The following is a 60,948-nucleotide window of genomic DNA, read 5'->3' on the forward strand; positions in this document are numbered from 1 at the left end:
TTAAAAAAAAAGACTTAAAACATCCTGGACACAAAATATCGTGCACAAATCTTGGGTAATGTGATCTACTTGGCGTGGGGGAAGGGGAGAAGAAGGAGTGACAAGGGAAGGGTGTGTTAAAATATATATTTTATATGTAAAATTTACAAGCTCTTTTTTTTAATTTGCATGAACTGTAACCACAGATAATCCCCTAAAATTAACTAAATATAATCTCAATTTGGGGGCTTTCCAAGCCTCAATTTGATTTCTGAAATTGGTTAGTTTCACTCTACTATCTTTCTTTCTTTCCCACTTGAATTTGGTTAGTTTCTAAAAGGCCTGGTTCAGAGACAAAACCAACCATTCACCAGGTGATGCCTGAGTTTGGTACATTTTTGAGTCAATGAAAATGCAATTTAATTTTAGATCATGTTAGGAAAAGGGAAACAAATGCACAGAAACAGCTGCTAAAAATGACAGATGAACAGCTAAAGACAATAGGTACTGATGCTTTTTGGAAAAAGTCAGGTGAAGTGCTCATTGGACCAGATCCTCAACTGGCGTCCATCAGCACAATTTCTGTTGAAGTCACTGACTTCATTTGGAGTTATGAGTGCTCAACGTTTCTGAAAATCAGGCCCAACATACTCCACAATTGAGACACCCAAATCAGTAGCCACTTTTGGAAAATTTGACCCAATTTGTACAAGGTCATACAGCCAGTAAGTTGCAAAGCCCCATTATAGGGTAAAAATACAAGACATATGATTTCCCTCTTCATAAGAGTGGTCATTTCCTATCGCTATTTAGGTCTGTTCTGCAAGCATCCCAAGCTATTTTTTGTGTACAGACAGCTTTTGTACTGCTTTAACTATATTGGTTTAGAAACTGATATCCCTTGTGTGGACACAGCTATACCAGTATAAAGGTGTTATACCGGTATAGATTATTCCCAGGTTATTATGGTATTAGCACTCGTATACTGATATAATTACATCCACACTGGAATCTGTACCAATATAATTATAATGCGTGTAAAATCACATCCCTGACAGAAATAGTTAAATCAGCTGTGTGTCGACCAGACCAAAGAGAGAGCTGTTTTCTTCAGAGGGCTTGTTCTACAACATGATGCAGTTAAGGATTGCTGACATTCGGTGTTCTACTGTTCATCCTGATGATATCACCATGAAATAGTTACTTGTGCTCAAAAGTTTGACAAAGTCTGAGGAAATGGAGCATAATAGTTGCCATGATTAGGAAATAGCATTAGGACATACATCCCATAGGTCAAATCCTGCAATACTAGGCCAAACTCTCCTTGAAGTCTGTGGGAGTTTTTACTGAGGATGATTAAATTATGAGAAAGGACATCAAGGATCCTTTAAGAGTTGTGTTTAAAGCATGGGACCAGGAGCCAGGACTTCTGGTTTGTATTTCCCACTGTACCAATGAATTGCTGCATAACCTTAACCTCTCTGTACCTTAATTTTCCCCTCTTGTAGAATGGGCATCATATGTGCCTGCCACAAGGGGTGAAGTGGATCATGAAGTTTAGCTAATTAAGATTTGTAAAGTGCCTTGAGATCCTAAGATGAAAAGTATGCAGTATTATTATTAAACTCTCACATGAAATGCTGTCTGTTTTTTAGTCTCATTTTGGGTATTTCCTACAGTAAATTTTATAGTTATTTGCTCACACATGGGGGTTTGGTTTTCGAGACCTTCATGTACTTTAAGCAGTTTCACTATGACATCATTGACAATGCTTTAGTCAGGCCAGACTGAGAAGAAAGAGGATAGTCTAGTCCTGGGCAGTTCAAAGTTGAATGAATAGTGGCTGCAAAAGGCAAAGAGAGAAGTATGGAAGAGGTACCCCCTCATGTCTATGAACGAACATCATGGTGGTGCAAATCAGTGTAGCGCCATCAAAGTCAATGGCACTATGTTGATTTACACCAACTGACAATCTGGCCCAAACTGGTTCTGTTTATTTAATGAACAGCCTGACACATTTCTCCAGCCTTCTTCCTAATGGTGGTCAGAACGTGAATTTGATACCAGATGCCCATCCACAGAGATTCTGGCCCTGTAGCTTCAGTGCCCCTTTAAAAGCTCCTAGTGCTGGTGACTGTTCATACATCATCTACATACCAAAAAAATGATCCCCCATGTGATTCAGCAAAGGAAAACATTGCTGGTTTGAGATCCTGGAGGTCTAGAAACCCTCAATTTTTTTTTCTCTGAAGGAATTTCCTTTTTTTTACATTTCTGACTTCTCTACCACTGAAGCCAGGAAGTTGTCTATCCATGATCAACAGTGACCAAAATTTGGTTTTCCGGGAATGTACTCCCTTCCCTCCACACAAACTCTTGAAGTCTGTAATTTGCCTTTCTAGCCTGATAATGTGGCTGGCAGATGCATCAGTTTTGCCAAGTCATCATCTGGAAGGAACACTTTCTCTCTTATGCAACAGCCTTCATTTCCCCACTGCTCCCCCCACCCCACCCCAACTGCATTGACTCCAGCTTCAACATATTTCTAACAATCAGGCTGAGTTAAACCCACCCATGGGACACTAAGCAAACATGAGTGAGACCATTATGTCTGGTATATGACCTGAAACTTTCAATTTCAAAGGACATAGACCAGAAAATATAGGGACCAAGAACCCAGCACTGTGGTTTCCCTTTGCTTAGCTAAAGAAAATAGCTGCTATCTATTTTTACTGAAAATGTGGGATTTGAGGCCCTCTTCACTCTGTGTACAAAACAAAAGATGCCGCCAACAATAAAGGAATGAGGGGGTGGGGGTCACCCTGGTTTAAATCCATCTGACTGGTCTACAGAAATGCTCTCAGGGATCCTTCAAATATTTCATGCCCACATAGCAGGAAGTGAAGGAAGGTGGAAGAAAGTTGTAATGGGAGGTGTATTTTTGGAATGTCATACCACCTACTGTATGCAGTGTAGTTGTAGGTGGGTCCATCCTAGGATAGAGCTCTGTGTGGCTTGAAAGCTCGTCTCTCTCACCAGCAGAACTTGGTCCAATAAAAGATATTACTTCACCCACCTTGTCTCTCTAGTATCACCTACTGAAATTCCCCTTTTTCATTTTAGGACTGGGATACAATCAATATAATTCCACATACTCTCGCCACTTTACTCCTCTTCTGTGCTATGTTGCTGTAAGATTTTGTGTGAGCGTTGTGTAACACACTATGCAATCAGTACCAAGATACTATGATAGTTATGATGATGGGATCATTAGAAATGGCATAGATAGATAGATCTATCTATCTATCTATCTATCTATCTATCTATCTATCTATCTAATGCTTGGTCCTATATTCCTTGAAGTAAATGGACATTTTAAGTGCTAGGGTGTGATTTATATCAAATCTGGTATGTACATGACCTTCATGTTTATGGAGATGTAAAATGAGCAGTATTTGGAACTCTGAAGCCTCAGATCAAAAAAGATTTTTTTTCTCTTCAGGGTCAATGTTCCTGAACAGGGCAGATAAAGGCTTTTGTCTTGTTTTGCTTATGCTCAAAAATCAACAAGTTTATAAAGTGTGTTCGTTCTTGGTTACTGGATTTTTATAATGATTGAACATAGATTTTTAGAAGGTCAAGCAAAAGTATTAGATGCCTCAAAGTGGTAGTGAACACAACTTGGGAAGAGAGAAAGAATAAACTCAAAGATCTGGTTGGTCTTTCAATCTCTAACTTCTTTGATCCTCCATTCTTTTAAGATGAAATGTTATACAAACATATTTCCAGGAGAATGGTCCTGGAATGCCTTATACTAAACTAGTGCCTATACTACTGATCACAATCTCCATCTTAGATACATGACACTTCATCCAACATGTCCATGATATCGGTGTATTCAATTTCTCCTGAACATGATGACTTACACAGCCTTTTTTCAAGCCTCCTAGTAGGGATTGCTTCAGATAAACTGAACTTTGGCCACCCCAGTCTGAATCCATGGGTCAGCTACCACTCCTCAGCACACCTAATGTGGTTTTAGCACAGTAAAACTGCAGCATAAATTGCTACATGTGGCCCTTTGCAAAGTGCCTTCTTTTGAGACATTTAATCCCAGGCTGGATAAAGCAGTAGAAAATAGAGTCAGGAACAAATGAATGGAGTAGATGATCTAGAAAGTATTTTCCACCACTAATCTCTATGATTATATGATTAATCATCCAGCTTCCAACTGTTCCTACAGTTGCCATATTACAGCACTGTTGTAGTTTCAAAGTTCATATGAGCTGGCCATTTCATTTTAAGCCTTTCCTTTTCATATTCAGAACTTTCTCAAAATTTGACCTTTTGGGTTGAAATTTCTCATGCTCACTCTCAATCTGATGAAGATTTTAATTTTTTAATTCGAAATCTTGAAGAAATTCCATTCAGCTCTTTTTCTAATTCTTTACGTGTGAAGGGAACATGTTTTTCATTTTAAATGATGCATTTTGACTTTCTTTTGAGCTTGGATAACTCAAAACCAGTAAAATCTTCACACTTGACATATAGATAATCTGGAAAGCGAGCTAATCTGTGTTAAATTTGAAAAAAAAAAGGTTTTAAAAGAAGAAGTTATGAACTTTTGAAAACCGTGTGAGAAAACAATGTGCTGAGCATATGCAGAGCTTTGATTTGAGTATGCAGAGACACGTAATAAAAGCTTTTAAAAAAAAATCTCCCATCATTGCTAAAACTAGTGCAGCTCCAACATCAGTGTTAGCAACATCAGGAACACTAATGTAGATAAGCCTGGTATTAATTATTATTATTTATTATTTGTATTATAGTAGCGTCTAGAGGTCCCAGCAGAGATCAGGGGAGGACCCTATTGTGATAGGCACTTTTACAAACACAGTGAGAGATAGCCCATGCCCTAAAGAGACTCTAGTCTAAATAGGCAAGAGCTCAGAATAGTTTTCAAAAGTTCAGAATGTTATTTTAAAACCATTATTACATGCTGTTAAAAACACCAGTAGCTGCGGAAGCCTCGTCTACACAAGCTCCCAATGTTGCTATCTCCAGGGAAGCTGCGCTAGTATTAGTAATACTGGGATAGGTTTTGGAGGAAAAAAGCCCAGTGCAGACACCCTTTCAACAGACTCACATCTGATTATTCTCAGAGCTTCCAGGAGTCCTAGATAAAAATAGCTGCAGAATTAATACTGAAGAGACTAAAATAATCGATTAACAGAGCTGGCAATTGTTCTGCGAGTTTCAGATTGTCCTGTTTTGAATCAGAGAAACCCATGCCCCGCAAGGAATATTCATAATGTGCTCACGGATCTTGAAACTTGATGTGGTTTTAACACAACTGGATAACATTAGTGGTTGCACTGATGATAGACAGATACTGTAGTGAAGTATTACTAATGCTAATAATAAATAACAACAACAAACAAACCCCCCTCATCTGGGTTTCCCCAATCCAATCTTTCTTCTTTCTTTCCATTATTTGGACTGTAAGCTCTTTGACTCAGGGCAATATTCAGTTGTGCCCTTATGTACAGCACCCAGCATGTTATCTGAGGCAGCGTGACGCTGATGGAGTCTGTGCGATGTTTTGTCACCTAGCATCACTGCAGCATGATGATATTTCGAAGCGATTGATATCTCGATGCAGGATCTTCATAGAGTGATGAGATGTCCCGATTTTATAGGGACAGTCCCGACATCCGAGGCTTTGTCTTATATATATTAGTCTGCAGAAGAGAAGAATGAGTAGGGATTTGATGGCCGCTTTCAACTAGCTGAAAGGGGGATTCCAAAGAGGATGGATCTAGATTCTTCTCAGTGGTGGCAGATGACAGAACAAGGAGTAATGGTCTCAAGTTGCAGTGGGGGAGGTTTAGGTTGGAAAACTTTTTCACTCGGAGGGTAGTGAGGCACTGGAATGGGTTCCCTAGGGAGGTGGTGGAATCTCCTTCCTTAGAGCTTTTTAAGGTCAGGCTTGACAAAGCCCTGGCTGGGTGATTTAGTTGGTGTTGGTCCTGCTTTAAGCAGGGGGTTGGACTAGATGACCTGCTGAGGTCCCTTCCAACCCTGATAGTCTATCATATAGGCGCCTATTACCCCACACCGAACCCGATTTTTCACACTTGCTATCTAGTCACCCTAAGTCTTTGCAAGGCTGCAATGGGTGAGCTTGTGTCCAGTGGATGGAGTGAAAAGTCAGTGTCCCTTTCCCCTGGCTGGGGAGTAGCTGCAGTAGCAAGATTTCAGAGTAGCAGCCGCGTTAGTCTGTATTCGCAAAAAGAAAAGGAGGACTTGTGGCACCTTAGAGACTAACAAATTTATTAGAGCATAAGCTTTCGTGAGCTTGAAGTGAGCTGCAGCTCACGAAAGCTTATGCTCTCATAAATTTGTTAGTCTCTAAGGTGCCCCAAGTCCTCCTTTTCTTTTTGCAGTAGCAAGAGACCATGAAATCAGAGTGAGGAAGGGGATGGGGTGGGGGCATGGCTTTCCAGTGCAGTGGTTGCAAAAGGAAAATTGTGTGTGTGGGGGGGGGGGGTGGAAATCTCATTCCCCCCCAGGCTAGAGCATATGGGCGGGGACGCAGCCCCTTCCGGCAGCACGGCAGCCGGGGAGCTTCCACCCCGGGCCCCTTTCCTCCCACCCCTCCGGCGGGGCGGGGCCCGCCCGCGGCCCCGCCCCTTCCTTTCCCGACGTTCTAAAAACTGACACAGGGGCTCCGGGGCTGTCAGTGCGGCCGGGCGCGCGGGGCAGAGCGGGCGCGCGCGCGCGCGGCAGCAGCAGCAGCAGCAGCAGCAGCAGCTCGCTGGGGTCGGTGTCGCCTGCTCGCCCAGCTCCCCCGGGATCCAGGCCCATGGAGCTGCTGTGCCTGGAGGGCCCCCGCCGCGTGCCCAGGGCGGAGCGGGACCTCCAGCTGCTGCGGGACCGGCGGGTGCTGCAGAACCTGCTGAGCCAGGAGGAGCGCTATAGCCCCCGGGTCTCCTACTTCCACTGCGTGCAGAAGGAGATCAAGCCCTACATGCGGAAGATGCTGGCTTTTTGGATGCTGGAGGTACGGGCCCACCCCCCCCCACTCGGGTCCTACCCGCCCCCCCTCCCCCACGCACACACACTCCCTCCAAATCCAGCCTGGCGACCAGCAACAACTCCTTTGTCCCCACCGCAGACACAGGCTGCCCTGCTCCGGCAGGAGAGGGGGGCTGGGTGTGGGAGAGAGAGCGTCACCCCGATCTGCCTGGAGTGTGACTGGAGAAGAGGCTGTAGTGCGGTCACCTAGGGGTGGGACAATGGGGGAGCGGAAAGATATATATATTTGGTGGGGAGGTCATTCGGTTTGGGGGATCTGTATCAGTTGGGAGGGGGGAAGCTTGGGCGGGGGTCACTTGCTGCAGGATGAGTTCCAAAGGAGACAGTTTGATGGGGCAGGGAGGGAGGCCTGTGGTTTGTGGGGGTTCTGTTTGTGGTGGGAGGGGTCTGGTGGTCAATCTTTTTTGGGGGGATGGTTAGGCAGGGGGAATAGTGGGATAAGAGGGCATTTGAAAGAGGCCTCCCTCCCCCCCGGGGTTTTGTAGTGGTGATAGCCCCGAGGTGCTTGGGAGCATGATTTCCACCTCTGCATATGGGGAATTGCAGCATTTCCTTCTGCACCGAGAGGGCCACCCCCACCCAGACAGCATGCTCTCTTTCGTGCCCTGGCAGTGTGTGCTTTTTTCCTCTAGGGTTCCCATCTGTCTTACCCCAGTCCCCAAAACTGTCAGTTTAAAGTTCTCTGCCCTATGTCAGTCTAGAGAGCTGGGGTTGCAGTGCAGCTGTAAGAGAGAGCCTGGTTAGAAAAACATCACAACCTCCCACTCCGCTGAATTAAAAGGAATGCGAGCCTCAGCATTAAACAACTTAATGAGGACAATATCTGAGATGTCTCCGTCTCTTTTCATAAATGATCAAGTAGTGAATAGTCTAGACTCAGAGGAAAATGAAATTACACAAGGAAGAAACAGAATCTGGATTGAATTCAGTCTGTCGATCTCTCCACCCCACCGGCTGTCGCAACAAACTGCCTGTTTCCATTTTTAAGCACATGCTGATTCCAACTCTTTAAATTGTCCTCTGTCTTAAATGTGCTTTCTGAGATAGTTACTTGGCTAAAAGCTGCTTTGGGGCCTGATCCTGCAAGACGCTGAGCTCAGTAGGAGTTGAAGGAGCCCAAGGTAAACTTAGAAGCTGTATCACTGGGATTTCCTAGGGGGGCAGTTTAATAGGATTTGAGTTAAGACCAAATGTAGGTCATATTGCAGTTGGTGGCACAACTTCCATTGACTTCAGTGGCAGCCGGATTTAGTTCTAAACGCTAATCTTTCATTTTTTATTTTAAATGATGGTGAGGGGGAATGCAGCCAAAATTAAATCTGTGAAATGAGAAGTGAGTCTATTTTTTTTTTTTTTTTTAAAGGAGAGTCTCTGGCATGTGGTTTTATGTGGGTAGAGAGTACATAGGGAGGCAAAGTTACAGTTTGAAAGAGAAGGATGATCTTTGCTATAGTACAAGGGGAAATTCAATACTTTTGTAATTCTGTTAAAACAAGGAAATAAATATGGCTGATGTATTAATAGCATAGTTGAGGGACTAGAACAAGGGACTGAAATTCAGGACTCCTGAATTCTGTGTATGCCAGGAGTTTGAACTCGGGTTCTATCCCTGGCCCTGCTAGTGACTCTTTTTGTAATGTTGCGCAAGTCACTTAGCTCAGAGTGTTCAAAAGTGGCTGCTGATTCTTGGTGCCTCAGTTTTTGGGTGGCCAGCTGTAGTCATATTGGGACTGATTTTTTTTCAGAATTGCTAAGCACCTCCACTCAAGGAGAGCAGAAAGTGATCAGCACATCTGGTCATTAAGACCTAGATGCTTGAAGTTGGGGAATCAGAAACAGAGGCACTCAAAATCAGTGGACACTTTAGGAGATTTTGATCTTTAACCTCTCTGTGCTCCATTATACCCATTTTACTATTTTCTCTACCTCCCAGGGGAAGGTGAGGCGAGTTGTAGGACATTGGGCCAAATTCTCTGCTGGTGACATGGTGGAGTTACACCAATAGAGAATTTGGCTCTTAAGGCCAATAGTGCTTTGAGAGCACCAGACGAAAGGCTCCATAGAAGTGCCAAACACAACAATAACTAGTAGTTTTGAAGTCCTGATATGGACAGGAACTGAGGAGTCCTGCATTTAAAACACTTAGTTTCTTCTTTTGGCTTTCATCAGGTGTGTGAGGAGCAGAAGTGCGAAGAGGAGGTCTTCCCCTTGGCCATGAACTACGTGGATCGCTACCTGTCTTCGGTCCCTACTCGAAAAAATCATTTGCAGCTTCTGGGGGCTGTCTGCATGCTCCTGGCTTCCAAGCTGCGAGAGACCATGCCTCTGACTGTGGAGAAACTCTGCATTTACACAGACAATTCCATCACACCACAACAACTCTTGGTAACCTCCCCACGCTGCCTACTAGAGCCTTTCACCCCACTCCCCAGCTCTCTCATCCTCTACATGCTGCTGCTGCTGCTGCTGCTTGGCGACACACCTGCCCTGTGGCTCCTTCTGTCTTCCTTCCCCTGTTTCCCCAAGCACCTTCCCCCATGTTCCGCAAATAGCCTCTCTGCTTCCTTGCCCAAGTGGACACATTACCTTTCAGAGAGGTAGAACTGCACCCCTCACTTAGACCCGCCACCTCTGCCTCAGCCCCATGCAGTCCTGGTATTACTCCCCATTGGTTACTCTGATAAGCAGAATCATGACACTGAGGTTATACAAAACATTACCTGTGTTTAAATACACATCCCCATCATTGAAATTCACTGTGTCCCATGTTGGGGCTTTAATAGCTCTGGATCAACAGCCCTGGAGAGATCAAAGGCCCTTATTCACAGAACAGGTACTGCAAAAGGCAGTGGATGGGGAAGGTCCTGTCAATGTCCAAACCAGGAGGGACTTCATCTCTAGGGATGAGAGGGGAGTTGAGTTTCCATGTCCTCTCACCCTTGATCTTTCTTCTGAGACTGCCCACAGGGGGGCAGTTGTGATGTGGGTCTTTTGTGACCTAGATGCCTGCCCATCAGGAGACCACAGTCCTTGGTACTCAGAGACCAAGGTGGTAGGTGCTGTAGAGGGGGCTGGGAATGATTTTAGGGAAGTGTCATGGACTTGCTGCCGTTTGGGATCGTGTGTGGGAAGACTGGAATAGTGCAATGGGAACGAAGTGAAGCCATTTTTTACAAGGTCTCAAGTTATTCACTTAACTCCATTGCTGCCCGGGTGTCCCATGGGGTGGAGTCTTCTTGGTGGAGCCCAGTCAGTGGGGAAGGAATGTGAAAGGGCTTCAGCCATGTTGGAACATGTGACCTTCAAGAGGGAACCACCACCTGACTTCAGTGTAACAAACATCCCTTAGGACAGTTTGTCAAACAGAATTTCCTAAGGTTAGTCATCTTCTGGTTAGGTTATTTTTGAGGAGTGGGGGTGGTGAGATGATGTAATAATGATTCGTCCCTGGGGTGGGGAGTGGACCCACTAAACTTTCAGGTGGGAGCTGATAGACATTTCTGGTTATTGGAGAACTTTTTTTATTATCATGCAAATGAGGATGGGGGAAGTTCCCTTCACCTCCATGCAACTTCTTCTGAGATATATGGAGGATTGCTATTGCTTCGGTAACATGGGTGGAGGATGCTCACAACCAGAGTAGGTGGATTCTGCCATATGTGATGGCCAGGTACGGCTGTCCACAGGAGTTGCAGGTGCTCATTGTTACTGTGGAGTTGGCCCCATGGTTGGAATGCAGCTCTTTGCCCATGCTGCTGTAGAGGAGGGTCCTGCTGGGCATGAAAAATCTATATGCAGGGGTTTCACTCTTCACCCCTTGCAGCACTTCCTGATTCTTGAATATATTCCATGTGTGTAAATCCCATGGATTATAGTGGGAGGTATGTGCATGGAGTTCATTTCTGGATCACCTCCAAATTAGAGGCTAGTGTGTGTGTGGTCCTGTGGTAATGATGAGGATTGCCATCTGGCAGAGAGACAGATTCAGTCTCCATTCACACCTGGGCCTGCAAAGGTTGGGGCAGCTGCAGGGGCAGCAGGCCGAGCACCTGAGCAGGAGCGGGGGCACAAGTTACCTTCTGGGAGGGTGGGGTGCATTTAAAAGAAGAGCTGGGAAGGATGTTTTTCTCCCATGCCCACAGGAGAGAATGAGATGGATAGGTCAAAATGCTCCGATTCAATGGCCTGTCTGTGTGTCTGGATTTAATGCTGGGGAAAGGTGCCTGATTGCCAGTCCTGGAGACCGAAGGTGCAGAACAGGTGCTTCAGCAGCAGCAAGGCAAGCTTTCTCCCACATGTTGCTTCATCTCCATTTCTGACCCGAGCGCTAGAGCGGAGGTGGGGGTTTGGTCTTCATGGCCCAGGCAATCCTTCGTCTCTCTTCTAAGCCCACCAAGTAGTGGAAGCTAGGTAGTGTCTGTTGCAATTATTTCTGTGATCACTGAGGAATTTGGACTGATTGCCACCAGGCACCAGTCTTGAACAATGTTCAAGTTGGTTCAGCTGCCTTGAAGTGAAAAATAAAATCATTTTGATTTTTGGCTGTGGGTTTGGGTTTTTTAAATGAAAATTGTTCAGGCTTTGTGTATAACAGGCATTACTTTCTGAAAGATCAGTTAGGGAAGGCCAAAATGGCAGGTAGTTCTGGGCGTGCTTGGGCTGTGAAAGAGGCACCAAGCTCGAAGTTTTCCTTTCTTCTTAAACTGAAATGCTCAGGGCTCTACACCTGGAGCCATTTCAAGGGTTTATAAGCAAGGAATCTTGGGTAAGATGTGCCTAAATACACTCACTCTCTCTCTTTCTCTCTCACACACACACACACACACACACACGTTTATATTGTCGGGGGAGAATAAGTAGTGGTACTCTGCCAGGTGCCTCCCACAACCCAAGCACCGCCTACTTGTGACATCAAAATGAGACACCACGCTCAGTAGATCGTGTGGCTCTTATACAACTGTACCTCTCCTTTCTGTCTGTCATCTAAGTTCTTGTATTGCCACTCATCACCATAATATCAGAGTACTTCCTTTTGTGAAATAGTGAACAGTGCTGACATTTACATTTTCATCAATAGGCTTCAGCGTCAATGCCCAGCTGAGATGAGCAAGAATGGTTTCACCCTTGGCGCCAAACATCCTGCCTTACGGTGCTAAAGATGGACTTCTTATGCATGTGTCCACAGCCAAAAGAGTGGAGCCCCCCCATGCACTAGTGTGGAGCTCCAGGGGCAGTTGTCTCTCTAGTAATTGGGATTAACTTGTTTTTTTCCGGGGAGATTGAGCAGAAGGTGAGCTGCATTGTGGTTAGGGGCAGCAGGTGGACCAGAGCAGTTGCGGGCCTGGAGAAGGTCTTTGTCTTTGAAGGTCATTGGGAAAGAAGACACCTGTAAGGCTGTGATCTGAAAGTCACACCAGTCCTGCTCTTGGTAAACTCTGTAGCCCAGCTGTGAAAAGACGGTAATATGACTTCCCACTCTTATCTCCTCTTACTGGGTCATAGGCTCCATGACCTAAGAAGGATTACAAACTCCCCAGGATAACCTTGGATGGAACTAGTGAGGTTTGCTTTTGTGTTGGGATGTGACAGAGTTAATGCTCCGCTTACAAAACCAGAGAAAGCTGCTGCTTTCCTCCTGTGTGCTAATAATGTTATCGACTTCTCTTCTTTCACAACATTGCAGTGAGAGTGGGTGGGGAGGGGAAGGAGAGCTTCTTCATCATGGTTCGGACAATGGATACATCCTGGCCTCTTAGCACAAATCTGTGCTTCCGGCGCACTCTCCTGGGCTCTTGTAAGGGAAGCTGGCTCACTTTCCCAGCAGGTTCACTTCCTCCTCTTGGAGAGGATGCCTGGCTCAAGCTTGGAGTTCTAAAAAGGATAAATTAAAACAAAATCTTGATTAAGTTATTCTTGGCAGAAGGAAATGATGCAAATGAAGGACTTGTCCACTTGGAGGAAGTTGGGTTTCCGTCAAAGGGCGTTATCTAACCATCTTTCTTTTTTTTTTTTTTTTAATTAAACCACAAGGCTAGAGGCTTTTCTTGCATGTGCAGGATGGTACTTAGCCACAAGATGGTTGGAGGGAGCAGCTATTGTCAGCAAGTCATACCATCCATTGGCTTGGTAGGACCTGGTTCATTTATTAGCTGTCCTGTTATCTCGTTCTCTAAGAAACCCCCAATCCTTAGGTATTGGAGACCATGGTAATAAAGAGATTATAGTTTTGGCTTCCAATATAGCAATGGTGCTTCCTGGCATCTTGGTTGCCCTGACATTTCAGAAGTGTTAATGGTTTGTGCATAACCCATGTGCTCTTTGCAGGGCAGCAGAAGGGAGATGAGAATGAAGATGACTTGTGCTGTTGCAGCCCAAGGCAGTTTCACTTGGGCTGGTAGCCTGAAGCGCATGGTGTGGGAGGGAAGAAATTGCTAATGGGTTGCAAATGTCTTTGCTGTAAAGCTGAAGTCTTGCTTTTGTCCTGGCCATCCCAGCTCCTGCTGCTCCAGCCTTGCAAAATCAATGCAAGTGTCTCAAGTAAAGAACTTACCGGCATCTCTGCTGATTCTCCAACGTAGATGGCAGCAGTAACTTTTTTTTTTCCTCCTTCCCTCTTCCCAAAGTCCCATTCACTGATGCTTTTCTCCAGCTGCCATCTTCAAAGACCGCTCAGGACCTGCTATCTGGTATGGTACACTCCTGGGCTTTGATCTTAGTATGTCTGACTTCTTGCCGGCAAGACATCTGTAGTCAGAATTCAAACGGGCTCAGTACCCATTTAGGCATCAAAATAAGTGGCCAGATTTTCAGAAGAGCCCAGCACATTGGGTGCAGAGCTCTTCTAAAAAATCTGTCCCCATTTCTCTGGGCTAAGCCCTTGAAAATATGGCCATTGCTGGGGGAGAGTTATTTTATTTAGCACTAGTGCTCTAGAGACCCATGGAAAGGCAGGTTCCTCTCTTAGAGGAGCTTAGATTGAAGGGTCCAGTCCTGCAAGGTGCTAAGCATCCTCCACTTAAGCTCCCAAGCAGGAGGGTGCCCTTAGACCGATAACACAATGAATCGTGCCAGCAGCCCATGGTAGGTAGAGATAGGGAAAGAGACAGCAGTAGACTGTGGGAAGTGATGACTGCTCTTGGCAGAGCATTTCCAAGGAAAGCAGATCAGGCAAGTTTTCCTTAATTCTTGGGTGCAATTGATGTGACAGTTCTGTTGGGGAGCTGGAGGGGGACAGAAATTGTTTCAGCCTTTACTATATACTGGAGCCTGAGCTCTGATCCTTCACAGGAGACAGACACAAACATTTAACCAAAGTTTCCTATTTGCAAATGGACTTTCACGTGCTGCTCATTTCAGTAATTCTGCATCTGTTGCTAAGTAGGCTGGGTGACCAACTGCAGCTTTGGAGTCTCTTCCCACCCGCTTTTTGAGTCAGCCGAACGAACGTAGAGGAAGGAGGTCAGAGCTGCTCAAATCTGCTGTTTCTAATGTAAAGTGTGGGTCTGCTGTGAAAAGTGAATTTACAGTGGCACCTTGCTGCTCATCAGCTCTGCTGACTTTAGTGACAAAAATTAGCATGAACTTCATCTCCCATTACTCCTGCAGAGCCAGCACAGTGATGGGAAAGCGACCCTGATTCCATTCCTCCTTGGGCATCTTGAACAGAATTGCTTCCTAAAGTCCAGTCATTTTAAACTAATGCAAACTCATCGAAGGCAGTGAGGTTGCACAGGTATTTCTGAGGGTAGAAATTGACCTGCAGCATCTTTATTGTGAATGAAGATCTACAAGAAGGAAAGGACCCAGCTTGACTCTCAGATCCAGGTTGAGTTTGCAGGGCTGCAAAACGGTGAAAACATCTTTATACATGTAAGCACTTGAGCTAGCAATCACTGAGACATGTTAAACACAGGGTCCCATGAGGCTGTTTCAGAGTAGAACCACATTTTGGAGTCATCTTGGCAGGAGAAGGGGAGGTAACGCCCAGTGGAAGCTGCATTACTAAAACCAGTACTGGATGCAGTGGGGAGAGATCAAGAGAGCAGATTTGCTGGTGAAGAACCTGATTGTGTGTGCTCTACATGCATAGAAATCGCAGCCAAGTGGAGGGGTGTTCTGCAAATTGAGTATCCTGCAGGACTGGGACCTGACTTTCTCCCAGTACAGAGAAAATGCCGAGCTAGCTGGGAAGTGTTGATGGCTCTCCAGAGTGATGATAAACGCTGCAGTCTAAAGAAACAAAGGATAATTTCTTAATTTTAATTATTTTTTTTTAACCACTCGAAGCAAGCCAATTAGATGCCAAGGAAACTCCAGGAAAAGGATGTTTGTGATCTTGTCGCTTTGGTGTGCTGCTCTCCTCTCTGGTGCGGCCTTTTGTTGTGCTTCTTCTAGTGATTAAGAAATTCTGACACGCAGTTCAAAGCTGGAAGCCAGGGAGGGTGGGGGGGCAGAGAGAGTAGCGAGAAGTTTTTATTGGACAGGGTGGCACAAAGCTTCCATGAGAGTGATCCTTTGAGGTCCTGAGAATCTGTAGCTCCAAGACTGTTTTGAGCCTCCCTGCATACCCTCGGAAGAGCTGCTGCTTTGTCCTTCTTGAAAGGACAGATTGGGTCACCCAGACAGGTAGTAAAACTAGATCAGTGCTGCAGGGGGGAAATAACCCTCCACACACCCTAAGTCTGGTCTGGTGTGTCCAGGGTGAGCTCCCATGGGCCACCAGCTTTCTCAGCTGGGCTACAGTTTTTCCTTGTGGGTGAAAGGGGATGATCTCCTTCTGCCAAACATTTCCTGCAGTTGGGACAGGCTCCCTCTGTCTCTTGTTCGCGGTTGGTATGTCTTGTGTCTCTTTGGTGCTGGGTGGGAGGTCCCAGACTTACAACCTTTGAGGCTTCAGTCTCCTGTTACTAGAGTCATAGAGTTTATGGCCAGAAGGGACCATTAGATCTAGTCTGATCTCCTGTTTAACACAGGCCAGAGAATTTCATCCAGTAACTCTCGTGGTAAGCCCAGTAACTTGTTTGACTAAAGCAGATCTTGATATCCACAGAGCAAATCTGAGCAGTGGCCATGCTTGCTTTCCTATCAGTGCCCCAACGCCACAAAGAGGCCTTGGGCCTGACCTGGACAGTCTGCATATCGGGGCAAGAGGGAGTGTTCGCTTCAGCACATCAGCCTTCCCGGTGACATTGGCAACAAAGGGATTTGAACCCCGATTCCCAAAGACTTGGATTGAGCCCCAGCAAGCTTATTTCACACAGGCAGGCAGCCATCAGGTGGTAACAACTTTCAGTCAGGACTGCCCGACCTCTAATTAGGAAGAGCTCTGTATCCCATTCCTGATCCCTGGGCTCTCCAGCAGAGGTCTTTTTCTGGGTCCTCTTGTTAGTCTTCTTCAGCAGCTCAGACCCCCTGTCTGTAGCCAAACCTGATGTCTGTTCTATATTCTCCTGTAATATGGTGCATCCCAAATGACCTTTTCCTGTGATCTTCAAGACCTGTGGTTTACAATCAGTCTTCTACTTGCTCCTTGCTTTTCCTCACTGCATTTAATTGATGAGTCTATAGGTTGTTGGGTAGGTGCTGTTCTTATGTGCTGCGAAGGTAGAAAGTAGGCTGCTCAGTATAAAAGACCAGGAAATCCATCCGGGGAGTGGGAGAGGGGAGGAGGAAAAGGGGACCCAACACCCTAAAATAACCCTGATTCTAGCAAAATGCCATCCACTGGCAGGAAATGGCCTTGCAGCCACACAGTGACACTGTGCATTCTGCCCTGTGGACGATTCAAAACAGGTTGAGCAATGCTGTTTAACAACTCAGAACTGGTACAGTTGTGTAAGGGGGAAAGGTGGGGTTTTTGGTTTTGTTGCTTTTAAATAAGCTAAGCCAGATCCTTCTGAAAAATCAATCTCGCTTCTTCAAAACTGCTTATCCTGGCAGAATTGGCTGCCCAGTCAGCTTCTCTGGGGGGGGGCAAAATCAATCCCGTAAGCTATTTCCATTTAAAGATAATGGGACTTCTGGTAATGGGAACTACACTCTGAAATCAAGTGACCTAGTTAAGGCCAAGTGATCTCAAGAGGTAGAGACACCACTTTATTTGTTGCACTTATGTGGCCTCCATCCCGGTAATATCGGAGCGCTTCACACAAGCTTTAATATACCTGTCTTCACAACTTCCCTGTGAGGCTGGGCAGTGCTATTCTCCCCATTGTATAGATCATCTTTCCTGTTGAGGTGGCTATGTAATGAAAGGGCTAGTTTCCTTTTTCTGTTTTTTAACAAAAGGAGGAAGTGACACCTATTGGCTACAGGAGATCCTGGATTCTATTTCTGGCTCTGCCACAGACTTGCTGTGTGATCTCGAGCAAGCCACTTGACCTCTCTGTGCCTCACTTTCCCCCTCTGAAGTGGGAATAAGGCTCTGGGGGCTTTTTGGAAGCTCCATTGGCATGATCCTGAGAGAGGGTGAGCCGCTGCCATTCCAGCTGAAATCAACGGGCGTGCTAGGGCACAGCACCTCTAGGGATCAAGCCCAGAGTCCATAAAGCGCTTTGAGCTCACCTTGTGGAAGGAGCTGTAGAAATGCTGCAGGCTAGTATTTGAAAGGGTCCCTTGTCATTCTGTTTTCTAGTCCTTCCATATTTAAAAGTTGCTCTTGCAGCAGACTGTCATCCTGCCTCATGCTGGGGTCTCACCAGCCAAGTTGGGTCAAGTTTGAGCCAAGTTGGGTCAAGTTTGTTGGACAAGAGCCCCTTCTGGAAAGGTATTGAAGGAAGTGGGGTGGTGACTGGGTTGTGTTCTTCTTTACGAGTTGGTAGTGAGCCAGTGACCCAGCCTGGCGCTAGGGGGCATGGTACTGTTGGAGGTGCCGTAAGTAGGCATCCTGACCGTTGTCACTAAAGACCCCCAGTGCCCTGTTCCCCAGTAATACTGGATACTAAGCTTGTAGCCAAATTCTAACGTAATCCCCCAGTTAAACATCCCTATAGATTTCATTGGAAAAGTTACTCTTCCTTTTCTAAAACAAGGAACGCATCTCATAGTGTCACGGTTGTAGAATGGCTTCAGTGCTCCAACCTAGAGGTGGCTGCATTTCATTAGTCAGTGAAGCAGTCAGTATAGATGGTCCAACCATAAAGTGGTTAGAGATGGAGGGTATTAAGGTTCATGCTCCAGGGTGAATTCCATGATTTTTACTCTGGCAGACAACTATTACCATCAATGGGAGGTTAGGTTGAGTGAGGACTGTGCAATTTGGCCCATAGGTTGGCTTGGTTTAGCTGCACACTCATTCTGTGGCTCGCTATTGTAAGCATTTAAACTGCATCCACTGCTGGAATATTTAGGGCCATCCCTTGTAAACTGCTGTGAGCTTTCTTAGGTACAGAACTCATCTGTGCCCGATAGTGCTGCACAGCCATAAGCTAGGGACATCTCCAGCAAGCACAGAGGAGGTGTACCCATCTCTGCTCCCCTACTTCAGGGAGACATTCTGGGAGCAGAGATGGGGAGTAGCCAAGGGATGCCTACACCCTGCTTATTCTGCACTGTCCCGTAGGGGTTATTGCAGCAGGTTTGCAAGTTAAGGAAGTCTTTAGCGCTAGTTAAATAGAGGAGAAGCCTGTTGCTTCCTCTCTTGATCTTTACGCAAGGCTGTGCATCAGTGCAGGCATGGATTTGTCCCCCAGTCAGACTTGGGGGAGATGAGTCCCCTGTCAGGAACTTTGCTTCCCTTCTTTCTGTCCTGCCTCATAGCACTGCAGCATGGATGGTGTGCCGCGGGGCTGGCTCCTCCCCAAGCACCGTGCTCTCACGCTCTCAGCTCTCGCTAACTCTCTCTGTAGCAAAGCACTTTCTGTACATAAAGGTCTGACCTGTTTGTGTAACACTCGCTTTCTGTCCCCTGCTCAGGACTGTGAGGTCCTCGTCCTTGAGAAGCTAAAGTGGGACCTGGTGTCGGTGATAGCGAATGACTTCTTGGTTCACATCCTCCATCGGCTCCCGCTGCCCACAGACAAGGTAGAGCTGGTGAAGAAGCATGCACAGACCTTCATCGCCTTGTGTGCCACAGGTACAGTGCTGCTAGTTGTGCTGGGGGCAGCAGAGCTGTCTCATTGGGACTGGCCAGGCTAGAGCAAGCAACAAGGGCAGGCTGGTGGTTACATCACAGGACTGGGAGCCAGGTAACCTGGTTCTGATTCCTGGGTCTGCCATTCTGACTTGCTGAGCAAATCACTTGGAGCCTGATTTCCAGAGAGGCTCAGTACCCGCATCTGCTGGGGAAATCGAGGCCCTTAACCTCTCAGTGAGTTCATCTCCCAGTCTGAAAAACTGGGGATGATAATACATGGGGTTGCGAGGCTGAGTGCACTAATGTTTGTAAATTGCCTTGAGACCCTCGGCTGGAAGCCGCCACAGAAGGGCAAAGCCCCAATATGAATATTATTTCAATGGCTATAGCCTGGCATGGTGCAGTCAGCTGTCCGCTAAAGTCACCATTTTGCCTGTGGTCAGCGTCCGCTCTTACCACCCAGCTGGGCCTCTCAAGTGGCGAGAACAGCACAAACACACCACTCCTGAGTGTCCCCCCACCACCTGGTCCCTTGGCTCTAGGCCAGAGTTCTAATGTCAGATTCCAAAAGTTAGCGATGGCAAAGGCTTGTTGGGGTTTCCCAGTGCAGCATCGCTCCCTGCGGGGTGCTCTCCAGTCTAGATCTAACCACCCAAGCAATGCAGTTTCCAGCACTTCCCCTGCGGAGCTGAGATCTCAGTGCATTCCTGACTTTCAGGCTACGCTTTGCTTTGGGCTTGTCTACGTGGAGTCTTACTCCAGAATAGCTATAGCGCTTTAATTCACATCTGACCTTATTGTGGAATAACTTCCCTGTGTAGACAAGCCCTTAGTTTTACCCCTTGTTTCCTAGTCCTATCTACTGCACCACTGTAAGCTATGCCTCTTCCTGCCTTGGACTGCAGCCACTCATTAGTTTGACAAGGTTGCTGCAGGACACAGCCACGTTCCTGAGGATCCTTGCTAACACTCCTTACTCCGTTCCCTGCCTGGGTTTGTAGATTACACCTTTGCTATGTACCCTCCGTCCATGATTGCAACGGGCAGCATTGGCGCAGCAATTCACGGCCTGTCTGTCTCAGCTAACTCTTTCTCCGGCGAGGCACTCACGGAGCTGCTGGCCAGCATTACTGGCACAGAGGTGGTAAGTACTGGTTTGGGGGAAGTGTGGCACAGAGGTCTGGGAGTCAGGGGACTGAGGACTTGGTTACTGGATTCACTGCATGTCCCTGGGCATTTCAGTTCCCCTCTCTGTCTGAGTTTCCTCATCTGTAAAATGGACACCAGAATGCTGCTCGCCCACCTATGTAAAGGGCCTGGGGATTATTAGTTGGAAGGTGTTTTATAATGCAAAATAGTATTTATTATCTCTGCCCAGGTACTGCCAAGCTGATCAGACCACTGGATGTTGCTGTTCTGGGATGGGGAGACCACCAGGAATCTGTTTGGGGATAAAGACTTGGAATCTAAGTGAGAAGGCAGCACAGGGGCTAAGCAATTATGCCAAGGAAAGTCTGTCACCGTCACCCTGTTGGGTAGTTGGATTAAGCTAGATCTAGAGGGTCCCAAGGCATTTGTGCTTATTCCTAGCCTCCCAGCAGAGGTGCATGGGCTGGGGCTTAAGGCAGAGGAGAGGCTGCATACATATGTTGGGGAGAGAAACCTGTGTCATCAGGAATGGCCAGGCAGGGATGGGAGAAGTAGCTGCTCAGGCCTGGGCACTGAAGCCCTGTAACAGTTCTTGGCTTGAAGTCTCATTCTGCAGGGAGGGAGGGATAGTTCTTTCTCACAGTCAGGTTTGGGGTCTAGGTCTCCTTTATTCTCCAGCTTCAGATATAGGGGTTGTTGCCTGCCCCCCCCCCCCAAGGACCTTCAAAGTAGAGAAGGGACAGGGCTTGGCCATAATGGAACAAAACGGGATTCTTCACTGAGGCTGCTGGACACAGGCAGACCCTGTGGTTCTCTCTAGCTCCCAGACTAACTTGGTCTATGCTGCCTAGTGTCCTCTCGCCAGGTTTCCCTTCATCCTGGCCTGGACTAAGCAGTCATGGAAGGGATGCTGACTACACTATACCACCCAAATGTCCAGACTGTGGTTACCCTTTGAGTGTTTTTGTTGTTGGAGTCCCCAGTCTCTCCCTGAGCATCTGGTTTCCCCACCTCCAGGGCTGCTTCAGCCTCCCACCGTCTGCCCCTTCTCTCCTTGCTGCCGGAATTACAATGCTGGGAGGGGAGCAGTGTGGCCTCCTGCAGACTGCTGTATATGGCTGCCATCTCGTCAGCCCCATCCTCTCCTCCCCAGCTGCTGTCCTTGGACTGAACGTATCTTCTCCACACACCATGTTGGCTCAGAAAGCTGTGGCTGAAGCTAGGCAGAGACTGGCTTTTTAGCCTGAGTCTGTACAACGCCTAGCACAGTGGGGGCCGGGACCATGAGATGCTACCATAATACAAATAATTAGTAATAAGCATACATAGTGCTGGCCCTTGCCACGGCTAGGTAGGTGCAAGGGGCTGTGAATCTTCACTGGCCAGCAGTCACCGGCAGGGATGCCCTGGGAGGAAGCGTTAAAGATGCCGCTCCTCTCCTGCCTTTTCCAGAGCATAACTACGCTAGCCTGAGGTACTACTCCAGTTCATAGCAGGCAGCAGGGTGCGTGGCTGCTGCGTGCCGAGGTCTGTTCCCCCACTGCCCGGTCGTACGATGGCCCGGATCGCTTTCTCCTTTTGTCCTGCATGATGTGGGGGCGTGCAGGAAGCCTTTGAAAAGCAGACATAAAGGCAGGCACCCGCTCACCTGAGGACAGGTGTTAACGGGATTGGGTTGACGGTGCTGGGAGAAAACAGGCTCGGCAGCTGCTAACCTTGGCCAGTGTCCGATTGCTGCCGCTCTAAGCAATGGGTGGGTAGGGAGCCAGAAGCGGCTTGTCATTCCAGGACTTGTGATCAAAGGCGGATGCGCAAGGAGCCATAAGGCTGGAGTGAGGGGAACTCGACCCTCAGCACCTTTTGGGGAGCAGGTGGGGGGCTTGAACTAGGATGGTTCAGTTCTCTGTCTTCAGTCATCCCTTGCTCTGAGCACTGGACCTCGGGAGCCCCTTTGATCTCAGTGTCTGCCCAGGCATGGAATGCTTGAACTCTGGCGTGGAGTTAGTTACCCTCCCCCAATAGCCGCTCTGGGGAATTGGGTGGTTTGGGGCTGTACTGGAGCTGGGAGAGGGATAATCACAGCCTAGCATTGTGAGAGGAGGGCTGGGGGGGCTCACTTTATTTGCTCAGCGGTTTTTGTTTGAGCCTTTAAAAAGTAACTTTGAATTGCCTGCAGCCAGCTGCTCGCAAGCTGCTGCAGTGAATGGGGCAGCGGCTGAATGCTGCCCTGGGAGCAGAGTTAATTGGAGCTGGCGGAGGAGAACAGGTGGGAAGCAGGGAAGATTTCAAAGGCCTGCGAGGGGGAACACAAAGGAAAGATTAGAGGGCACTGGAGTCGCCGAGGCCCAGAGCTGTTACTAGGCTGCCTCCCCTTATGTAACCCCATCGGCGTGTGCGCTCAGTGCAGTCTTTTCTCCCAACCCCCTCCCTGTTTCCTTCGGCTTCATTCCAACTTCTCCATGCCAGTCCTGTCTTCAGGGCCCATCTCCTGAGCTTCAGCTGTTGTTGTTTGTTCTTTGTATTACTGCAGTACCTAGGAGCCCCTTCCTGGACTAAGACCCCATTGTGCTAGGTGCTGTACAGACAAAGAGCAAAAAGTCGGTCTCTATCCCAAGGGACGGCCATGTCCTCTCTAGCTGCAGTAACCTTTCTTTGGGCTACTTCCACTGGAGTTCTAGTGGGTGGAGTGTGGGGGAAGGAGTCCAAGCTTGGATTCCTGGGCCCCAACTCTGCCATTGATTCAGTCCATGAGCTTGGCCAGGTCTCTTCCCATTCCCGTTACTCAGCGTCTCCAGTGCTTAAATAGAGGATGATGATAACCTCCTTCCCTGAGCCGTTGAGGCTTAATTCATGAATGCTGGCGGTGCTGCAGGGGCATTAAGGACATGCAATGACTTAGCGTTCTGCAGGCTGCACTGCATTGCTCTGTTCTGCCTCTGCTACCAGACTGATAAATTCCTGCCAGAGGTATCTGGGCCGTAAGGACTCGGGGCCTCAAGCATCTAATAGGTTCATTAATCCTTAATGATTTTATCTTAAGCGTATGATCACCAAGGGATTAGATGCTGCCCGTTCACTACTTAACAAGTCTTTGCTCTCTGATAAACATGCCCCATACAAGGTTTGAATAGGAGGGTGCAGCATTAACCTGCCCATCTCCCTGGGGATAGAGTCCTCCTCCCCCTTTCCTGTAAGGCATGGGCCCATACCTCATTTTTTAAAGAGGCATCTGGTGGAAGGTGACTGCCCTAGATTCTGGGCTCCTTTACACAACAGGTATTGCAGGGGCAGGGCAAGCGTCCCACAGCATACTCAGCCAGTGTGCAACGCCCCTCCAGAAAGCCAGAGGAGAGCTCCCTCTCGATGCCTAGACAGTCTGTAGCATCTCTGCCGAAATCACCCGCAAAGGGGCAGGTTGCAGTGGTGGCTTTTATGAGACACAGACCTCTGTCTCGGTTCCTAGTAGACCTAGCCGCTGAATTCAGAGAGGCTATCCAACAGTGGCAGCTTCTGGTTACTGCTGACCTGGGTTGAACTCGAACCAGGGTTTCCTTGTCTATCCCCTGCCCCTGCAGCCCATAGACATGGCCTGCCGGCTGTCCCCTCTCCTTCTCCTGCCCTGGGTCTAACATAGCAGAGAACTGACCGAGAGGGGGTTTAGAATGGCTGTTGCTGGGGCCCCATACAGCTCTTTTCGCTTCGTTGCTGTGGGTAGAAGGCTAGAGGCTACGCTTACTGGAAATGACTTGGGGAAGGGGAGGTGGGTGTTGCTATTTTTGCTTGCCACATCCTCTGTCAGTTTCTAAGAACCAGTTGTGGATTCCTGGTAAGAGATTCTATGTGTGACACAATCCTGTGAACAGAGATGGCCCAGAGTCCAGCCAGGCTCTGGCCAGAACCCCAGCCCTTGCATATGCAAAATGCCACCATCCTTCATCAGAAACTGGGGGCAGAGGGCAACCTCTGCCCTTTACAGATGCAGGAGGTCCCAGGCTCCGCTGCATCTTGTGCAGCACTCTGGTGAGTCACTGCAATCTAGTGTCAAACTGGAGGAGTTTCCTCACCCTGCAGAGGCTCTAGGGGGATTGTCTTCCATGCTTGCCGGGCTCTGCTAATTGAAGCAAGAATGATTTTAATGTTTCCCTGAGGCTGGGCATTTCCCTTGCACCAAGCAATGCACTGGATCCTGGACAGTGTTGCCAGGAGATGCAGTATTGGGCTCCCAGTGCATGAAGAATCTAGGGAAAATGAGATGAAGCTCTCTGATGGTATAGAAAGTGTAAGAGCCTAATGAGGAGCATACTTCATCATGTAGATATACCTGCATCCTAAACAAGTTATTGTCCTCTGCAAAAACTGATAGCTTTGCTTGAGACTCTTGGATTGGGATAGCTGACTGGAGTCTCAGAAGTCTGGATCTAACTTTCACGGAAGGAAGGCGTGGAGTTAAGTTGAAAACTGTTCCCAAATGTTCCTCACTTTACTAATTTCCCCCACACAGCACAGCTTGGTCCTCTATCCGAAATGAAGGACCTAAAACTGGGGGTTTAATTTAACTCCCCAGAAGGTGCCAGATATCACGGTGATTTGGGGCTCTACAAGAACTTGGGCAGCCCTGTCAGAGACTGAGAGCTCTGAAGGAGAACAAATGGGAGAGAGACCAAGTATGTGTGCACTTGCTGGAAGGCCCAGGTGACTAAAAAAACAAGCTTCTCTTGAAGTATTAAAAAACTTCCCTGTGTGTTTAGGCTAACGTGTGTGCAGTCTGACACAGGTTAGGTCCTTGCTCCGTGTTATTAATATAGGTAAATAACAGTGCAGAAGCTGTTTACTTCCATTGAGAAGGGAAACAAAAGTAGGATAAGCCATGATATTATGGAGCTGAGGAAGGGGTCATGTATAGGGAAATTACCTTTCCAACCTCTCCCAATGCTCCAGAACAACTTGCACCCCTCTGTAGGGACCTTCATGAGAATCCAGTAGAGTGAGGAGAAGAGGTGGAGTCATTGCAGAGCACTGTCTTAGAAGGGGCTTAAAGAATAAACTCGGAAAAAAATTGGAGACACCGTGTCTAGAACTAAGCCCCGTCCAGCCATTTAGATGCTCAGGCCTAAAATATAGCCCTGCACCTGTTTAGAGACATCAGCAGAGCTCTCTGATTTCCGAGAGGCAGAGTGGGACTGAAGCCTCCGGTCTCGTTTCTTTCCTCTGTCGCAGGACTGCCTGAAAGCGTGTCAGGAGCAGATTGAGGCAGCGTTAGCTGAGAGCCTGAAACAGGCTTCCCAACCCCTGCAGGAATACAGCTCCAGCAAGACTCCAGACTACCCGGCCAGCCAGGACGTCAGCATGACCAGCACGCCTACAGACGTCACAGACTTCAACCTGTGATGAACCCCCCTTCCCCATAGTCACCCAGCCCCATGAGAACAGGACCTCACACTGGAGGGGAAGAGACCTTGTGGAACCTGCTGCCCACTAATTCTGTCCATCTGAAACACACCGGGCATTCGGTCCACTCATCTGAGAGGCGGCAAGGACCCATCAGCTGTCCACCCATCAGCCCAGTAACCTCAGAAGGGGGTGAGAGGATAGGTGGTGATGACCTCGCAAGAGGAGGCTCAAGCCGGTCTAGATGGGTTGGCATCTAGCAGTAGTTTGCTGTCCACACTGTTAACCTGCCTCACCAGATGGTGGGGGGGGGGAGACTTTTTGTGGTGGGCAGGGGTTAAAATATATCTGGGGAGGGGGTGAAAGAGCCTAACTTCAGTTTTAAAGAGTTTTTCAGTTTTTGTCTGAAACATAGTTGGTGCACCATTGCTGTTTGCTGTCTCCTAGGGAACCTTGGCCTCAACCACAGCCAACCCTTCCGTGTGCGCACTTTACGCACGTTAAGGGCTAGCTCTTTTATTATCTTGACTTCTGTGGTGAAGAAACATTCACCCAATACCTCCTACTGTGGAGCAGCCCTCAGTCCCTAGTACAACATGGTGTCTTGGTTTGGGGCTGAAAAGATGGGTTGAGGGGGAGCCACATGGAAGAAAAGAAGAGGAGTGGGTGAATCTATCTCCTCACTGCTCAACATCAGGCTGGTTGGGTTTCTCCTACTGGCAGGGAATAGCAGGGTTGCTTCTTTCATTGTTAACAGGGAGAAGAAGGGTCTGGCTTTTTGTTTTTTATGCTTGCTTTGTGCAAGTGTCCCTGATTTGGGGATAAGTCTTAAGAGCTGGTACCTGGGAAGAGGGAGACCTTTTAGTGTGAGGCTCACTGGGTGCAGGATTGGAATTGTACTCACTGCACCTGAACTACCTTAAACCACCTTTGCTTTCTGCCATTCTCCCAAGAGGCGTTAACCAATTGCTTAGACAAAGGAAGAAGAAATGGAAGATGATTTGCAACTTCTTGGCAGGAAACTGAGGTGTATTTTCCCCCCCCCCCCTTCCCAAACAGTGCCTTTAGCATCCTTCTACATACCTCCATCAATCCGCTGTGCCACCAGGGCTTTCACGGGGAGATGAGTTAGTTCAGACACCACTCTTATTTTTAAGTATATACTGAATGTGCTGCTATAGACCTAAATTTCTATGAACTCCTCCAGAAGGTCTCAAATCCAACTGGAAAAATAAAAAGCAGGAGGGTGAGGGCAAGAGAGGGGGCAAACATAGTGTGTTTTTATGACACACACACACACACACACACACACACACACACAATAGGCCATCAATACTTCCAAGCACTTATGGACAGAGAAAAGATTTTTGTTGTTGTTGTTGTTGTTCCTGTTTTAGTTTTTAAAAAGTTTAAAAAATATGCTGCTTTGATAAGAGAGACTCTTACAGATTACTATGTTATTAAAGGGCAGAAGCCAGCTGGACTCTTGTCTGCTAAGATGGGAGGTAGACACTGCTGCTTACATTGATTTCTGAGCACTGATGGTGTGTTACTCTGTGACTATGTCACCCTCTATGGAGGAGAGGGGGGAAAAACTCTCTCCTAGGCTGCCACTGGAAACAGTCCTCTTTGTCAGGCTGCTTTTTCCTTCCACCCGTCCTTCCATCGTGCTTAGCCTGATTTGCCAAAAAGGAAAGCTGTCTGCCATTGACTTCTGTTAGCTATTAAAGTTAGGAGGGGATAGAAATTACATGATGTTTGGGGGCTGTTTGTATAAAAGGAAAAAAAAATATATATATATATATATATAAATGAGTTAATTTAAAATTGTTTGAACTATCCATGCTGGGGAAAACCAGATGAGAGCATATGATGTTGCAATAAAATAATTTTTAAAAGAAGTTAAAGCATCTAAAGTTTCCCCTGAGTCAGATTATCTCTCTTTTTTGAGAGCCTGAGCGGGGCACGGCCCTGTATACAAAGAGATCTCTTTAGTCAGGTTCTTACACTCCTAACAGCAACAAAAACAGTAGCTGTCTCTTCCTTTCTAATCCCTAGCCCAGAATTTACAGCCCAACCCAATGCAGGTGACCTTGTTCAGACAGCCATGGCTCACTGCTGAGGGATCCAGAGTTTAACTGATTCCTCAGCTGTGGGCTAATTTGCCATGTCTGTCCATGAAGTGCATTGTTGCTCAAGGACACTGGGGAGGAAGCGAGTTTGAAGGAGGGAGTGCAAAGTGATCAGTAGAGCTCACATGGGAGAAGGTATAAAGAAGAGGTGGGGAGGAGCCAAAGAGGATGGTAAAGGGAAAAGCATATACTGGATTAAGAGAAAAACTGGAGGATGGGGTGGAAATGGGCAAGGCCTCAAGGCTGAGAATCTAATGCAGGTAAGAGGGAACCTGGGTTGGGGGGAAGATTTCAGTGGGGAGTCCTGGACAGTAGCAGCAGCTTGGATGGTGGCAAGGTGAAAAAAATCAACGGGCCTTAAACTCACTTGAGAAGTGGATCAACTAAACCAGAAGTGTATATTAGAGAAAGACACTCCCCTACCCCATGATCAGAACCCCAGCAATAGGCCCTAGCAGGAGTACCTGGGTAAACCCAGGACTTGGACACTCCAGTAATTGGGGTCCTTAATAACATGCAGGCTTCCACCCTTATACAGTCTGGGGCAAATTTTGTGCTGTACCTTATTACCTGCTTTGTTGATGTACCTGTCAGAGGCTAGGTTATGGCGGGGAGGTGGTTGGATGAACACAGTGTTCCAGCTTGAAAGTGGGACAGAGCTCAAGGTAGAAATATATATTTAAAAGCTTTTTTGGGGGGTGGGAGGATACCTGGATCAGAACAACAAGGCCTGGTGGGGCACACTGTAGAAGACAGTGACTTTACAACCATCTACTGACTCTCTGAAGTATCTTTGCCAAATGGTTTTCAGTACAGCAGATACAACTTAGCATTCACTAAGGAGAGTCGAGTCTCTCTTCATCTTATCTACTTGTTATGACTTTAAAGGAAGGAGGAAAAAAATCAGAGAGTGTAGGAAAAGGGGCAGCCCCAGGTGGATGGGCTCCAGGCAAATTACCTAATTTCAACATGATTCAAAAATGGCACTTCCATCCTCAACAGCTCTGCTCCTTCTGTAGGGCAGAGGTGAACTGCAGGTGTTAGAAACCTTTATGCTGTCAATACTGCAGAGCCCCAGGAGCGTGAGCTGGAGTCTGCACCTCTGTGCATTGCAGGCAGAATATTCTGCTACCTTTCGGTGATGGGGCCTCATGCGTGTGTGAAGGGTTGCACAGATGTCACTGAGAGCCTAAGTGATAGATAAGGAAAGTATCCATGCCTGAGGGCAGGATGTGGTGTGCAGAGTGGCAACGCATACGGAGGAAACCCAGCTTGACTCTCAGCTCCCAGGCTGATTACAAGTTGTCATGTTTTATTACAGAGGGAGGAAAAGGAGCTTTTTACATGTAAATGGTGAATTCTTGAGCGGGACTAACATGGAACCCCATGATGGCAGAGTCACTTTTAACAGCTTAGAGAGGTCCCTGAGGGTTGGAAACAAGGCAGCTGGGGGGGTCATGACCACCCTGCCCTTCCCGTTGCTAGCTGTTAGTGGGGGAAACCCAGCTGCAAGGGAATGAGGGCCCCCTGAGAATCACTGGTAGAGAGCAATTCTAGCAGGGAGCATTTTGCAAGAGTAGGATCATCCTTCTATGCTAGCATGACTGAGCAGCTCCAAAGGAAGGAGTAAAGCTTGTAGAGGCCCAGATTTAAGTGGAGCGACGACCACGTGAAATCCGGGTACAAGGAAGAAGTCTTTGGGTTAGAAAGCCAAGCAGAACGCGAACGCACATGGCTTGGGTGACCCGGGGAAGGTGAGCTGACTAGCGGCTCTGAAAAGCTTGGGCTTGAATTAATCAGGGTGACTGGGAAGTAACTGCATAGAAGCATGCACTAGAGAGTGCTGGCTAGGAGGGGTGGTTGGAGTGGCAGGGAAGGGCTACACTGTAATGTGGTATGGGTGCACACCAGAGAATGGGGGTGCAGAGTAAGAGCACTGGGGAGCTGGGACTGGCACACTACAGTGAGGGCCCCACCAGGCACCCAGCGGCTCCCGGGAGTGACTGTTTAGCAGTGGATACCACACGTTGACAACTGGAGGTTTCCCCCTTTCTCAGCTCTTTGCATTTGGGGATTCCCCCCTTCAAAGCCACCACGTTGCTTTCTCACACTCCCCTCCTCGGCTCTGCCTGTGGCCGTTGTGTGTACTTTCCACAGAGCGCAGTGGGGATAGGGCGACAGCAGGAGGGTTTGGGCTCCAGCTGCCTGAGCGGAGGTGATGTAGGGCTGATATGAAAGCCAGCTTAGCACCTTGCTTCCTCCCTGCCATTCTGCCTCGTAACAGCTGAGCCTGTAGCACATCCTCCAGCAGCAAGAGAAACTTTTTTTTTTTTTTTTAAAAAAACCTCTTTAGGGTATTAAAAACATCTGAGCCACCACGCTCTTCCCCCAAGGTCATGGCATCTGCCCTGCGAGGGCCTTCCCTTCCCTCTTGTGCCAGCTCCTGGGAGAACGGCCGAGTAAGCACAGAATCCCTGTTCGTGGGAGGGGGTCCTCACAGCAGGTGATTCCACCAGGACAAGCCACGCCGGGCAGCACAGCTGCTGACTCCCCCAACACCGCAGTCTCCAGGGCTTTAGCCTGGAGCTCAAACACGTGTATGCCTTCCTGCTCCCTGTAGGGTAGATCTTATCCCTGCCTGTCACAAGTGAGCGCGGCTCCCGCTTCTTCTACGCCCTGGAGAAAAAGAGGGGGGCCAAAAAGCATGTCACCGGCCTCCTAGCAGAGGACGGTACCCCCCCTCACGGATCTGGTGGAAATGTGCGGGAGGGCCAGGGCCTTCTATGCAGGTCTTTTCTCCCCGGATCCGACCGATCCTAACATTTGCAGAGTGCTCTGGGACGAACTCCCGACGGTCAGGGCGGGCGACCGAGACCGGCTAGAGCTGCCTCTCACTCTGGCCAAGTTCTCGGAAGCCCTCCATCGCATGCCCACCAATAAATCTCCAGGCATGGACGGGCTGACCATGGAGTTCTACCGCATGATCTGGGACGTCCTCGGCCCAGACCTAGTCACCGTCTGGGCCGAGTCTTTGCAGAGCGGGGTCCTCCCTCTTTCGTGCAGGCGAGCCGTGCTCACCTTATTGCCAAAGAAGGGGGACCTCCATGATTTACAAAATTGGCATCCTTTCTCGCTCCTTAGCACGGACTACAAAGTCATAGCGAAAGCCATCTCGCTGCGGCTGTGGTCCGTGCTGGCGGACGTGATCCACCGAGACCAGACCTACACCATCCCGGGCCGCACCATCTTCGACAACCTGTATCTGGTCCAGGAGCTCTTGGAACTCGGGTGTAGGGACGGTCTGTCGTTCGCCCTCCTGTCCCTCGATCAGGAGAAGGCGTTCGACAGGGTGAATCACGGGTATCTCCTGAGCACTCTGCGAGCGTTTGGCTTCGGACCCCAGTTTGTGGGTTTTCTCCGGGCGCTGTATGCCTCCGCAGAGTGTCTGGTCAGGCTCAACTGGACTCTGACCGAACTGGTCAGCTTTGGGCAAAGAGTACAGCAGGGGTGCCCCCTCTCGGGTCAGCTGTACGCTCTGGCGATCAAGCCCTTCCTCTGTCTCCTCCGTAGGAGGCTGATGGGGTCGGCGCTGGGGGAGCGGGAGCTGCGGCTGGTCCCCTCGGCGTATGCCGCCGACATGCTCCAGGACCCGGGTGACTTGCGCGGGTGGAGGCTTGCCAGGCCATCTATTTGGCAGCCTCCTCGGCCTGGGTCAACTGGGTCAAGAGCTCTGGCCTGGTGGTCAGGGACAGGTAGCAGGCGAGCTCCCTCCCACCCGCGCTTCAGGCCATCCGCTGGAGCACGGGTCCGCTGCTCTATCTCGGCGTTTACCTTTCTGCCACGCATCCCTCTCCGCCGGAGAACTGGCACAGTTTAGAGGGCAGGGTGGTAGAGCAGCTCCGGAGATGAACAGGACTACTCCGGTGTCTCTCCCTTCGAGGGAGGGCACTGGTGCTTAATCAGCTAGTCCTGTCCATGCTCTGGTACCGGCTCAACACCCTGCTCCCGGCCCCGGGTTTCCTAGCCAACCTCCGCCCATTGATTCTGAAATTCTTCCGGGTCTCTGCAGGGGCTCTCCATCTGGAGGGAGGGAGGGCAGGGCCTGAAGTGTCTCCACACTCAGGTCCATGTCTTCCGCCTCCAGGCCCTGTAGAGGCTCCTTTATGGCGCAGGTAGTCTGGCCTGGAGCGATTGGTGCACGCCTTCCTGCGCCGCTTCCAAGGGCTCCGATACAACTGGCAGCTCCTTTATCTCCATCCGAGAGGTCTTCTGCGAGACCTCTCCGGGCTGCCGGTCTTCTACCAGGACCTCCTCTGGACCTGGAAACTGTTCACAGTGACCAGGTCCGTGGCGGCCTCCGTGGGGGAAGATCTCCTCGCAGAGCCCCTGCTACACAACCCCCCAGCTCAGTGTGCAGGTAGCAGAGTCCCCCTCGGTGCACCAGAGGTTGGTCCTGGCAGAAGTCACCAGAGTCGGAGACCTTCTGGACCTCAATTGGGGAAACGAGCTGGATCCCCTGACACTCGCTCAGTGCATGGAGCTCTCCAGACCAGGGTACTTCCCTGCGTGTACTTCAGGAGGTGAAGGCTGCTTTGCCACCCGCTGCACGGGTTTACCTCGACCAGGTCCTAAGGGAGGGTGTGCCCTGCCCACCCTCCACCCCAGGCCCTCCGGACCTTTTCATCGGGCCCCTGCCGTGTGGACATGACTGACCCCCCTGTCCCTTCACCATGAGCCGGCTACACGAGCTGCAGCCAGTCCGTTTCCAGACCGCACCAAGGAAACGCTCATGCTCCATACCCTTCATGTCCTCACCCTCGTGTCCCACCCCGACACAAAGTGGCAGGACTTCCTGCCACCTCTAGAGGATAAGGAGCCCCGGTGGGCTGGCCTATATTCCACTCTGGTCCCGAGGCCCGCCGGGGATATCAGTTGGTGGCTCCTTCACAGGGCTGTGAGCACAGGTGTGTACTTGGCACGGTTCACCCCAATCCTGGACACCTGCCCCTTTTGCAGCATGAGGGAAACCCTGGCACATATATACCTGGAGTGTGCCAGGCTGCAGCCCCTATTCCAGCTCCTCACAAATATTTTGTTAAGAATTTGGTTGCACTTTTCCCCTCACCTCCTTATCTATGCACTCCCTGTCTGTGGCCCACTAAGTCCCCACGGGTCCTCCTGGCCCTGGCTAAAGTGGCCATCTATAAAACCAGGGTGAGGAGGTTGGCCGATGGAGTCTCCTGCGACCATGGGGCCTATTTCCGATCCTCCATCCATTCACAACTCTGGGCAGAGTTCCTCTGGGCGGCATCCACTGACTCTCTTGAGGCCTTCGAGGAGCAGTGGGCGCTGTCCAGGGTTCTCTGCTCGGTGTCCCCGTCCGGTTCCCTTCGTTTGACCCTTTGACCGCACTCCTGTTCCTGTTGTTCATTAGTTGTCCCCTGTAATTATTTGGTTTTTCAGGTTCTGTGGACCCCCCTCTTAGGCTGGGGGGGGGGTCCTTTAGCAGTGGGCAGGCTTTGCCCGCCCACTTCCTGGATCCCAATACGATAAGCGAGGCTCAGTGTGCTTGCAGGGTGAGCGGGAGTTAGTAATCAAACCCAGGTGTCCTGATGATTTTGCATCCTGCCCTCTTGCAGTCAGGAGCAGCAGTGGGAGGATTTTTCCTCTCCCCGCAGGGAAGGAACTACCCTTTGCCCTGTCTAAAGCAGGGGTTACATAGGGCCCCATTCTCACAGCCCCTTTGCCTGCTGTGTTCTGCCACCGCGTGGGGGACTGAGATAGATCAACCCCAACTTCCTTTAGCTCAACGCAGTGTGAAGTGCGAGCAGAAAGATAACTAGACAAGGAGGTGGCTTAGCAGGCTAGGGCACAGACTCCAAGCCTCCTATGTTGCTGGGGGAATAATTGTCATAAAGGCCATGGAAGGACTAAAGCCTCCACTGATTTCAAGCTGTCCGCTGTACAGACCCTGACAAAGGCAGTCGCCAAGCCCAAACTTCCCGTCTCCGTCCACCTCCTCTCTCAGCTTCCTCCGGCAGCCCCAGTAAATGCTGAGATGGAAGGAGCTGACTGCAGTAAAGAGAATAGGGCCCTCCTCTAAAAGGAGTAACCATGGCGCAGGAGCCACTTGAAATCAATGAGAATTGGGGAGTGGTGGGGGTGGTCAGTGCACATCACAATTGAGCCCTGAATGGCTGGGTAGAATCAGTTATGGGCCTCTTCTTTAGCCTTGGAGAGAATAGCACACGTATCATTTTAACAGGAGAGTCCCACGCTCTGTCCCGCATGGGTGGTGGGGAGGGAAGTAACTTCCAATTGGCCAGATGGAGAGGAAAAGTTCAACCAGGCTTTCTAGGCTCTCCTGTATCAGCACATCTACTTGAAGGGACACAGCCAAGGCATGGTTTGTGCTTAATTAGCGTGGTGATCCAAGGACATGGGGAGAAATACTTGCTCCCCCTTCATTACACCCTGTGTGGCCAAGTGACATCCCCAAGGTGACAACTAGAGACAGAGCCAGCACTCTGGGGTACTGTCACCTCCTGCCTGTGGCTTCTTCCCAGGTGCCTCCACCACAATGTGCAGAACTGATACCAACACCCAGCCTTTCTTTTGGCTTCCCTTTCTGTCCCCAACCCCTCCTGGCTTGCAGGCGGCTATCAATCACTTACTCTGAGAGAGCTCCTTTCAATGTGAAGCTGGGTAATTATAGAATAGCTGCCTTCCCCCATGACCGTTCCTGCTAAATGCTATGGAGCAGATTGATGGGAGCTCTGCAAATTGTTCAGTAATCTCCATGCTAGTGAGTGGCTCTCCTGAGGGAGCCAGCTCTCTGCAAACAAACCCACTGCTTCATCCGTCTCCCCTGGAGCTAACCCCCGTCGAATGCATTACTCTTCCCATGCCTGCCGAAGCAGCATGGTGCCGACTGCACTTCAGGCAGGGGAATGACTGATTCAGCTCACTGAACTGAAACATCCGCAACTGCCAACCCAGGCACCAAGCCTTCCCCAGGGCATCGCCCGCCAGCAGCCAAGATGTATGTAGGAGAGCGCCATTCCCTGCTGTGCAGGGGAACCCAGGGCTGCCTTTCAGATGTATCCTCAGTGAAACGAGGGACAAGACAGAAGGCAGGCTTGGTGCATCAAGAGAAAGGGAAGAGCTCTTCAGCATGCATCAAGGGGACAGCGGTGCTGGTGGATCAAGGACTGGAGTGGATTGCACGTGCGCTCAGTGACTGCTGCTGAATGTGCCACCTCTTCCAGAAGAAGGAAGGAGCTGGCTCCCTGCCACCTGACTGTCCCTTTAAACTGGCTGCAATTAAATCCTTTCAATTCCACCAGACACTAGTGCATGCTCTGAATATCCCAGGGAAAAGGTTTTATTCTTAGACACAGGAGCAGCCCAGAGCTCTTTCACCCTACCTGAGACACCTGTTGGTGTCAGGTCAGTAAGCACATCTTCAGATCTGAGCCAGGCAGGCAGGCAGGCAGCTTCCACCACTGCAGAGTTTAACTCCCAGGGCAGGTCCAGGTGAAGAGCACAGCATGCTTCCAACCCCCCTGGGCTACGGGGAAGGAGTCTAGGGGGAATCTCAGTGACAGACACATGCTCGCTTGTTCCAGCCAAAGATCTAGTTCGCCAGCTGAGCCCCTCGTCCAGTGAAGAAGGCAGCCATGGGACAGCGTCCCCAGCAAGCCATGAGCAATCAGACAAATTCTGAGCTGCCACTTCTCCCTGACAGAAAGCGGCCCCACCTCCCTCCCCTGGCCTCACTCCATCGCCACCGGCTGCAGCCCCTCCACGTCCCGAGACTTGGAGTTCACCAGCTCCCTCCTGATCTCTGCTGAGATCTGCGGGTGGCAGTGGAACTTGAGCAGCTCCAGCAGGGCCTCCTTCTGCTCCGAGGAGAGGTCCTCCTTGTAGCGCTGGGCGAAGGTCAGGAGAGACTGGTGCCATAGCACGGGCAAGGTGCGCCGGTCCGTCTGGAAGGTCAGGAAGTGGAAGACCAGGGCGTCCACCACGCGGAAGGGCAGGGCGTATTTCTTGTCGATAAGCAGGCGCAGGAAGATACTGTTGGCACCGCTGTACTCCATCTCGGCGAGCTTCAGCATGGCAGCACTGCGGGGGGTGGGGGGGGAAGAGCAAGGTCGAAGTGTGTGCGAGGGTGGTGAGGACTTGGGGTAGGTGCTTGTCGGTCACACTCCGAACACAGCGCGGAGCCACACCCGCAAGTGGGTCTGGGTACCTTCCAACACGAACAGGCACCCTGCCCCTACAGCATCTTCAAGGACAGGCTTTGCCAAGGCCTCCCCTTCTCCCACTTCAGAGCACATTTGTTTCTGGAGTCTGTGACCGTCGCTCTTCCCCCTGGTGGCCTGTAAACTTCCCCACCACCTCTAGTCTAGGGCCAGGGACTGAAGGCTGGTGTGCCCAGGGCACATCAGCTACCAGAGCGGGCCACACCCTCCTCCCACCCATCCCTGCAAGCATAAATCAGTTCCCACTGAGCTGGAAGGGTGTGAAGTCCCCACCCAAAGACTGCACTGTGGCATCTGACCATCTCGCTACGCGCCCAGGCATGACCCTAGTGCTCGCTCCGCTTCTCTACGCTGGAGAGGCAGAATCAAGAGTGGCAGTAAGGGTCTGGTCCCGCATGGCGCCAAATCCCCTCCACTGCCACTGGAACAGGTGGGAAAACCCAGCAGGGACACGGCCTCCGGGCTCTGTGCTGCTCAGCTAGGAAACTCCCAGCTACCAGCACCGTGGAGCCATGGCTAAACTGCTGGCTCTTGGCCCAGGAGCTTGCCAAGGGGGAGAGCCATGAGAATGGGGAACAGTCTGCCCAGGGAAGTGATGGAAGCCCGTTGCTTGGGCTGGAGCAGGTGGGACCTTTCCTAGCTCTGTGAAATGCCAGAGAGGTTTTCTGGCAGAACCGGGACATTGCTGTGGGACTCCCTGAGGAAATGGGAGAACTACCGCCTCCCAATTCTCCCCTTGGGGCCCCAACCCTCCCCACTTTACCTGGAGTGAAGGACGGGGATCGAACACTTAGCAAGAATGCTCCCTATGATTATAGCTTCCCGTAGCGTGCAGGTCCCCGACTCACACAGGGGGATCAGGATCCCTGGAAGGGAGGGAGAAGAGAGTTGGACAACAGTGCTCTTAACACAAGACGGCTGGACCTGCAGGGCTCAGAGCCTGAAGCTTACCCCAGCCGACTGACCCCTGCCCCACGCATTCCAATTCCCGTGCACGTCCAGCCTGAGAGAACGAACTCTCCAGAGGGACATCGATGCCGCATCCTTGGGACCCGAGCACAGAATGTTGCGGGAGGCACAGGATGGGCTGCATTCTTTGCCCCTGGCAGCCTCATCAACGGACAGTACAAATGGACACAGGGGATCAACTCCCAGCTATGGGTCGCCTGCCACGAATGGATCTCACCCATCTCTGACAGGTACCGAAGGGGGCTGTCTCTTTTTGGCAGTTATACAGCTGATGGTGCCAACAGTGTTTTAGTGAACTGAATATTCTGATCTAGCCACTGCTGGTTCAACAGGCTTCTTGTCTGCAGCTGAAGGACCAAGCAGGTTTCTGCACCTCACTTGCTTTTGCTCTCATGGTTTCAGCCTCCCTCCCTCTCTTTGCTGCTGCTGTTCAACTCTGGAGAGCATTTAGGGGTTGCTGCGTACACAATACGTTCACTGTGCAAAATAAAAGGTTAAAGGTGCCGCTACTGGATGGCCAAAGAGCAAGTAGGTAACCAAGTCCTCCACCGCCCTCCTCCCAGAAAACAACTCCTAATATAGCTGTGACACAAGGAACGCTTACACAACCCAGCCTGCGCCTTCCCCGCTAGGTCACTGCACTGCAAGCCAGACCCACCCTCCTCTTACTGCAACCTGGTTTCTCTTCACCTTTGAACCAGGCTCCTGGCTTGAACAAAGCCTTCTTCAAAGCCATGTAGAGGTGGAAATTGAGGCGCTTGTACTCGGCGATGTCATCCCTCACTCGCGGAAGCAGCACCAAGTTATAGAAGCGCTGGGCCATCCTCTCCTTCAGGTTGGAGGAAAAGATCCTGGCAGGAATGAGGGAGTGGGAAGTTGAACTGAAGTCTCAACTCCCATCCCAGCAGCACCCATGAAAACAAGCAGGAAGCAGTGCCTAATACTCCCATCTGAGGATCTCCCTTTCCCACCATGCACATCCTAGTTTGCTGGTGGTGATTTTGTTACCTCATGTTTGAAGCTTCTGTAGAAGCCCAACATGCGTCCTGCTGAAATCCAGGCTGGGTTGGGGTGGCCTAATAGACGATGAGGAGTCAGAACTCCTGGGTTCTGCCACTGACTTGCAGGGTGAACTGATCCTCTGTGCCTCATTTATAAAGCAGGAACAATACACCCTACCCTCCGAAGAGGGGGAAGGCCCTGAGGCTCGGGGAAGGGGCTTGGAGAGCTGGGCCAAGAAGTGCTTAGAAGTGTATAACACTGTGTTACCTGCAGGGCTTAGTATCAGAGTGCAGAGCAATCAATGAAGTGACTAAACAGCTTCTTTTTAAAGACTGGTACTCTGGCTACTCGATTAGACTCCAGCTACAGCTTCAGAGACTATGGTCCTATACTCCCTTGCCTGATTGTGCACAGCCCAGAGTAAAACAACCAGTGTTATGCAACATCTTATAGTTTGGGATCTGAACCTGTAATAGCTAAATCGGACATGCTTCCCGCTTCAAGTGTCACAGGCTGCAGTTCTCACCCCAACTGCAGGCAGGACGAGCACCAAGTTAAAGGGCAGGTGACTTAGGAGTGGTTACAGCTATGGAGAACACACTGAAGGGAACTGTACACTGGATCAGGATGGAGTCAATTTCCACTCTCTCTCTCTCTAGCATCCGTGAAATGCCAGATCCACAGCACTAGCATGGGTTTCTTGAGGTGGCAAGCAGCTAGCTTCCTCTGTCTTTCGGCTGAGCTGAGAGCCAGGGGTTGGTTAGGATTTCAGTGACATGGCAGGAATCCATGGAAAGCCCCCCGTAAAACCCACAAGCCGTAAAACCACGGCAATCATATCGTACCTGGTTGCTTGATACATGGCAGCTGCAGTCCATGTTTCTGGCTCTGTGATGTAAAGGATCTGCTCCCAGTTTGACAGGGCTGGGATTATTTTAAATGCTTTGGGGAGTTTGCCACTCCTGTATTTGGATAGCACCTTTAAAACAAAAAGTATGTGGAATGTGGTCAGAAAAGGGACCTGAGAGCCAGGACTGCTGAGTACCGTTACTAACTCAATGTGTAATTAACAGGGTCAGCTGCCTCCTGAGCGCCTCTTCGTGACCGGAAGTCATTCTGCGGCACCCTGCCTCTGTTCCCCTCTTCAAGGTCCCTTAAATACCTCACTCAGTCCAAAGCAAATTGAAACATTCACCTCCCATAGTCCAATTTATCCAGGCCCCAATTCGGTGTCTCTCTCCCCTAAGATACGAAATACCCAGCCATTTTTGCTAGAACTGGGTCCCAATTCAAAGCCTCTCTCTCGTCAAGCAGGAATTTGGCCCTCCTAGGCCCCAATCCACATTCAGTGTCTCTTCCCCCCAATCCCCATTCAGTGTCTCTTCCCCTTAAGTAGGAAGTCCCCATCCCTCCTTCCCGGGGCTAGGTTCTAATTCAACAGTCACTCCCAGGTTTACCTAGCTAAAGTTCAGCCTTCTAGTTCTCATTTCTCAACTCCCCTGGTGTCAGGGTCTTTTCTGCAGGAGCCTCTCTCATTTACTATAGTTTCCTAATTTCTCCCCCCTCTCTGCAGCCTCCTGCTGCCCTTTATAGGGGAACCAGCTGTTCTCCATCAGGCCCCATCAAAGCTGCTAACATGGATGGGATGGTCTGGGGCAGTTATTTCAGTCATCAATGGCGCCAGGCCTCCAGCCTTTAAGGGGCAAGCCACCTTGTTACAATGACCTTAAGAAAGTCACTGGATCCACTTTCTCCATCCACAGGATGGATATAGCAATGCACCTTCCTCAAAACTCTGGTGTTTGGGAGGCATTATTATTTGTAAAGCTTGAGATCCTTGAATGAAAGACTCAGTGTAAACAGCAGTTAAATCATTTGGAAGCCTGCAGAGAAGGAGTCTATGCCTAGTGAACACTAACTAATCATCCTCAATTCCTCTCTGTTCACAGGCACACACGCTTCTCAGGGCTCCTGGACCAAAGAGATTTTAAAGCCAGCTCTCGAATGCACTCTCACTGCCAGCTGAGCAGTAAAAAGTCTCTCAATGCAAGAGTATAATTAACAGCCCATGTTTTTTTGCCTGTTGCAGATATAACGACAGGATGGAAACCTCAAGCCCTGCCGGGTTTGCATTCGCCTTAATTACCCTGAAGACCTACACAGCATTGCTGTACAGTGACAGCTGTCACGTTCTGCCCTGGAGATGGGCGCACGCCAGCCACAGAAGAAGATATTTTTCAGCACAGGCCATGAGGATAAAGACACAAGCCACAACGATTACAAATACTGGCTGCTGGAGCCGCTGGGCTCAATTTGACGTAGCTCCTCACAGAGGGACGGCGTTTTGAAAGTGGAAGCTGCTACATAAATGCTATTGCTCTTACTTCTCGGACACCCTTGTAGACTTCCAGTACGCGGGGGTCCAGCTGAGGCATGGGGTGGCCGGATATTTCCGACATCATTGTCTCCACCTCTGTCTGCTTCTCCGTGATCTTCTCCATGATGACATCTGCGAGCGTGAGCCTGGCAGACACAGGGGAAGGAAACTATGTAAAGCTGGTCTCTGGCCTAGAAGAGCATCAGCCTGTTCCTTGGCAAACCAGGCAGCAGGGCCTAGGGGACTGAACACTGCAGTAGGAATCAGAGGACTTGCTGATCAGTGGCCTGCTAGGTGACACTTCCCCTTTTTGTGCCTCTTTTCCCACTCTCATCCTTGATCTCTCCTGTCTGTGTAGGATGTTTCTCTCTTTGGGGTAGAGACTGTCTTACTGAGCGTGGGTACAGTGCCAAGCACAAAGGGAACCCTGATCTCAGCTGGGTCTCTCTCTAGGCCCTACAGTAACAGGAGTTACTACGTATGGCCCCGTGCATGTGTCATCTGAGAGGAAATGAAGCATTAGCTACTGTTTGGAACACAGGGGGTCAGGACTCCTGGGTTCTATTCCTAGTTCTGCCACAGACTTGCCTTATGAGCTTGAGCAAGACAATTCTCCCGTGCTTCAGTCTCCCAGCCACAGAAGAGTGACAGAGCTTTAACCAAACCCACCTCCCAGAGGTCAGTTAACCTCTTCAAAGTGCTGTTCTGAACTTGAACGCTATTTGAATGCTGCGAGGCTGCAGGGAAACACTTCTATCCCATGGCTCAGGGACTTGTTTCCTACCTTAGCGGCGGATTCTTGTTCATGAACATTTCAATGGCTCTCTCGTCCTCAGGGTCCACCATCACCTCCTCACAGCACTCCCCCTTTCCCAAGGATGCAGCAGCCTTCTCCAGTGTGGGCCACTCATCATCCTCTGCGTCAGAATCCCCATTGTGTGATCCAGACCCTGGAATAAACCAGACACAGTTAAGGTTGGACAAGTCGGGGGGAGGGGGAGGGGGAGAAAGCAGCTTGCCTGCAAAGATACAGCTGCACAAGCACATTCCACCCAGCTCTCCACACTCTGATCTCTAACCCTCTCATGTGGCTAGTGAGGTGAATTTGCAGAAGCCCTTTCTAACAGTAGTCAAACACCCGCTATGGGAAGGGGCACCAGAGATTTCCAGGGGCAGTCCATCCGAAGGGACAGTCAGAATTAACATCCAGGCCCAAGATTTGCTTATCTTCTGCCAATCGCCTAATTAACTACCTGGATCAACCAAGAAGGTTGGAGAACAGCCGTGCAATTAAAAATTACCCTGCCAACTTGAAGCTTCATCAACTGAAGAGTTAAAAGCAGTTTCAGGTCCTACACATGTTCCTAAGTCCCCCCTGCTTGTTTTTGTGGGATTCTAACCATGGTTTGTTTGTTTAATTTTTCTCTCTTCTGTTGTCCTAGAAAGAAAATCGCACAAGCCCACAGAAAGCTGACTTGAGGCCCTGAGCCTGCAAACACATACTGAACTTCATACTCCCACTTTAATGCAACTAATCACATGTATACGTATTTGAAGGATCACCGACTAAGGCTCACACTGTAAAAGGTATTTAGGTGCCCTAAATAAGATGGCCCTAAGTGACCATTAAACTGACTCAACACCATGTGCTGTCAAATGTACTATAAAAAAACAATATATGATTTGGGACAGGAAATAAGGAAGAACCTCATACCAAGTGAAAGGATGGTCTATTGAATAGACTACTGGACTAGAACTCAAGAAACCTGGGTTCAGTTCCCGAGTCAGCCACAGATTTCTTGTGTGACTTTGGGCAAGTCCCTAGATCTCTCTGTGTAGCTGTTGAATGGGAAGGGTACTTCCCTTTGTCTGAGAGGTGCTGAAAGGATCAGATACTACAGTGAGGAGGGCTGTTAAAGCATACAGACAGGTGGATAAAAGTGGAGGAGGATGAATGTAGGGAGACAGAATGCCTTCCCAGGACACAGCTCAGCCGAGGCACCCAGGTGATCACACCTATAACTTTTGCTGCATGATCAGGAGCCAGAAACTCTGTTTTACATCTCATCTGAAAGGCGGCAGCCCAAAGCCCCCTTCCACTATGCTGGGACTTTTGTTGCAAAGGGATTTAAGGTGAACACTAGGACTTGTGGCACCTTAGAGACTAACAAATTTATTTGAGCATAAGCTTTCGTGAGCTACAGCTCACTGCATCGGACACATCCAGTACGTGGATGAGAAGCTGTCCCGGAGGATCCTGGAGCAGGCTCAGATCCAGCAGGAGGAGCTGGACGCATCCGACGAAGCTCATGAAAGCTTCTGCTCAAATAAATGTGTTAGTCGCTAAGGTGCCCCAAGTCGTCGTCGTCTTTTTTTTTTTTTTTTTTGCGAATACAGACTAACACGGCGGCTACTCCGAAAGGTGAACGCTGCCGCCTCCTGAACTGCCAACACCACTTCCGGAAGCCTTCTGGGGAAAGCCTGGGAAAGACCATAGCATGTCTATCCAGGCCTCGCTTTTAATACTCGGTTTCAGAGTATCCGATGAAGTGAGCTGTAGCTCACGAAAGCTTATGCTCTAATAAATGCTAGTCTCTACGGTGCCACAAGTCCTCCTGTTCTTTTTAATACTCGACTCCCCGGGCCTGGGAGGGTGGAGAGACACATCCCAAGAGCCTTTAGCAGGGAGTTCCTCTCTTCCCTCTGCTACCTCAAGGGGGGAGGGGGAGGGAAGGAAGGGGAGGGGGGAAGGGGAGGGTTGGGTTGGGAAGGGGAGGGGGGATTGGGAGGGGGGGTTGGGAAGGGGGGGAAGGGGGGATTAGGTTGGGAGGGGGATTGGGAAGGGGGGAAGGGGAGGGGGGTTGGGAGGATTGGGTTGGGGGGAAGGGGAGGGTTGGGTTGGGAAGGGGGGGAAGGGGAGGGTTGGGTTGGGGGGAAGGGGAGAGGGGTTGGGAGGGGAGGCTTGGGAGGGGGAAGGGGAGGGTTGGGAAGGGGGGGGAAGGGGAGGGGGGATTGGGTTGGGGGGGAAGGGGAGGGTTGGGTTGGGTTGGGGGGTTGGGAAGGGGGGGAAGGGGAGGGTTGGGTTGGGAGGGGGGGTTGGGAAGGGGGGGGAAGGGGAGGGTTGGGTTGGGAGGGGGGGTTGGGAAGGGGGGAAGGGGAGGGGGGAAAGGGAAGGGGAGGGTTGGGGGAAGGGGAGGGGGGAAAGGGAAGGGGGAAGGGGAGGGTTGGGTTGGGAGGGGGATTGGGTTGGGAGGGGGGAAGGGGAGGGTTGGGTTGGGAGGGGGGTTGGGAAGGGGGGGAAGGGGAGGGTTGGGAAGGGGGGATTGGGTTGGGGGGAAGGGGAGGGGGTTGGGAGGGGAGGGTTGGGGGGAAGGGGAGGGGGGAAAGGGAAGGGGGAAGGGGAGGGTTGGGTTGGGAGGGGGGTTGGGAAGGGGGGGAAGGGGAGGGTTGGGAAGGGGGGATTGGGTTGGGGGGAAGGGGAGGGGGTTGGGAGGGGAGGGTTGGGGGAAGGGGAGGGGGGAAAGGTAAGGGGGAAGGGGAGGGGGGATTGGGTTGGGAGGGGGGAAGGGGAGGGTTGGGGGAAGGGGAGGGGGGAAAGGGAAGGGGGAAGGGGAGGGTTGGGTTGGGAGGGGGGTTGGGAAGGGGGGGAAGGGGAGGGTTGGGTTGGGGAAGGGGAGGGTTGGGTTGGGAGGGGGGTTGGGAAGGGGGGGAAGGGGAGGGTTGGGAAGGGGGGATTCGGAGGGTTGGGTTGGGGAAGGGGAGGGGGGATTGGGAAGGGGGGGAAGGGGAGGGGGGATTGGGTTGGGGAGGGTTGGGTTGGGAGGGGGGTTGGGAAGGGGGGGAAGGGGAGGGGGGATTGGGTTGGGAAGGGGAGGGTTGGGAAGGGGGGGAAGGGGAGGGTTGGGTTGGGAGGGGGGGCGGTTGTGCCCACCCGGCCGAAACCGAGCCGCAGAAGCGAGGCTGGTGAACAGGGGACTGAGCCCGGCGGGTGGGCGTAGAGCCAGCCCCGCGCTCCCCTCAGGAGCGGCCCCCGGCCCCACGCACCCAGCAGCGTGGTCTTCTCCTTCCTCGGCCCGGGCCCTCCGCCGGGCCAGTGCTCGGCTTCCAGCTCCTCCTGCTGGAGCCGCGCCTGCGCCAGGATCCTCCGGGACAGCTTCTCGTCCACGTACCGCTCCTCCCGCCCGCCCCCGCCTCGCCTCTTCGCCCGCGCGCTGGGCCTCGCCGCGTCCCCCTGGGCGATCTGCTCGGCCAGGGGGACGCTCCTGGCCGCCTCCCCGGCGCCCCTCCGCCGCCGGGCCTTAGGCATGTCGGTCCCCGGCCGCGCAGCTCGCGGGAGAGCCCACGTGGGGCGGCTGGCGAGGCGCAGGCGCTGCTGGAACGTTGCGGCGCCGGCCGTTCCGAAAGCGGCCACCGCCGGGGCCGCCCTGTCGCGAGGCGAGGCGAGGCGAGGCGAGGCTCTTAAAGGCGCAGCCGTCCTGTTTTACAGTGGCGGCTGGGAGCCGCTCCTCGGTCGGAGTCTTTCACCCTACGGGGGGGGGGGGGCAATTCTGCAACAGAAAAAGCTTCCAACCCGGACTCCAAGGAGAAACTGCTGAGCTTGAATTAATATGCAAACCAGATACCGTTACCTGGGGTTTGAATAGAGCCTGGGCGTGGCTGGGTCAATACACATATTGAATCTGTTTCCCCCCCATAAAAAGAACAGGAGGACTTGTGGCACCTTAGAGACTAAGAAATTTATTAGAGCATAAGCTTTCGTGAGCTACGGCTCACTTCATCGGATGCATTTGGTGGAAAATAAAGTGGGGAGATTGATATACCCACACAGAGAACATGGAACAATGGGTTTTATCATACACACTGTAAGGAGAAAAAAGAAAAGGAGGACTTGTGGCACCTTAGAGACTAAGAAATTTATTAGAGCATAAGCTTTCGTGAGCTACAGCTCACTTCATCAGATGCATTCAGTGGAAAATACAGTGGGGAGATTGATATACACACACAGAGAACATGAAACAATGGGTTTTATCATACATACTGTAAGGAGAAAAAAGAAAAGGAGGACTTGTGGCACCTTAGAGACTAAGAAATTTATTAGAGTATAAGCTTTCGTGGGCTACAGCTCACTTCATCGGATGCATTCCCCCCATAAGTATCCTCACGCCATCTTGTCACCTGTCTAAATGGGCCATCGTGATTATCACTACAAAAGTTTTTTTTTTCTTCGGCTGATAATAGCTCATCTTAATTAATTAGCCTCTTACAGTTTGTATGGCAACTTCCACCTTTTCTGTATATGTGTGTGTGTGTGTGTGTATATATATATATGAAATCTTCTTTCTATATGTGCCATTCTATGCATCCAGTGAAATGAGCTGTAGCCCACAAAAGCTTATGCTCTAATAAATTTCTTAGTCTCTAAGGTGCCACAAGTCCTCCTGTTCTTCATCCTACAGAGTCCTTCATCATCCAAAAAGAAAAGGAGGACTTGTGGCACCTTAGAGACTAAGAAATTTATTAGAGCATAAGCTTTCGTGGTCTACAGCCCACTTCATCTGATGCATCCGATGAAGTGAGCTGTAGCCCACGAAAGCTTATGCTCAAATAAATTTGTTAGTCTCTAAGGTGCCACAAGTCCTCCTTTTTCTTTTTGCGAATATAGCCTAACACGGCTGCTACTCTGACACCTTCATCATTCAGAGAGAGTTCAGCTTTCAAAGCGGCAAAGAGAGAAGGTGGATTTATTGAGACAAGGGCTGGACCCACTTATGAACTCCATTGAGATACATTAGGCTGGAAGAAATTGGTGGAGGGGCAAGGAATATTGGTTACTTGGCTAAATAATTCTTAGGACCTTTCATTTTTTGTTTTTATTTTATTTTATTTTTCCCAGGAATGTATTGGTGTTTATTACATCAGCAACAAAAACAGGTGAAAATCAGTGGAAAAAACAATAATTTTTCTAGGTAAATGTCTGGGTTTATTTTGGTGGATGGAAGGATGGGGAAAAGATATTCAGTAGATCGGGGTAGGCAACCTGCAGCACGTGAGCTGATTTTCAGGGGCACTCACACTGCCCTAGTCATGGCCACCGGTCCAGAGGGCTCTGCATTTTAATTTAATTTTAAATGAAGCTTTTTAAACATTTTAAAACCCTTATTTACTTAACATACAACAATAGTTTAGTTATATATTATAGACCTATAGAAAGAGAGCTTCTAAAAACGTTTAAATTTATTATTGGCATTATTAGAGTGAATAAATGAAGTGAAGAGTGAATAAATGAAGACTTGGCACACCACTTATGAAAGGTTGCCAACACCTGCAGTAGATTAAGGCTTTGATGAATGGAATTCAAAGTGGATTGCTGCAGAACTAAAACAGAACTCAAAACACAACGCCACCTCTGAGTTTATGAAAACAATAGCTCTCTAATCCCCAAATAAAACTTTTCATTTGAATAAACAGTTTACTGTTGTAGACGCAAAACCAGTAGCCTATAAATATTTACGTTTAATACTGAGGCCACACCATCCTTTTCGCCTCTTGTTTTATTAAAACTTTTGTATACTTACTTGTGTTCTGAAACATATTCTGAGAAAGATTTTCATTTTCTTAGCGTTTTAGTTTAGTGTGTGTCAGATCTTTAATCCGTTATCTGCTAACAGCTTGAAATGTGTACTTGGTGGGTGTAAGATTCATCGGTACATTCAGGTGTGCACGCACTTCAGAGCTTGTGTGCCTGTTTGTTTATTGTGTGTATCTTCTAAACCAATACATAGCCTTACCTCAATAGGCAGCTTTGATTATACACACAGACTAATGTATTATCACAACAGCTATATCTCATGCCGTGTATTGTATTTCCTAATCAAACAAGTTTTTATATATATATATTTGACTGGTACAAAGATAGGGTGGAAAAAAAACATACTTTTTGTAAATCAGGCTTTATTTGGTAAAAATCGGTTTAAACTGATAACGAAGGTGCTTAATAATTCTTTAGAAGTGCTGCCCCTCCTAAATGTTGCCCTCTTTCTGATGAAGGATTTTGCAACGTGTTTCCCTCAGGCCTTTGTCAATTTCCTCCTGGGCCACTGGGGACTTGACTCAAAAATCCTGTCCCCTGGTTCTGCAGTCCCGTGCCAAGCAGTGTCTACTCTAGGGGGGAGAGACCAGGATCCGCAGCACACATACCAGATCTCCACTAGGGCTCATTCAAATCTTTAGGATCAGTGGTCATGTGCCCCTGGGCTCTTAAAACCTGATTTTAATCTAACCCCCCCACACACACCCCGTTCCCTTTCGTTGCCATCTGCTGCTCACAATCTTTAGCAAACTGAGCTGCAACCAGCAGGAGGAAGGTAGGGGGCCTGGCCTGAGTCTCGTACCCTCCCCTCTTGATTACATCATTTCCTGCTTGTTGCTTTTCACTGGGATAGTGGACAGGGAGGGGCTGCTGGGTTAGCAAATGTGCTTCCTGTCCAGGAGAGAGAGAGAGAGGCATCCATATACAAGTCACTGCTGCAAATACATTTGAAAGACTACATAGTATCAGCTGAGCCTCCTTCTCCTTCCTACTAGTCCAGCCCTACGTGAAGACTTCAGGAACCATGGGAGTCACCTGGTAGGACTTTCTATGTTGCGTGGTTAAAAAGCATGCCAGTGGTTGGGTCTTTATTTACTTGCAATGAATGTGACTGCATGACGTTTGTGGACTGGTGTCTGCCAGGAACTCCTCGGCTACAGCAGGTTAGATCCCATCATTGCACGGGGGGAGCGAGCTCCTTGCACCCAGCCCTGAAAGGTTAGTTCCTCAGGAGGATGAGCTCATGGATGCTGATTCAGACTGCCTTGGTTCTTGCTGAGAGCGTACCCTGGCAGCTTCTTCAGTTTGTGCGCCTTGTTGGTGTTTGAGCTGATGCTGTCTGGCTGGTCGAGCCAGCACCACCATGCTGCGTCCTCTGCATGGGATTGGTCATCCTCACATGGGTCCCGGTGGTGATAGCAGGAGAAGGCAACCCGCAAAGAAGAACATGGGTGAGGCAGGATTCTTGTTTAGGAGGGTGTGGAACATAAGAGTGGCCATTCTGGGTCAGATCTTTCGTGCAGCTCAGTATCCCATCTTCCAACAGTGGTCAGTGCCAGGTGCTTTGGAGGGAATGGACAGAACAGGGAATTCTCAAGTGATCCATCCCCTGTTGCCCATTCCCAGCTTCTGGCAAGCAGAGACTAGGGACGCTTCAGAGCAGGGTTTTGCATCCCTGCCTATCCTCACTAATAGCCATTGATGGACTTATCCTGTATCAATTTATCTAGTTCTTTTTTGAACCTGCTATAGTCTTGGCCTTCACAACATCCTCTGGCAAAGAGTTCCACAGGTTGACTGTGTGTTGTGTGAAGAGACGTTGCTGTTCAGGGAATGCAAAGAAGGAGCTGGGTTATGTTCTGTCAGGAATCTAGCTGGGCTTGTAATTGTAGAATCACAGAAGATTAGGGTTGGAAGAGACCTCAGGAAGTCATCTAGTCCCACCCCCTGCTCAAAGCATGACCAACACCAACTAAATTGTCCCAGCCAGGATTTTGTCAAACCGGGCCTTAAAAACCTCTAAGGATGGAAATTCCACCACTTCCCTAGGGAACCCATTCCAGTGCTTCACCACCCTCCTGGTGAAATAGTGTTTCCTAATATCCAACCTAGATCTCCCCCACTGCAACTTGAGGCCATTGCTTCTTGTTCTGTCATCTGCCACCACTGAGAACAGCCGAGCTTCATCCTCTGTGGAACCCGCCTTCAGGTAGTTGAAGGCTGCTATCAAATCTCCCCCTCACTCTTCTCTTCTGCAGACTAAACAAGCCCAGTTCCCTCAGCCTCTCCCCATAAGTCATGTGCCCCAGCCGCCTAATCATTTTCGTTGCCCTCTGCTGGACTCTCTCCAATTTGTCCACATCCTTTCTGTAGTGGGGGGCCCAAAACTGGATGCAATACTCCGGATGTGGCCTCGCCAGTGCATAACAGAGGGGAATAATCACTTCCCTCAATCTGCTGGCAATGCTCCTACTAATGCAGCCTATTATCTGTCCTAATTCTGTCCTAAATGCAAGACTCTGCACTTGTCCTTGTTGAACCTCATCAGATTTCTTTTGGCCCAATCCTCCGGTTTGTCTAGGTCCCTCTGGACCCTGTTCCCACCCTCCAGCATATTTATCTCTCCCCGCAGTTTAGTGTCATCATCCAGATCATTAATAAAGATGTTGAACAAAACGGGCCCCAGGACTGACCCGTGGGGCACTCCGCTTGATACCAGCTGCCAACTAGACATTGAGCCGTTGATCACTACCCATTGAGCCCGACAATCTAGCCAGCTTTCTATGCACCTTATAGTTCATTCATCCAATCCATACTTTTTTTTTTAACTTGCTGGCAAGAATACTGTGGGAGACTGTATCAGAAGCTTTGCTAAAGTCAAGATATCACATCCACTGCCTTCCCCATATCCACAGAGCCAGTTATCTCATCATAGAAGGCAATCAGGTTGGTCAGGCATGACTTGCCCTTGGTGAATCCATGCTGACTTTTCCTGATCACCTTCATCTCCTCCAAGTGCTTCAGAATGGATTCCTTGAGGACCTGCTCCATGATTTTTTCAGGGACTGCGGTGAGGCTGACTGGTCTGTAGTTCCCAAGGGTCTCCTTCCCATTTTTAAAGATGGGCACTACAGTAGCCTTTTTCCAGTCATCTGGGACCTACCCCGATCGCCATGAGTTTTCAAAGATAATGGCCAATGGATCTGCAATCACATCAGCCAACTCCCTCAGCACCCTTGGACGCATTAGATCCGGACCCATGAACTTGTGCATGTCCAGCTTTTCTAAATAGTCCTTAACCTGCTCTTTCACCACTGAGGGCTGCTCACCTCCCCATACTGTGTTGCCCAGGACAGCAGTGTGGGAGCCGACCTTGTCTGTGAAGACCGAGGCAAAAAAAGCATTGAGTACTTCAGCTTTTTCCACATCCTCTGTCACTAGGTTGCCTCCCCCATTCATTAAGTGCCCACACTTTCCCTGATCTTTTTCTTGTTGCTAACATACCTGTAGAAACCCTTCTGTTACCCTTCACATCCCTTGCTAGCTGCAACTCCAGTTTACGACCCTCATGCTCGAGCAATATTTTTATACTCCTCCCTAGTCATCTGTCTAAGTTTCCACTTCTTGTTAGCTTCCTTTTTGTGTTTAAGCTCACCAAAGATTTCACTCTTCGGACAAGCTGGTCGCCTGCCATATTTGCTATTCGTTCTGCACATTGGGATGGTTTGTTTCTGCGCCCTCAATAAGACTTCTTTAAAATACAGCTAGCTTTCCTGGACTCCTTTCCCTCTCATATTAGCCTTCCAAGGGATCCTGCCCATCAGTTCCCTAAGGCAGTCAAAGTCTGCTTTTCTGTAGTCCAGGGTCCGTATTTTGCTACTCTCCTTTCTTCCTTTTGTGAGGATCCTGAACTCAACCATCTCATGGTCACTGCTGCTTAGGTTGCCACCCACTTCTACTTCCCCTAACAATTCTTCCCTGTTTGTAAGCAGCAGGTCAAGAGGAGAATGGCCCCTGGTTGGTTCCTCCAGTAGTTGCACCAAGAAGTTGTCCCCAACACTCTCGAAAAACTTCCTGGATTGTCTGTGCACTGCTGTCTTGCTCTCTCAGCAGATGTCAGGATGATTTGAAGTTCCCCATTAGAACCAGGTCCTGTGTTCTGGAAACTTCAGTTAATTGTCCAAAGAAAGCCTCGTCTACCTCATTCCCCTGGTCCGGTGGTCTATAGCCCACGCCCACCACGACATCACCCTGGTTGCTCTCGCTTCTAAACTTAACCCAAAGACTCTCAACAGGCTTTTCTCCAGTTTCATACTGGAGCTCTGAGCATCATACTGCTCTCTTCCATACAATGCAACTCCTCCACCTTTCCTCCCCTGCCTGTCCTTCCTGAACAGTTTATACCCATCCATGACAGTGCTCCAGTCATGTGAACTACCCCACCAAGTCTCTGTTGTTCCAGTCACATCAGTTCTTTGACTGTACCAGGACTTCCAATTCTTCCTGCTTGTTTCCCAGGCTTCTTGCGTTTGTGCACATATACCTAAGATAACTAGACCATTGCCCTGCTTTCTCAGTATGAACCAGGAGTGTCTTCCCCCCTCCCCCTGCACCCTCCTCCTTGTGTTTCCTTCCGGTATCCAGCTTACCTCAGGGCTTCGGTCGTCATCCCCCATCATCCCCCTAGTTTAAAGCCCTCCTCACTAGGTGAGCCAGCCTGCCTGCAAAGATAGTTTTCCCTCTCTTCATTAGGTTTCAACAAGCTATGTCCATATTGCAGCTGGTAATATAATCTAATGGGATAATATTGCAATGGACATTAAGGGTGTGGAGGACATGTATTTAAAAACAGGAGATCAAAGCTTTATGCTGTTCAAGAGGGAAATAGAAGAGCTCTAAGGACATCTGTGGTCAAATCTGGAACCACCAGTGTAACAGAGCAAAAATCTTGTGTAAAACCTTCTGTGTGATGCTTGTTTTATATGTTTATAGGGTGACAAGGAAAATTTATCTTTACAGTGTCCCATTGCAGTGGTTCTTTGTGTGATGCCAATGCCTGTTACACTTGCTCTGCGTGCCTTAGGGTTTTCTTAAATGCCTGTCACAGCTGGGTTGGGATGGCTGAATGGTCTAACAGGCCAGATTCAAAACTCTTCTTATCCTCTCCTGGGTGTCCTAGCTTCCTTGTAGAGCCATGGGTTCAAATCCTGCTCCTGACCTATCTCTTTAATGCAGCAGTGGGCAAACTATGGCCTGCAGGCCAGATCCGGCCCCCCAGCTGTTTTAATCCGGCCCTCAAGCGCCTGCTGGGGAGTGGGGTCTGGGGCTTGTCCTGCTCCAGCCAGGGAGCAGGGTCGGGGGCCGCGCCACACAGCTCCTGGAAGCAGCGGCATGGCCCCTCTCCGGCTCCTACGCATAGGGACAGCCAGGGGGCTCAGCTGCCCCTGCTCCAAGCACTGCGCCCGCAGCTTCCATTGGCCGGGAACTGCAGCCAATTGGAGCTTCAGGGGCAGCCTTGAGATGGGGCAGCGTGTAGAGCTGCCTGGTTGCAGCTCCGTGTAGAAGCTGGAGAAGGGACATGCCGCTGCTTCTGGGAACTGCTTGAGGTGAGTGCCGCCCGGAGCCTGCACCCCTGAGCCTGCCCCAGCCCTGATCCCCCTCCCACCCTCTAAACCCCTCAGCCCCACCCCGGAGCCCTCACCCCCTCCCACACCGCAACCCCCATTTTGTGAGCATTCATGGCCCGCCATACAATTTCTATTCCCAATTGTGACCCTCGGGCCAAAGAGTTTTCCCACCCCTGCTTTAATGGCTGGATGTCTTTCTAAAAGCAATGCTGTAGCTCAAAAAGAAGTGTATGGGTTTGATAGGGCAGGGAAACTCAGCCAGTAATTTTTCTATGTTATTCAAGAGGTCAGACAGGACTATGACAGTGCTCTCTTCTGACCTTAAAGTGAATGAGTCAAGTATGCAAGTACTCTACAGATCAGATAACTATCATGTATGTTGGCTTCTAATCTCTATTCTAGACTTTATAAGTACATTGACTGGCTGAATTTGATTCTGACTTGGTTATCATATCTCCTATGTATGCGATTACTGAATCTTTTTTCTTTTGCTTCCTTTTCTTCTATGACAGTGTGTCTCAGATGCCCGTGGCAGAGGGGAAAAGCGTCCAGCAAACAGTTGAAATCCTAACGAGGAAACTGGAGCTGCTGGGAGCAGAGAAACAAGGAACATTTTGTGTGGACTGTGAGACCTACCATACCGCTGCCTCCACCATTGGCAACCAAGGTCTGCATTTCACTTCCTTTCATGGAGTGATCAAAGCGCCCTGTGGCGATGGTTAAGGCTGATGATTGGAGTTGGTATAACTCCACTCGAGTAACATTCAGGGAAGTAGTTGCGCTCTCATTTTCTAACAAGGACGTCTAATGCCAGCTCTGAGTCTGAATCTCAATCCCACTAATGCTTTCCCCCCCCTTCTTTTCTCCAATTATTCAGGGTGTCACTACTGCAATAACTTGGTGGTAGCTGTAGGGAAGAAAAGTAAAATAGGGACCAGATGCATGGATTCTGTTCTCAGAATCAATACATTCTATTCTCCCTATGTTTAAAATGTACATAACAATACTGACCTACCTCACAAGGGGTTGGGTGGCTTGATTGCTGATAATAAAACACTTGGTGGTCTTTGGATGAAAGATGCTTCATCAATGAAGATTATGTTTCATTCCCCAAAAACTTCATTAACACCGAGTTAAGACTGACCTGTGATGCCTTGTACCTTCTGAGTGCATCTGTGCTTAGACTGCTGAAAACCAGGAAGTACAGAGTTATGGTACTCACCAGTCCTGCACCCTCCCTACTACCCTCTTTGAGTGACGCCCCAAACCTGCTGTTACAGACAGTAATAATCTGTCCTTCCACTTGTCATTCTGCAAGGGTAAAGAAAATGCTGGTCAAGGTTAACTGTTAACAAGGATTTTAGGTAGTGAATTTCCCTTGTTCTTTGAGGAAGTGGTGGTACTGAGGGCAGGGGACAGTTTTCCTAGGGAGACCATAGAATGGTGTTGTCATTCTTTTTAAGTGGGGGGGGCTCTATCTCAGTTCTTAAGCAACTTCCACTGTAAACCCCTAGCCCTACCCTGGTTCCTCAGGATGCACGGGAATTTTTCAAGACCATCTGAGCGAGCATGTAGACTACAGAGCGCTTTTTAAAAAAAAGCAACTCAAGCAACTAGTCTCGCCTTCAACTGTCATGGTGTTAAGCTTTGCTATAAGTGTCTCTAGAGGTCAGCAGTGAGCTTGTGCATCCGTGTATCTGTCTGGTCTGTGAATGTTGCCTGTGCAGAGTTCTCTGTGAACACTAGGCTCTCTGGCTCGAGGTATTTCTTGCCCTGCTGTTGGATTTTGCTGATCACTTACATGCAAACAGCTTGGAAGAAAAGTAACAGAAGTTTGATATATATATATATTTTTTTTTGTGATTTCCATGGAGGGAAGGTCTTGTCTGCACAAATCTGCTAAGGGGCTAGTTCTTTAAATAGGCATCTGCATAGTATCCTAGCTCTTAGTTCTAAAGCCCCATGTAAAGCAATTATAAAGCGTACACTTTTCCTTGAATACCCAAAACAGCTTTCCGCTGATGGCATGCCCTAGTGGTTAATGAATCAACAGTGATGAAAAATATAGTTCTGGGTATTTTTTTCCTTTGTAACATCTTTAACAAAAGAACTTCCCTTCACAGCTAAGTAAAGGCTACGTGGTATGGCATTTCTTGTGTTACGCTCTCGTTAATTCTGGTTGTCGGGCTTGGTGTGTGGGTGACTGGGTGGTGTGGTGGTCTGTGATATACAGGCGGCCAGACAGGATGATTTGATGAATGAGAGTTAAGACTAGACTCCATCTATCCCCCTGGACACCTACTGCAGGGATGGATAAGGACAGTAAGCAGGTGCCCAGACCTCGGATCTACATGGGCAAGGGGGATTCTTTATTTCCCCTAACTCCCGTGCAGGGATGTACAATGCAAGTCACAACCTATGTTTATAATGCCTTCGAACCACATTGGAACCCCCTTTTGTGCATGAGGAATTACTCATGCAGCTAATCTCGTTGACTTCACTGGGGCTGTTTGTATAATTGCTCTTTTGCAGTTTGGCCCTTAAATTGTTAAAGCAGAAAGAGTATTAGAAATCCAATGTACTCATCACTGTTCATGCTCTTTATTTACATGTTGCCCTTCTCTCATCTTGGGCAGTGTAAATCAAGGTCACTTTTGTCTCTAGTCAGTTTCTGTCTCAGCGCTGCAGGTTTTGGGTTGTGCATACTGTGGGAGTGGAGCATGGGTTATTTGTCTAAAAAAAATTTCCACTAGGATTTAAAAAAAAAAAAAATTCCTATTGTGTTCAGTTTTGCAGAAGTGTTGGAAGGGTTCTTAGTTTCTTCCCAGTGCCTAAATTTTGGCCGAAACATGAGTTGACAGTGCCCCTAAGGAGTAAAGTTGCTGAGACTTCATCGTGGTGGGTCAATGGTTAGATCCGTTTGTATGGAATGTTAAAGGAAACCTGGCTGCAAATATTGAATTTGTTCAAGCTGGACTCTCCTTTTACAAAGGGTGAAGGGCATCCAGGATGCGCTCTCTTTTTATTAGACATTAAGTATCTTCAGTTCAGTAGACAGTTCCCACCTCCCTTTCCCAGTAAAATATCCCATTTCCCAAGCTGACATACGTGTGTATGAGTGAGTGAATTGGTAAATGGAGACATGGCCGTAAAGTTAGCAGTCGGATGGCTCTCTTGAGTAATTGGCGCAAAACATGTTTATAAATTTGAGTTTTGGGCTCATACATCTCAGTGGGCACAGGAAATATAGAGGTCAGGGCATGCTTTGGAATGGCAGAAAGCTTAATATACCAGCCTGAGGGGTTTTTTTATGTTGTTTTTAGATCATAAAACAAACCCATAAATCCAGGGTCCAGAATCTCATTAAACATTCATGAGGAATACAGAAATCCTGAAATAGCGTTTCTTTTGTCCCTGTCTTTGTTGATTGTAACAGCTGTTTCTTCTTGAAAGCATGCAAGAGGGAAGATGCATCATTTCTACAGTTAAAATACCATTGCTCTTGTTCCAGGGCAGGCTGGCAAGCTGATGTACGTGATGCATAACTCTGAATATCCCCTCAGCTGTTTCGCTCTCTTTGAAAATGGCCCCTGCCTCATAGCAGATGCCAACTTCGACGTCCTGATGGTGAAACTGAAAGGCTTCTTCCAAAATGCTAAGGCAAACAAGATAGAGAGCCGGGGTACGCGGTACCAGTACTGTGATTTCTTGGTGAAGGTTGGCACTGTTACCATGGGGCCCAGTGCCCGGGGAATATCTGTGGAGGTAAGGCTGTTTGTTCCTTGATGTGGCTAGTCTCATTGACTTCAGTGAAACATAGAATCACAGAATCGTAGGACCAGAAGGGACCTTGTGCTCCCTCTGTCTAACAATGAGAGGATTGTGATTAGAGTCATGAGCATCAGTCCTAGCACACCAGCTGCCTAAATATGGTCAAGTACTTTGTAGGCATCACGACAGAAGTGCGTTTGAAGGACGATGCCATGGCTTTGCCGACGTTCAAGGGGAGATCTTCCAGTGGGTATGAGATGACCCGGGAAAAAGTGCCAAGGTGTTTGAGGGGAAAATAAGACTAATGAGCAATAACAACTGGCATCATTAGCAGAGTAGAGGAATGTGTTGAAGGCTCAGTCGTGTGTATGAGAGGATAGGTGGAGCTGTGCTAAGCTAGGAAGTGCCCCTGAAAGTGAAGATGAGTGGTTTGTTTTAGATGCAGTGGAAAAGGGGAACCAGATTTGTCTTTTTTTTTTTTTTTTTTTTTCCTAAACACTGTTTTAAATCCTGTTTTACAAATATTTGATTGATCACCTCATTGGACATCTCTAAACATGCGTTTCAACATGCCTAGTCAATAGAAACAGAGATCAAGTAATAGCATTATTGTATTTCAGTAGAATAAACACAGTTGCCATAATGATAGCGGCATTTCTGTTGATCTTAGGTTTAGCAGAAGCTTGCCTTATACCAAACTTGAGTTTGGGACCCAATTTGAGCTGCCTGTCTTGTTTTTAGTTAAACAGAGTTTCTAAAGTACATGTCTGGTCTTAATTCTGCTTATAAACAACATCCCCACCCTCACCCCTTCTTCCAAAACGCCAAGGCAAACAAGATGGAGAGCTGGGGTACATCAAAAATGTGTTTTGTTTTGGTTTTTTTTTTTTTGTTTACACACACACACAATCTAACAATCCACCTCACTTCTGACACGCAACATCCTTGTTATTCCAGACCCAAGTCCCTCCTGGGCAAAGTGGCATTTGAACTAAGGTCTGCAGAAGTGAAAGGCTAGTGCATTAACCTCCTTAGTGCCATCTAGCCCCTGGAGTACCTAGGTCATTTAATAATGATGCATCTGCAGCTTTCTGATAACCTTTTACTTCCCTCATCCCCATTGCTTTTGTAAGTAATATTCAGGCGAGTTCCTTGAATGTTTTCCAGGGTGCTGGCTTGTTTAATTTTTTCCCTCCTTCGCTTATTTGATAAACATCTCCTTTTAGTTTGCATATATGAGGAGGATTGTATATTCCTTTGTCCCCAAAGGATTGACGTGTTCTGTATCAGGGTTCAAAGTTAATTGTCTCCTGTGTGGTTCCCGTCCACTGCTCCGTGCTTCTGTGCTCCTGTTTCTATTGCCAGGTGGAATACTGCCCATGTGTGGTAGCCAACGACTGCTGGAACCTGCTCATGGAGTTCATGCAGAGCTTCATGGGGAATCACACACCTGGAATCCCATCTGTGTTTGGCAACAAGCACGACAGCATCTACAGCCCAGGTGACACAATGGCTCAGTACATGGAACTGTTCAACAAGATCCGCAAACAGCAGCAGGTGCCTGTAGCTGGGATCAGATAAAGAAGACTCCAGGAGACCGTTCTTTTTTTCTTAAAGTGACTATCCTCTTTTTTCTAATTGTCCTCGTGGATCCCTTTGCTCAGTAATGTCCTAAAGACTTCTCCCCCTATAGAAAAGCACCATTCACCTCCATATAGCAGGGGTAGAATCAGTTTTTCCTACCTCCAAGCTTGGTCTCAAATATAGTGTGTGTTTCATCCCTCCATTCAGTGGTTAGCCCATTGGCGCTGGTATGTCTCAATGCACTGGCAATGCTTGATTCTGGAGATAAATGTCCTTCTGCAGAAGGATAAAGTAGAGGATCCAGCTGTGTGTGCACACAGGCAGGGTTTTATTGTCCCTCATTTTCCCTAGCGGCTGACTGGTGAATGTGGGTTTTGGGGATATTCGTATGGAAGCATTTTGGTACCACTTTTAATAATAATTTTTAAAAAGGCTTATTTTCATATAAGGATGTGGAGTCTTTTTATCCAGCAAGGGTAGTCTGTGTGTGTGTGTGTGTGTGTGTGTGTGTGTGTGTGTGTGTGTGTGTGTGTGTGTTTGTAACAAATTTTAATAATTTTTCTCTGGTGCAGAAGTTGTATCTTAGCCGCGTTTATCTTCACAGCCTCGATGGCAAATAATTTCTTTTTGTGACAAAAATCTCTACCAATTCTTTGCTGTCCCCTTGCTGTTATGTTCCTAACTTGCCATCATCTTTGATAGCTAATGAGTGGATTAAAACCTTCTGGCTCTCCGATGATACAAATGGGAGTCTGGCCTTCCTGAAGGATTCTTCTCATCTGTTGAAACAAAGTGTCTGCCACCCTATTTCGTTGTTAGAAAGGGATCTGATAATATGGATAGAGGTCCCTTTGCTTTAAATCTCTACTCACCTGCGAAGTCTCATTGATTTCAGTGGGACTGTTGAGGTGAGTAAAGGTTTGCAAGAGGCAGACTGTAGATTTACTGCAGGGCTTGAATATCATACAGCAATGATTTACGTATCTGGATGGAAAGCTAGGGAAATTCCCTCCCTTTAAACCATCTGTGCCCTTGGCTCTAAACACTGCGTAGCTGCCTGGCTGGGGAATGTAAATTTCCTCTCTTCTCTTTATATTTTTTCTGTGTTTTGTGGTGTTTGCTAAATAGATAGCAGCATGGCCTGCTTACCTCGGTTCTGCAGCTGCAAGACCTTTGTGTAGCTTCTCTGAGATGCCTTCCCAAGGAACTTCACAAGCAAATAGCTGCTAGGCAAGGATCTTCGCTGCTTAATTTCAGAATTCTGCATCTTTGAAATGAGCAGAACTATCCTGGCCCTGCAGCCACTCCTGCTGCTGAACTCCCATTGAGGTCAGTGGGAGTTCCATGCCCAGAGGCTTTGCAGGGTTGTCCGTCCTTAATTCATGCCTTATATCACACCAGTTTAAGCAAGTAACCTGAGGGACCCGTGTGTGCCTTATTTAAAAAGCAGGTTCTGCATCTCCAGCCCATACACGGAACTTGCACTGCAGCCCTGTGTCTAAAAAGTAAACTGGGCAAAACTGAAGTCTTGGACCTAAAGAAACCTGATGATCTTCCAGGCAAGCTGCAACTGGACAGGGTCTGGGGAGGAAGGTTGAAGATATGGTTTTGGAGGATTGGAGAGGGAACAACTGTTTTGTTGCTTTTGATTTACTGGTTGGCTGAATTAGTTAATTCATTATTTATATATGATGGGTTGGTTGTGTTTTTTTGCTGAAGGGGGGGTCATTTATGTCTGTAAGTGTAATTCATTGTTACGGCACCTAAAGCTTGTTATATGGACATTTTTTATTATTATTTAACTCTGAATAAATTAAATAACATGGCAGTGAGTGTCGTAAACCTTGGTTAAATGATTTACAACAAAGAGTATTTAAATAAATTAGCAATTTGAACGTATTGGAAGCACGGGGAGCTAGTTTGGGATCCAGTCTTGAAACTCAAATGCATGTTGCTCGCTAAATTCTAATTCTCTCACTGACTTCAGGGGAGAGTCTTGTGAGTCAAGCTTGCAGAGTGTGGCCCTTAGCTCATTATTACTCTGTGTAATTAAGTGTGGCTAGGATCTTTTTTTTTTTTTTTTTTTTTTAAAGAAAATGCTGTGGAATTGTGACTGAAAGATTAGGCACATCAAATGTTGCAAATGTCTCTTTTAATACAAAAAAGGTTTTGGTATCTCAGATGCATTTTGTAACCAAAGTCACATGTCTTTAAAGAGTATAATGTGTGTGCTGGATCTTATTGGTGCTCGTTCTCTTCTTAAAGCTGGTTACTGTTCTGCAGTCACAGAGTTGGACCCCTTGGGCTAAATTCTGCTCTTAATCACATCTGTACCACTCCAGTGACGTCAGTGGGGTTGCATGGGTGTGAGGATAGGATCTTGGCCCATTATCTCTTAGTAAAGGCATCCATTGATGTAACTGCCTTCTCTAAAGTAGGGGACTGACATTTCTTTTGCTCTCTGGGGCCCGTTTTGATGGGCAAAATTATTAGCCCTTCTCCCCCTCCCACCAAGGCTATACCAGGGCCAGCTGACTTGGCTTCAAACAGCAGTAGTCTGCCTCTGACTGACTGAGTGTTAAGAAGACTTTTCAGTCATGTCATGTTAACTATATTGAGCCAATGCAGTTGAAAACTGCACCGTTTTTGCCTGTCACTACAGGGCCTAGGAGGTTAGATTTCCTTGCTACTTTGCAGCATTTTCAGAGTGCACATACGATTTTGAAAGGGAGGCTCTCCTGTGCACCAACTTGGGACTTGCCTCTGTTTCTCTGGAAGGCATTGGGAGTCTTTGCTACTGATTTCAATGGGAGTAGGACTGGGCTCTATGTAACAGTGATCGGCTGCAGATCTCAGTGCTTTTTGAATGGAGGGATGTATTATTATCCTCATTTTGCCACTGAGGAAACTGAAGCACAAAGAGGTCAAATGACTTTACCTAAGGTC

General features: G+C 48.9%; 3 protein-coding genes and 1 long non-coding RNA gene across 7 annotated transcripts; 3 read left to right on the forward strand and 1 right to left on the reverse strand.

Moving 5' to 3' along the window:
• Positions 1-6,682: 6,682 nt before the first annotated feature.
• On the forward strand, positions 6,683-26,150 carry CCND3 (cyclin D3). Its single transcript, XM_038379472.2, has 5 exons — positions 6,683-7,042; positions 9,247-9,462; positions 18,991-19,150; positions 20,152-20,294; positions 25,517-26,150. Exons 1-5 carry the CDS (start codon positions 6,845-6,847, stop codon positions 25,685-25,687), a joined length of 888 nt encoding a protein of 295 aa, XP_038235400.1. The 5' UTR covers positions 6,683-6,844; the 3' UTR covers positions 25,688-26,150.
• A 9,031-nt stretch (positions 26,151-35,181) lies between these two features.
• Positions 35,182-45,005, reverse strand: BYSL (bystin like). Its single transcript, XM_038379471.2, has 7 exons — positions 44,476-45,005; positions 41,216-41,381; positions 40,439-40,577; positions 38,900-39,033; positions 37,743-37,903; positions 36,847-36,949; positions 35,182-35,943 (listed from the first exon to the last, which is right to left on the reverse strand). Exons 1-7 carry the CDS (start codon positions 44,735-44,737, stop codon positions 35,595-35,597), a joined length of 1,314 nt encoding a protein of 437 aa, XP_038235399.1. The 5' UTR covers positions 44,738-45,005; the 3' UTR covers positions 35,182-35,594.
• Positions 41,376-43,034, forward strand: LOC122457139. Its single transcript, XR_006276498.1, has 2 exons — positions 41,376-41,780; positions 41,874-43,034. It is a non-coding gene; the product is annotated as an uncharacterized LOC122457139 (long non-coding RNA).
• A 2,834-nt stretch (positions 45,006-47,839) lies between the features above and the next one.
• On the forward strand, positions 47,840-60,238 carry MED20 (mediator complex subunit 20). Of its 4 annotated transcripts, XR_006276499.1 has the most exons (5): positions 47,842-48,058; positions 53,160-53,314; positions 56,159-56,412; positions 57,160-57,282; positions 57,376-60,238. XR_006276499.1 is itself a non-coding variant. In XM_038380306.2 (4 exons), exons 1-4 carry the CDS (start codon positions 48,045-48,047, stop codon positions 57,997-57,999), a joined length of 639 nt encoding a protein of 212 aa, XP_038236234.1. In that variant the 5' UTR covers positions 47,840-48,044; the 3' UTR covers positions 58,000-60,238. The 4 variants fall into 4 exon arrangements, 3 of the variants coding, with proteins under 3 accessions (XP_038236234.1, XP_043356463.1, XP_043356464.1); XM_038380306.2 differs by lacking the exon at positions 57,160-57,282 and having other exon boundaries at positions 47,840-48,058; positions 57,784-60,238; XM_043500528.1 differs by having other exon boundaries at positions 57,160-60,238.
• Positions 60,239-60,948: the final 710 nt, after the last annotated feature.

The sequence above is a fragment of the Dermochelys coriacea genome, chromosome 21, assembly GCF_009764565.3.
Source record: "Dermochelys coriacea isolate rDerCor1 chromosome 21, rDerCor1.pri.v4, whole genome shotgun sequence".
Taxonomy (NCBI): Eukaryota; Metazoa; Chordata; order Testudines; family Dermochelyidae; genus Dermochelys; species Dermochelys coriacea.

What these genes read in the sequence shown, in the direction of transcription:
- CCND3 (XM_038379472.2), top strand. Translation starts at nt 6,845, where the DNA reads ATGGAGCTGCTGTGCCTGGAGGGCCCCCGCCGCGTGCCCAGGGCGGAG. An exon ending in TGGCTTTTTGGATGCTGGAG is followed by an intron (nt 7,043 to 9,246) that starts GTACGGGCCCAC and finishes GGCTTTCATCAG; the next exon opens with GTGTGTGAGGAGCAGAAGTG. An exon ending in GCATTACTGGCACAGAGGTG is followed by an intron (nt 20,295 to 25,516) that starts GTAAGTACTGGT and finishes CCTCTGTCGCAG; the next exon opens with GACTGCCTGAAAGCGTGTCA.
- BYSL (XM_038379471.2), bottom strand. Translation starts at nt 44,737, where the DNA reads ATGCCTAAGGCCCGGCGGCGGAGGGGCGCCGGGGAGGCGGCCAGGAGC. An exon ending in AACAAGAATCCGCCGCTAAG is followed by an intron (nt 40,578 to 41,215) that starts GTAGGAAACAAG and finishes TGTGTCTGCCAG; the next exon opens with GCTCACGCTCGCAGATGTCA. An exon ending in ATCCCCGTCCTTCACTCCAG is followed by an intron (nt 35,944 to 36,846) that starts GTAAAGTGGGGA and finishes CACCCCCCGCAG; the next exon opens with TGCTGCCATGCTGAAGCTCG.
- MED20 (XM_038380306.2), top strand. An exon ending in CTCCACCATTGGCAACCAAG is followed by an intron (nt 53,315 to 56,158) that starts GTCTGCATTTCA and finishes CTCTTGTTCCAG; the next exon opens with GGCAGGCTGGCAAGCTGATG. An exon ending in CCCGGGGAATATCTGTGGAG is followed by an intron (nt 56,413 to 57,783) that starts GTAAGGCTGTTT and finishes TTCTATTGCCAG; the next exon opens with GTGGAATACTGCCCATGTGT.